This window comes from Varroa jacobsoni, unplaced genomic scaffold (genome assembly GCF_002532875.2).
Source record: "Varroa jacobsoni isolate VJ856 unplaced genomic scaffold, vjacob_1.0 scaffold_326, whole genome shotgun sequence".
In the NCBI taxonomy this organism is placed as follows: domain Eukaryota; kingdom Metazoa; phylum Arthropoda; class Arachnida; order Mesostigmata; family Varroidae; genus Varroa; species Varroa jacobsoni.
In genome coordinates this window covers 187444-259532 of record NW_019213228.1, presented here as the reverse complement: position 1 = coordinate 259532, position 72089 = coordinate 187444, and the positions used below count along the sequence as shown (strand labels likewise).

Sequence of the window (72089 nt, the reverse complement as noted above, 5' to 3'; positions counted from 1 at the left end):
GTGTGATTGTGCGCCTGCTAACCATCGTCCTCATAGGATGTACAACAACAATAATTCTAGGGTGCGGGTACATCGTGGGTACCATCACAATACAACTAATCAACAAACGAGCAGCGGGCCAAGTCCGTTCGGTCGTCCATTGGGAATCGACTTGAGGACATAGGGGAATTCAGGTTAACACTGTGACGTTGTCTCATGGAAACACTGAACTCTTTCCATTTCTTCTGTTTGAAGACTCACAATCATCTTTATATATATAGTCATGAAAAAATGAGGAGTCAATATCTAGTACGTCTATGCAGACGTGCGCTATACATGTGTCTACAGAAAATGAATGAGCAACTTTCGAATACAACGCGACGGGAACAAGATAGGAGATATCAACGAGGCTTCATAATGAACTTCAGTAGGGATAACACGCTCAATTTCCCCACTGACCCAGATCCAGACACAAAGGTATGTTATCACACGCTTGCAAGACATCAGATAGATAAGCCCACAAGTGTGCGCTTGTGCAATATTATACAATGACTAAAAATATCTTTGTACGTAATGATTCGGTCGAACTGATTCGATGAAGACCGGCCCGGGCATTCGTTATTCGGGCTGACTTGTCAATCGACGTTGCTCGTGTTGTGAACTTACCTTCCTGTTTTGGTGATAATCATTTCAGTGCCGAGCTCGTTAAACCTCTCCCAGAGGTCCCTGTTCTCGAGGTGGCACTCAACCTTCTCCAGTGCTGGGCTATTGCATCCGCCGCGCAACAAAGATGCGTACGGGTTTGGTCCAGACGGTGTCTTCTCGTCATCAGGGTGCGATGACGATGAAGAGGACATTTTTCTTTTTTTCGCTTTCGGTGGCGCCGCACAGGGTGTTGGCGACGAGGAAGATGGAAGCGAAGACGGCTGCGGAGAGGAACTAGGGGACGGTGTTACTGCAATGCGAAGCACAGTAAAGACAGACAGCCCGAATTCCGAACACCGTTAGCAACAATAACAACAGCAACAAGCAAAACAAGTACACACATGTACGTACATATAGGCAAAATGGCTAATATTATGTTTTGTGTAGCTAATTTTGTAAACGAACGACAGACAACATACGCATGGTGTACTGTTTTGTGAATGACGATGTCAGCCAGCTCTGAAGTCCAAGCTCTTTGATTTGGCTGTCGTCGACGATAACGCCGTTCGTAGACACAACAGAATGAGCCTGCACAGTAGAAAGGTGCGCTGTGGCTCAAACGATATAAGGACGGCGATAAAAAGAAGAAATGGGCAGTCGAGACAGATAAATAAGATATTGGTGTGCGTATGCCCATTTGGATATTCGTCAGTCTGCCTGTCTGCCTGCCTGCCCACCGATCTAATGGCGGTGATTGTATTCATGTGCTAAGATAGCCGTGTGAGCTCTGCGTCGTGGTCGACTCCCTCCCTCTCTAATTTGATCGTGTTGTCGGTGTCCTGTACCATCACAGGTAGAACTGCAGAATGGAGCAATCAAGACACCGGCGACCCTCACAGGTTACTCGACCAAACAAAGGGGAGATGCCGAATACTAGATACAAACAACAACGGCTCGCTTGCGCACTCTTCCAAGCAGTCACATACACCGAGATGAATACTCTGAGAGGAACGGATAGGCACAAATCACGTATCTTCTTCTAGATTGGCCGACCTGTTGAGAGCTGGAACGCTGACATGGACCACCCCAGAGTGGTTCGTGGCTAATAAATAGCTCTCGTTGTCGTCGTAGTTGTAGTTTAGAATAGTGCTAGCAGCAGCAGTGCCGGTGGTTATATGGGACTAGAATAAAAATGGTCGACAAAAAGAGCGATTTCTTTTCGTCCAAGTCTTGGCTAGCACCAGAAGCAAAAGTAGGCTTAACGTATGCAAACAGCTTGGTAACATCCGGAGCCCACGATCTGCGCTGTCACCTGAACTGCTCACCCGCTGTTCAAGAGGTGGAAGCTCAAAATGGAAATTCGGAAAGATTCGAGACTTCTCACCAGCCGCGACGGCGGCGGCAGCAGCGAGTGCTGGTGACCACCCAGATACTGCTGGGCTCGTCGCTGATCAGCCACCGCAAGCGGACCGACGTTGATGATATGAGCATTTCAACTGACCCGAGTGGACCTGGGCAGAGTGGAGGAAATAGACGAATGGACACTCCTGACCCAAAATGACTGCTCTAGTTTACCAGTGCTGATGGCGCGATCATCCTGTCTCATTTCTCTTTCGCGCGGATCGGTTTGTGTTGCGTCAGAGTATCTTTGGGCTATCATTAAGTTCCCAGCGAACTTTTATCGTCAACTTATTGCCATGCGACGAACGACCAGTCTAAATGCACAATTGCGTCTATAGCTAATGTAATTCAAATGTACTAGAAATTTAATAAAAGAAACTGTTTCTTTTTTGTATTCCCGTAACGTAGCCATATATGTCTGTCTATTATAGATCCATCAATTGCTATACAACAACTGGTTACGTTCATTTGCATTATATAGGTACATTTACTATGTATTACTCTAGAGAGTAAGTATGATTTTGTTTCTATAATGTCGCCGCTCGTTGGAGCGCCAGCGTTGCTTTGTCTTTATGCAGATGCTCTCAGCAAGCTCGCTCGCTATGAAACTTAATTAAGTTTGCATAGTTACGCGCCACGAGAAAGGTCGAGCCCGGTTGAAGAGAGACTATTAATCCTACGGGAAAAACAGGCCGACCGCGAACGGAATGCGTAAAAATGATGAGATAGATAGTTAATTTCTACGCAGTCGTTCTTGTTGCTACGGCCGCTGGTTCTTTGTCAGTGTCGCTCACGACTCACCCACGCTCTGTCGCTAGACTTGTCATCTTGTTGTCGTCGTCGTCGTCGCCGTCATTGTCTTCTTTTTCTTGCTCATTTTCTCGTTTGGGTCTTCATCTCAAGAATCGGCCTTACGTCTCGGTGGGTCAGACGTGCTGCTGGTTGTCGCTGCTCGCGGAGGTGGCCGACCGACCTAATCGACCAAGCGCTTATAGGCCGGCTAAAGCCTAGCTTGGTTGCTCTTGTTCTAACTCACTAGATAGATCGACAGACTAGCTGATAGACCAATTAAATGATCTTTGATGGCATCTTGGCCGTTCGACAGACCTCGCTACCTGATGTCTGATCCATCCAATGGATACAGCATACGAAAAGCTCACAAAGAAAGCCACGAGACAATCTGGTAGATCTGCAGGCAGTTGCCGATCAACTTCGATAAGACGCTGGGGTAGCGCTAAGGTAAGCTGTAGCCTAAGAACTGGCAGAGCGGCAGATTTAAAAGAAACTAGGCGCAGCTAAAGACCAGTTCATTTCAGACTGTCTCAACTTCGTTAGTCGGCAGCTAACTGTCTTTTAATGGTTATGGGGTGCGCGTTGGAAAACCTGCTTCTTTTTTCTTTTTATTCTAGATAGTTTACGTTCACCTATAATATACGGCATTATTTCCATTTGTCTTGATGGAATAATCACTTAGCATCTCAACCGCTGTAGGCATCATAAACAGCAGCAGCGCAAGTATCAATGCCGTAGCGGGCGCTGTTGTTGTGATGGTCTTTGTACCGTAAACGAGAGGGAATGGGGTACGATGTGCTTAAGATGAGTATATATGTAGCTGTCTGGTCACTACAATGCAGAGCTCTGTTCACGACTATGGCGGTGCTCCTTTAGCGATCAGAAGTGGTAAACATGGCTGTAAATGTCCTTTGGCTATATGTCGTGCACATTCCTGTCCTATCAAGTGAACGGTTTTGTGACCTTTAGGAGAAACGTCATCGACAAGGCGGCACGACAGTAGCACTAGAGTCCTATGAATCGGTTAGAGCCGTCTTAGATCCCCTGCGCCCTAATGAACATATATGTGTCCCAATCTCAATCACCGGCCATTGAACGAGTGAAGAAGCCACTCAAACTCTGAAGCACACATCCACAGGACGAATGTAACAGACAGAACGATAGAATATATATATATATATGGCAATACATCAGGAGACAATCATGTATTTCGCATCGAGCGTACTTCCTGTTCTACTAGGTTGCGTTACCACTCGTACCAGCGGACCAATCATTCTCACTACAACGCAGCTACTAGAGTCACGATCTTTCCTCATTTCCCTCTTACCTGCGTATCTGACTTGGTCGCTCGATACATGGTGAGACCAGCAACAACAACAGGCTGACTTGATTAGACGTGCTAGGTAAACAGAGAAGGAAAAAGGAGCAATGGCCCAATGGAAAACCAATCCCGGCATGGAATCACTTACAGAGTGTAATGTGTCGAAGAGTAAAAAAAGGTAGGTCAGACGCTAAAACAAAGCTGATGACAGTTCAGTTGAAGCTTTCAGTCAATCGTTGTTATATTTCCCGCCACAAAGATATACGATAGATGACAGCGCACATGGGCGCTCTGTGTGTATGTGCGTGTGTGTACATATGGGCGCGTAGTGAGATTATTACCATTATGGGAACTATTACTACGGATCTCTTCAATATATGTCATCTATTTTCATTAGTTAAAGATACGATAACACGTACATCCCCTTAATAATAATAGCAGACGTAAAAGAGAAAGTAAGAGTTACTCACCGGTTGAGGGAGAAGCAGATCGGGCCATAATGGCTGCAATGCTGAAGTCGGTTGCCTTAGGCGAGCTCGTTTGTCGGCTCATTGTGCCGTTCGGTGAGCCGAGTTCACCGTTGGCGTGAAGGCTAAGACTCAGATTGAAATTGGCTGCGTGTAATGCACTAAGGGCGTGCAGGCTAAGCGATGAATTGTCCGAGAGAATCATTGCGAGACCCCCACTGCGCCAAGGGCGCGCATCAAGTGGTCACGGTTCAACAAAATAAATAAATCGTATATTCTAGACCTCTGATCAGGTTCCAGCCCCGTTCGATTTTACTTTGCTAACTATTCAGGTAAAGGGCACAGTTACTAGCTCGTGCGGCTTGATGACTAAAACAACAATGTTACGTGATTGCGATGACGATACGTCGGATTACACACGATCAGGACACGCTGGAATTATTCTGCACCACAGCACAATTTAGCACTGTTTTTCGTTTTACGATTTCTTCGTCAGCTGCAGCCAATGATGATTTGCACATGCACACCGGAGTCAACTGTTTTTTCTAACATACGTCAACTTCTATGGATAAGTTCACACTACGAGTGATTGTTGTAATTATGGATCCTATAATTACTATTTAAATATCTGTCGTTACTATTTCTGTAGATTGCTGATTCTGATTTGCTTCTGTACAGCTCAGTCATTGAATGGGATGTTTCTTGTTAGTCAGTGGCTTGGTTTGGTCCTTGAGTTCGAATTTGACACACAAGATGTCATTAACTTTTTTTTAGCAGGGGCAGTCTCTAATGCTGTTGTTCTTTTTGTTGTTACCTATATTCTTTCCTTTGACACGCAGGTTTCAACACGTACAAACAGATGAACACACAGACACACAATCGTGACACTCAGCCGAAGCACCCAGTCTGTAGTGCTGTACAGGCGATCGTCGAGCCGTTCAGCTGTTCGCCGGGTCCTTCTCCAATCAAAGTAGGACGGGTCGTTATATAGTAGTAGTAACAGCAGCAACTTAAGTGACTGCGTCGTGGTTTGTCAGCAGGAGCAGCACCAGTAGCATTCACTCTTCAGCGGCGCTGTCTGTTCTGCGGATTGCGCGACGCCTTCCCGTTGTAGCTTGTTTGTGTCTGTTATATCTCTGTGTCGATCGCTCTTTCGGAGCTGCGACCTCTTCGGAACACTAACAGCATATAACTAACAGGCAAAATCAGCTTGTCGTCAGCAGTATGAACAACAACACCGCGCCGCTGAAGCTGCTGCCGCTGCTGCCTTCGAAGCCAAGAAATGCTCGTGGTGCTCCCTGGCTAGCCGGCTAGCTAGATCGAAAGAGGTGTGATGTCCCGCCCAAACCCGATCGGCAGGGCGGGACTTCATGATCAGGGTGAGGGGCGGCCGCAAGCGCCATCTGGAGGCTCCCAACAGAAATAGGCACAGAGACCCTATCATTCTTGAGGGGAGATGTCGACGATACCGGCGTTCACTCGCTCGCACTGCCATCGCTGTCGCCGGTGCTGACGACAGCGACGACAACAACCACAGTAGCAACGACAACAATAACAGAACCGACACCAACAGACGTTGAAGCAGCGATCGTTGCCGACACGACGATGGCAGCAACTGACGGCAGGTTGGGCGCGGGCCTAGCGAACGCGTACGATGTTAGTTCTAGTGACCGCGGCGCCGATGCGATACTCAGACACTCATTCCACTCACAGGCGCGGAGCGAGGCGGCAGGACTCGGCTTGCTACCTCCTAGAAGAAGACCAACAGAGACATCCCTCGCACACGCAGTTGCTTTCTTCCTCTGCTTTTGCTCATTCAATCTATCGCCCACTTTGACTCTCTCATACTCTTGCTCTCTCGTTCTTGCCACGTAAACTGAGTAGCAGCGGCAGCAGTTACTAACAAACTGGCCCGTTTCTGTTCGCCGGCCCGTTCCCGAAACGCGCCGCTTATCCGGGCGCTCCACCAGCCGCCATCGGCGCCGTTTGAGGTGCCACACATTACACACACGTTAGGGCCATCGTGCTATTCTGCTTCACTGGGACCTGCAGCGACGCCGAAGTCGCCACAAATATCATAGCCATCAGTAATGCTACTGCACAGCAGACAAACACTCAGAGAGAAGGCCGACATACTCGCATTCATCAGAGGTGCTTACGGTGCCCCTGTCAGCGGTGCTGCAACAGGCAATGGACCCTTGGACAGCCTTGGGAACCGGGGGGCAGCACTTGTTGTGGCGATGGTATGGTGCTCCGTTGAAGAAATCGACGATGACGGCGCTCTAAGCTGCTGCTGGCGATACCGAACTTCATAAATGAAAAAAAAAATGTCTCTTAAGAAATGGGTGTCTGTCAAGGCTTTTAAGGGTAGCTATTAAAGGCACTGACAGCCACTTGTTTGTCGACAAGGTGGCACATCTGCAACAAAACCATCTCTAATGCTGCTTACGTCCCCAAAATTTATGGGATTTGGAGATTCGAATCAGTTGATTCTAGTCGCGCAACACAAATGGTCTAAACGTGCTGGTTAGGAAATATCAAGTATCAGGATATGAGGAAATATCAGGAAAAGCAGGACCGTTTGATACAAGAGAAAAGTAGCCGCTATATAGAAGTATCGAAGGTGCAAGTCTCGAGGTAATTTTTCGACTCATTTTATAGTTGCCTGTTACCCTCGTACAGAACGACGTAGCAAATAAGTTGGCAAACGTGTGGATCATGGGGCTTCAATCAAGATAAACTCCCTAGTTTTTCCATAACTGACCTTCAGCTGTCTTCTACGACAGATTTCACTACCTGCTAACAGCTGTTAAAACTGTGTCGTACTGAGGTCGATAAATTGAGGCGGCGGTCAGAAACGGGACCATCGTACGGAAATTAAACCTAGCATCTAAAACTTTCAATTTGTGGCGAATATTCAAAGCACACAGTATTTGTAAGGTATCGTAGGGTGACAAATCAATAGCGAAAGCACACAGTATGGAAACTATTCGGACGGTTAAACTTGTTGAATAGTATAAGCCTTTCAAGCTAGAGCCATGTTTATTTTAGGACCGCATTTACCAGTGGGCACATATTCATAGGTTCGTTATAGCGTAACGATAAGTATCTCATTTAAAGAATATTCAAAAGATTGTCATGATTTTCTTTAGCCTTTCTGGTCTTTTCTGTTGTCCATGTTCATCCACCAGCAACATATAGGGCGTTTTGATCTTCCCCATATTGTTTACGTTTGGATACTTTTAGTTTTAACGTTTTTACATCATCGGCATAAGGTACTAGGCTTATAGCGGCCTAGTCGATTCGGCAGGACGCCTCGTGCACTGACTGGCAGTACACAATTTTCGTGTAGAGATTTAGATATGAAGTTAAATCGTTGACATATTTCAAAAAGTAAGGTTTAGTTTCCTTTAAGCTACAAAATAGCACCAACGATATGCGTATTACGCTGAGCATGGAGTTTATATACATATACATTCGGAAAAATTTTGTGTGTCCAAGATAATCCTTCGCTCTCGAAGGCTTTGAAGTGCCTCGAAACGTACCATATGCGAAACAGTTCGAAGTGAGGAAATTTTATTTCTTTCAATGTAAATTCGATATTGGAATAAACTGGGGATCTCGATAAGTGGATATGATGGGAAGCAGGGGAGGTTTCTTAAGATACTGGATGTAACCCTTTGAGTGCGATTAATGCGACCAGTTCGAGTAGCAAAATTTTGACTTGAGAAAAAGTGATATTCAGACGTCAAAAGGATCTTCTCTTCGCGTAATAGGTTGCAATGGCTGGGTCATATAAGCTCGAGAACAAGTTCACCTTGCAGGAACCATTCAGTTGTGTGCGGAAAAGTCGAGATACGGCAGACTGGGCGATAGGGTAAAAAGCTTCGTTAAACTGATAGAGATAAGCGCATACACTCAAGAACCGTGGGAACGATATATCAGACAATTTTCGCGGACGATACAGTTTACTGTGGGTGCTAGGCATTTGGCATACAACCTATACGTTACCGCAATTTTTGTGAAACAGTCGTCTAGTTTTGTGAATTGTGTGAAAGTCTGGACATTCTCGCATTGCTGGTTTATAGCACCCCCCCCCCCCCCCCCATGCCACCCCACATAATTCGTCCGCACAACTTTTGTGTGCCATATATGTCATTGGGTAATTCATATTCCACAGCGAGACTTTTCGTCCACAAACATTTTCTACGGGGATGTATATCGAGAATATACAGCAACAAATTCCACGGTGCGTATACGTTCGTATGTATGTATCCTTTGAGTTTCATTCTAGCACCCCTCGGTTCTCGATGGGAAGTCAGAGAGTGCAGATATTCTAATCTAATCATTCTCAACCAGTTCACGAACCCTATCCAGCGTTAAGCAGCTCATGGCAATGCTAGTTTGCGCATGCAGAATCAGAGGCTCAGTCTGTCAGCCGTCAGTTACTAGGCAGCTGGTCGCTTGATCACTGGTCGATTATGAGATCGCTTTATGGTAAATGGTGTCTGGTGTTAATGAAGTCCAATCCATAGCCCCTTCGCCTCCTGTCTTCACCGTAGCGCGATCTGAGTTCGCAGTCATCTCACAGCTGAACGCTAGTTCGATCTCGCCTATAATGGCGGTGACAAAACGGATCCGACATATAAAACAGTTTTACATTTTCTACCCTTCTTTCAAATCTTCTCGCAGTGACCACCCCTTTAATCGCCATGCGACGTATAACAGCTTCAGTTAGACATATATCCTGCCGCTATAATATTTGCTGCGTCCTACCACCGAACTCATTAGCGCTCCCTGCCAATTTCATTACAGCTCGATCGATACCCTTGTATCGTAGTGCTCTTTTGCCAGAATACTAAAAAGGACTGGTGAACGAAAGAGATTACTTCTCGTTGTCGTTTTTGGCGTTACGCGGCAACCGGGGCTGATGCTCATGGTGGAACAGTTGCTGTCCGAACCGTTGCTTCTGCCATTACGGCTAGAACCATCATGAAATTGGAGAAATTATCGCCGCTGTGAGTTAGTCGATTTTGTCCTGCGAGTGCTGCCGCTGTGGCTGTTGAAATCGATGCACGAGGCGATGTCATCTCGACTTTTAGCTGGGTACTATGTGGACGATGACGACTGCGGTGAAGATGATGATGCTTTAGCTTACGTGGTGAAGATGTGAGGAGATTCAATCTGTTAGCGTCAAATAGAGCCACAGCTCTGTTGCCTGTTACCGCCCGCCTAATTCTTCTTGATCTCAAATGGCGGCCGCTGCCACGCTGCTGCTGTTGTTGCTAACGCCCCTCCCGCCATCACCGAGGGGGGTGTCTCTAAAACGATTTCACTTACGGTGTGGTTGGTGCCGTTGGTGTCGTGCCGTCTTTTTACATACGACGACAGTAGCAATCTCTCGGTTATCCACAATTCGCCTATTATATGGACAGGAAGGTTTCAACGTCAGCAGCCGCCGACTCCCTCCAATCACGAGAGGTTGGATGGCGCGACAGCAGCCTGGCCGATTGACGCTGGTTGGCGGCCATCTGTCGCATATAACATACAATAGAGATGAACGACGTCGTGCATGTGTGTCCTCGTAGCTGCCATCAATGGCTTCTTACTGGCCGGCTGGTCGCTCGTTCCCTCGCATCTTCACATCAAACAACACCAAGTATACTTGCACACACATACGCCAGACGCTCTCCTTTGATCAGAAAAAGAGAGGCAGCGTTCACATAGCAACAAGATCAGGTCGACAAACAAGCCGACTGCCGAGTCGCTTATCAGCCACTGCTTAACATAAAATATCGCCTCATCATCTGTTCCAATCGGTTTAGCCAAACTCACCGTTTGATGACATGGCTTTGGCGTCGCCGTTGGCGGCGGCGGCGGCGTCCTTTCTATTACCTTTCTTGCAAACTGCTGTGAGTGAGCATATACGCAGCCGGAACGCAGTCGACAGCGGCAGCGAGGACGGAACCGTGCGACAAAAGTCGAAGCAAATGTATCGTCAACTGGCTATTATCATTGCCGATAGATCTCGTCTTCCGTTATCGATTCGAAGCAGTATACAATGACCCGTGCTTGCTTGGATCTACCCAAAAAGTAAAGTTCGACGAAATTAAAGACGGCGCAGACGCGCCACTGCATTCAACTCAGAGACAGTAGCTTGTTTACTTTAAATAGTTGCTCTTACCGATAAACAGGAAAAAATGCTAAATTCTGCTCTCGTGTCACAACATTTTCTTGTCTCTCAGAGATGCTGTCGATGTATTACCCTATGGAGAGCTGTCCTATTGCATAGCTTCGTCAGTGCTCATAAAGGGCCCTCTATTTTCCATAGTTGACCGAACACGATCACGCTGGCAGCCACACCACCGCTCCAGCTATTACTTCTTTTTCTTTCCACAACGACGACGACAAAAATGATTTACCGTTTGCCATCGTCGCCGAATCACACACATTCCAGTTGATCCAGACTGACACGGGGACGGACCACATCCTCTCGCACACACTTACTTCCACTCGTAACGAGTAACCCTCGTAGCAAGTATATGATATGCCCACCTCTGTGTCGATGTAACTGTTTCAGCGGGGGTGAATCGAAATTGGCGACGAATGCACGCATGTCCGCGGTGAGCCGCCGCACCTTCTGCAAAGCTGTCGAATGTCCCGCCCTTTTGATAACACGCTCCGCCTAACGGAACCGCCGCGTCAAGTGGGCGGACCATCCTCTCCCCCTAACAAGATGTCTACTGTCTCGCTTAGGGTTGCGATCGGTACGTTGTGTTTCTCATCGGCGGCTCTCCGATCGGCTTTGGTTGGCCTCTGCTCGTTGGTGTCGAGACGGCAGCTGGCTGTTGGCTCTGGCGCAAAGAAACGCTGTTTCTCGTGCCGCTGCTGCTGCTGTCGTCGTGGTCTTGCTGACACTGAAGTCGCCATCGTCGCCGCTGCTGCTGCTGCTGCTGCTGCTGCTGCAAACGTTGTAGAGCGTCCGTTCATGTGTTTCGATCATGTTCTTGTGCTGAACAGGACCAGCAGTCCGGCGAGAAGCCAGCGACATCAAATTTAGCGCAGTCTGGCCAGGACAGCCAGAATTGGCCGGCTAGCGCTGAAGTGAGCAAAGCCTATACGAACACTCTCGGATCAGGAACGCAGTGTCAGCCAAGTTCAGCTTATTCAATCGTTCCTACTCACGTTGAATCACGACAAACTGATGATTTCGCAAGAGAGACCGGACGACAGCGCATAGCACAGCCGGCGGCGATTTACAAACGCTAGTTGCTGAGTGGGCGCCCCCGTTCCTACCTCGGGACCGTCAACAAACGCAATCTCTGTTTTGTTCGTCATCGTTTGCAACAGCTTCAACGTTATATTACCACAGGCGTATCAATACCTCCGGATCTAGCAGGCATTTAAATAGGAGGTTGATTTTGGCAAGAAGCACCCCAGTCCCGCGTATTCTGTCACGGAAAATATTCTCTAGTTGTTTTGCAACTTTACGTTCGACTCGCAGAGGGTTCGCGAACTTCTGCCAACAGAAGTCACCTCGCAAGACGTTAATGATCAACGAGCGACATACGACAAAGACATGAATACTGCTGATGATCACTATGATTTTCATACCTAAAGCGTAGTGCCTGGCAGCGACCTATCGTCATTTTGTGATTGCGTTGCATCTGCTAGCCCAGGATTGTGGCGGTTATAGTGTCTATTTGTGAAATGCGTTGTTGTTGCTGCTGCTGCTGCTGCTGCTGTTGTTATTGTTGTTATCGTTGTCGTTGTTATTGTTGTTGCTATTGTTAGTTATTATATTACTTTACTTTTTATGTTAAACGTAACAGTACCATCATCGCCATCTGCATCATCGAAAAGAAGACGTGTGCGGGTAGTACTTATTCCAGTGGACTTCCGTAGCGTTGTTGTGCAAGCCATTTGTGATGGTATCAGTGTATCCTTTGAGCGCGTGTTTATGCGATTGTGTTGTGGGCCGGTAAGCTAATATCGATTGAAGCTCGCCAGATTTGGAGAGACTATACAGATTCACTCCGGGTGTTGTAGAGCAATTAACGTATTGCCAACTATAAAGGCCATCGGCGGTATGGTCGTTGAGATGGAGGAGGGCGGCGGAGGTGCGCTCAAAAGCGCGGGGCCAGTTCTACCACCAAGTATCATCCAAACTGGGGCACCTCCGGGGCCTGTACTCCCGATGCTGCCTGTCCTGCCAGCCGCTCCTGCACAAGGCGTTAGACAGACCTCAAGCCCTCGAGCAACTGACTTTAGTATCGCGGCGATTATGGCTCGTTCCGAATCACCCGCATCGAACAACGGTAAGCGAATGAACCAGCATGCATGAATCTGACAAAAACAAAGACAGCGACAGAGATATATAGTCGAAGTTCAGCATGGATTAGGAGCGTCATAACTCTACGCAATGATTTTCTATCTACCTTTTGGATATTTATTTTATTGGGTGTTCCTCATACCGAGGTTGGCAGAGGGCGAAAAATTGACGAAAATCACACCATTTAACTCTTCGCTTATGGCCATAAAAATAGCTAAGTGAACGCGTCCAAGGTACAAGAAGTCAGCTAAAGTTCAGTAGTTTCAGTTTATCAACGGTATAGATTTGTCCTGAGATGCCTACTATCAATCGATAACATAGAGCAATATTTAGGTGCATACATCGACATTGATATGAAAAAAGGACTTACACGATAATAAATGAGTTATGTTACTTTGCACTAAAACTGATAAAAAAAAAATTGAAATACTTTGCGTGTCGGGCATGCGTCAACGTACATACTCATGTATAGCTCATAGACGCATAGAACACAATTGACGGCTGAAGCTTGTTCAATTGTGTTTGCCTAATTCATACACGGACCAAGTCCATTTTCTGGGTGCTTAAAAGATACGTATTTATTAATCGATTTTGTCCCAGCTTAGCTGGGCCTGAATTTCCTTGAAAATAATACGTGCCTAAATGTTCCTCACTGTGATGCTGTACCTTAAATTGCGGAGATGTTCTACTCACTGTGACCCACAATAAGGAATAGATCATCTCGGATCACTTCGCATAAGCGCTGAACGAAATTCTGAAGGACGGCAAAAACGACTTGATATCTATAAAGTCATCCAGCGATTGTATGTAAGGTCCTGATATGGATCGTGATGAATCTATTTAAGAATAACCATTTTTTTTAATATTAATTTGAACTATGTTTCTCAATGATACGTCATCGAACTGTAATGACGTCTTATTACCTGATCTAGCTGAGCCTTTACATTTGCTTATGACGTACGACGTTGTTTGTCAATCTGCACTCCGATGCGTATCGTGCTTCGATTTGTTCCGTGATGCGTAAATGGCCTATAACTTAATTCAACGACCTTACTGTCGGTTTAGATTCGTACCAATATACAGGCTGGCCTTAGCGTATTAGGCCACATATGTAAAACTCGATTGGCGATTGTAGTGAGGAGGGAGTCAACACAATTATCGTTTTATGTAGCACCATTAGAGTTATGGATGCTCCGGTGAATAATTGATCTGTCGTTTAGCAACTGTCGTCCTACGAAACGTTAAAAAAACATTGTTACTACAGAGCTCGTGGAGTGTGTGTAGAAACGAATGTTCGATCGGGAAATTGAGGCGACTCATTTTAAGCTAGCCTCAACGTTTAGTGGATCTGTATTCAGTCGATAACGCAAACGTGCTAACTTTCGATTATAATAGGGCTATGACATCCTTATCATTGATAATGAACCCACAATCTCTTTAGCAATCGTGGAAGTTAGTTAGCTAGCCTCGTATCTCCATAGGTTTTTCGCCCTCTGAGAGATTTTCTAAAACAGATAGTTATCGATCAGTTTTCCTAGAGATGTATGCATCTATCGCGGATTAATGCAGTAAGCAAATGTGATCTGATTATGATTCATCCAAATGCATATTTCGCCAGATCAGATTTGACCGTTGGGCGGAACTATGTCTGATAGCTCCGTTAAAACGATAGCTACAGTGTTAAGCTTTATTACGGCTAGTGGCATTTATCAATGATCGGACATATGAACTTATCATCTATATGATAGGCTCAATACCACATGCTATGGAAATGCTTATCAAGAGCTTTATTATATATGCGGATATAATTATAGAGTGATTAGTTAATTAACAAACAATTATTGCTCTTTATTACAAAGTATTAATTAGCTACCGGAAGATATTATAATTACGTGTGGGATAATTATAATATCTTCCACATATATATCGATGTATTCTCATACGCCCAGGCAGATCTGAGGTCAAATATCTCTTATGGCAGCTATCTGTGTATATTGGAGGTAGATGAGCCCAGTACTCGGCACCGTCAACAGTATTTGCTTGATAACTACTGTGTTACCCACAGCGAGGACATAGGCCATTTGTGTAAAATGGCCGCCATATATAATATGATTTATTATGGGCTAAACCTATTCTTTCTCCTGTACAGCTCATTTAATGCGAGTCATAAAAATAACCATTCTTCGCTCGCTGATGAAAAAATGGAACAAAATAATCGCTAGAGCTTTTTATCTCAACTTTTTTCGCTTCTCTATAGCAGGCCTTCCTCCTAATTACGTTTATTAGGTATTGTTCCAGATTCGCCTAACCTGACCTAAGCATGACACGTATGACGTACTTGTTGACGCAGTAGCCATGTTTCACCCAAAGTCGAATGGGCGAAGACGAATCGGTCAAATCATGAGGGATATTCAGTGATGGGATGTTCCGTTGTTGACAGAGGTCTAGGTTCCTTGTACGTTACCTATACTATAAGCGGCTTTAGCTTCATACCATTGGTTCAGCATGTCCTTTAGTAGCTATGTTTGAGTATCTGTGTGTGTGTGTGTGTGTGCCGTTCAGTATAATGAACATCCTAGAAATTATCGCTATTTCTATTCAACTGACTTGAATCGAATCGGCTACACCTTACACAAACGCATATACGTCGACGCGCTGACGGCGAGAAAACAATCGTGGATCACCGTACGATTGCGAGATCCGATCGACAGCAGCCATCCCGCCGCTCCGGCAGAAGAAAGAGATTGTTGGCCGCACTTAACAGTAGAGCGGGCCCGAAGCGTGCTAACGTGTGGCACCACCTACAGGTTCGGGCCGACGGGCCCAATCAGTCTTTGGTAGTTGCAGCTCAACTTTATTTGGCTGGACGGTTAGTGCAACGATGTTAGTCTTTCATTCGTTCGTTGAGAAGCGAGTAAGCGATCCGATCGGAACCACACGATGCTATGGCCGCCGCTGGGTCTTTTCGCGTCTTTTGACTTACTTCATCGTTGTCGGCTATTCTTCCGCTGTCGCTTTTAATATCGCTGCGCCTTCGACGGCGCCGTTCTATGCAAGCAGTACTACTATAATCCTATTTTAACGCTGAATAGCCACAATAGAAACGATGATGACGCTGAAGAGATACGAGCAGGGAGACGCCCTAACTTCGGTCGTAATGCGTTGATTTGGTCGTCGCCGCCGCCGCCGCCGCCGCTGCTGCTGCTGCTCGTCCTGCTGCGACTGCTGTTGGCTAGTCTGTAACTTCCGTGGCAAAGTGTTGCCTGGCCAAAGACAGCGTCGGCAACAGCCCGAAATGATGAACACCCGTTCCCTACTCAGCAGCAGATAACGTTATTGGCGTTACAAACACGTAGATATATGTGCGAAATTTCTGCTCTGAGTACGATGAGGCTGACGCGATAAGGAGGATGCAATGTACGAAAGCTCTGTGAGTGACTGCTCCTGGATCCGCTTCTCTATCCGATAGCATTCTAAGATTAAATAGAATAATCCGAAACGGCAGCACAGCATTGAATCAATGAAGCCAGCCTAGCTGACTGGTTGCAATTATCGCTCGATAGCTTTTTTATATGCTACGACCTTTTGTAGATTCAAGCACGCAGCTTTCAACTGAGTAGTATACGAGACGATATAGACGGTAAATCAAGACGTGGTCCGACCGTTATTACCTAGCTATAGAAATTATGTAGCTTTAGCGTGTGAGTACACTTATGTGTTTCATGAGTCGGTCGGCCATAAGGCGGGATGGTATAGAGAAACATTCGTATTCAGTTATTGGTTAGCATTGTGTGTACGATCTAATAATAATAATAACAGTAGCAGAATGTTGTCGGCACACAAACGACGGAATCCATGTTGAATCAGAGAGATTATGTATATTTATACGCGCATATATATATATATATATATGATTTGTCAACGCTGTTTGGTGACGTGCATTCGTTTAACTGTATTACACGTTTTTAGCGTGTGTTATTGGCGTAGTGATAATTGCGTTGTTATTAAACGCCATCGTAGTGGTGCTCGTCGCAATACATTCTCCAGCCTCAGCGGCGGCTGCCCGCTGCCGTGTTCACGATGTTCTACACTTTAATAGTAGTTGTACTATAGCATATTATAGCTCAACTCTATAACAGTCGGGTCAGCTGTTGCTAGGATGCGGTTGTTACGGGCCAGTGCTTACCCCTAATCCTGGTCAAGTACATTCAACATCCAGTAACTGCAAGCCGGCCGGCCAACCGACCCGAAGGCCTTCAGCTGGGGGTCGTTCCTCATGCCGCAGTGCATGCTGTCGACGTACCGTGCTGCAAGATATTTTTGTTATCCTCGGTAATTATCTTTACTATTGCTGATGTTATATAGCAGCAGCACCGGCACGGCCAGTCTAGAACTAGATCGCGTTCACACACGCGACCCGACGTTAGGCGGGATGATTCGACGGGCTTAAACGACTCGAACAGTTAGCTTGATTTTCATTGAAATAATACATGAGCACTGGCAAGCTTACAACTGCACCCTCCCGCGATCGTGCCGTTCTCAATACTTGTATATCACTGATATAATTTCGAAGCGCTAGAGTTCATAGTTCGTCATCAGATTTAGATACCTCATTTGAATGATGAATGCTATTTATTATTGATAGATTTTTCACCACCTGCGTATACCGGGAAGATTCTCCCAGAGGGCAGACAAACATTCGAACGACTCAAATTCTTGCCGAAGATACGAGGGTTAGTGCAATGCATGAGGAAAGTCCTGTGATGAGGTTTTGCGACGTACGTGCTCAACGACTGTTGTATCACGAACCTATCCGACCTCTGAACAGTCAGCTGCACGATCAATAATGGAACCAGAAATTCGTTAATTAATGGGGTCATCTTTAATAAGCATCTATTTTCTGAAGAAAATAAAGTACAACTAGTAATGAAGCTACCGATGTTGCAGAGTTCGAAGACCTCTCGCCGAAGAACAACGCCAGTGCATCCTGATGTGTAAATACGAAGAATGACTTGGCATCCTTTTCTCGTTTTTTCATTCTCCACAACGTCGCACTTATGTGTCCTGTAAGCGTTGTTGTGGTATTCTGTTAATTTATGGGTATTTGTCCTTTTTTTCATAACCAGCCGCACCATTTTTCCATCAAAATGCTAATACCATAGCTTCGTACCGTTTACTAGTGATAGCAGTGTTTTTCCGTTCTAACAATTACTATATTAGATGTTGTCATTGTTGAGGGAGCTGCCTGCAGCATCCGCTGAAACAGGTACGGAGCGGTCCGGCCACACGTATAATTGCTCGCTAATAATATCGCTGCGCCGTGTATGCCAACGTACATTGTTTGTCCATGTTAGTGTATGTGCGACGTAGACATGACTGTTCGGGTTCACATTTACAGGCTACTATTTAGCGCTCATATTTTACGAGCCGCGTACTTCGGACACAGTCATGTGCCAGGCCGGCGGCAAGACCGCCTCTGTAGTAGTACGACGTGGAAAAAAACAATAACACGTCTATGACTGCTGACTCAGCTTCCGAAGTGGCGTAGCTGCTTGCTGACGACACCGGTATGATGATGATGACGATGCAGTTGTTACTGCTGCTACCATTCTTAGTGATAAAATTGTGCTGATACTGTTGATGGTGTTGGTAGAGTGGATGGTACCTGAATATTCTCGGGCCGGCTGGCTCCCAGCAACCCGGCTAATCTTTTAATGGAGTTGGCGGCGCTTTTCGACCCCGGCCCGTTCTGTTGTCAGCCTTCAGTCGATGGCAAAAGGACACCGACACACAGAAAGAAAGTGAAAAAAGGAGGACTGATAAGGCATGAAAGCAAGCAAACGGCTAGCCAATGCGTCGTGTCTAACTCCAATAGGCCGACGCAGGCGGCGTGGAATGAGGGGTGAACCTGTATGCGCACACATACATAAAACTATAGACATTCGAGAGCAGACAAACGGGACGCGTTTCTTGACGAGTAACAACAAAATGTGTGGACGCAACCCTTGCATCTGCGGCATCGAGATGATAATAGCAACGCGGCCGCTTTTAACGGCAGCCTTTATAGCAACAAAGGAAAGAGAAGAGAGGCCTACCAATTTAAAGTAAAGGAAAGCCTTAGAGCGCTGTCGCCGTTTGGTATGACGACGACGACGACGACGACGACGACGACGACGATGATGACCTCAAGTTGATCCATCCGTTCATTTATTCAGTCACCTAGTGATTTTCCTGTTGTTTAACAATGAAAGCTGACAACCGTTGGCGTATCGCCGTTAATAACAAAAGAATGAGAATGGAAACGCAGCCCGTGTGTGAAGTCGAACTGAAGTGTGTGCACTATATTCTGTGTAAGGATCGAAGCCATAAGTGACATCAACGCGATGGATCGATTTCGAGGTATCCCCTCCTGTCGCAGAAGCTATCCACGCATATTATACCCATTTACCAGGTAAAAGACCACTGTATATTGAAGACGAACGTTTCAATTCTTCCTGCAATGTAACTCGAAGTGACCGCAAGTCCAGAAGTTGTTCCGTGCTAATTGTAATGCTATTGACTATTCGTTCTCTCATGTCGATTTATAGGACCTCGATCCTCAGAGCTACGTTGCTACGTTCTGATCTCTCGATTGTAAGTTTATGATTGCCGCTAGCATTCTGACTGGTGCTTATAGGCGGTTCGCCATGAAGCGCCACAATCCATCGAAGGGGAGGTACCGAGATCGTTGCAGTACCGGTAGAAAGCAGCACTATCAGCCTCATGATCATGAGATGATTTTGGCGATCTCTATGACGGAGCTTGAATAAGTCGATCCGTCCATCAGTTACATGCTAACTTGGCTTCCTTTTATATGTAAATATATCTAACAAAGTAGCTAGCAGCTGACGCTAGTCATCATCACAGAAATCAAGCCACACAACGGTAAAGTATCGAGGAAACTGACTGTGGACGCCAGTCGTTAGTTGGACTCTAGCAAAGTGAACAGATATTCTATCGCAGTACTGCGATATCTATCTAAGGCAGCAGGAACAGTAAAATATCAAAAACAGCAATTTTTCTTCTTGGGGTGGGGTGGACCAACAGCGACATAGTTCAAGTTGGCTCTGGTGGGGGAAATCACTGTCATTCGCGACTCGTCGACCTCAGAACCCTGCGGCTTTCAATGGCGGCGGTAGTGACGATGATGACGACGGAGGCGGCGGCAGCGGCGACGTTGACTCGAGCTTTTCTTTGATCGTTGACTCCTCTGGACTCGTTGCCGGATCGCACAGGATCAGATTTCCTAGCGCTGATTAGGATGGGAGTGACTTTTGAAACCCTGTAGCGGTGCGTAGCCGTTGCCACACGGCTAGAAGCAACGAGTGATGAATACTTGGCCGAAAGAGAAGTGCCAGGGCTTGAGGAGAGGCAGACAGCACACGTCTGATGCACATGTCTATACAGAATAGCTCTTATAGGAGCAGTTATTGCGAGCACGCATAAGGCGCTCGCACATCGACAATGGCTTGTCATATATAGGCAGCAGCGGTACCCACACGCGGTAAGCTACGCACGCATGGGAACAAAAATACAACAGTGTCATTCATACGTATTCGCCAGAGTAGAGTAGTGAGTTCAAGGACTAGAACTATACTATAGATAGACAGCATTCAGATTTGTAATGGTAGAAGTACGCCTCGAGTTGCACCATTTAGGTAGGCGACATTGTTAAGCACTGCTCGGCGCTTGTGTCCTGTAGGCCGTTAGGAGGAAACGCGTTGCAGGAAGAATACAGACGCGTACAATCACACACAGAGTCGCGGCTTAAGGCGAGAACTGACTAATCACACAACAAATTTCAACGACCTATGCATAAATACGATTCCCCCAAGAAACAATGGCAAAACATACGTTATAGTCGTTTAGATGTACTTGTTAGATGATCGCTTGACAATTCGACAAGTCCTAGCTGATCTTCGACATTGTGTTAAAACAGCAAAGTGTAGGGCAACATGTTGATCGTCTTTATGAACTTTAGGCGATAGCAGCTTGTAATAGAGCTGCTACGGAACGTCGTTTAGCGCCGACTGAGTCACAGACGTAGGTTTTGCAAGGACATTAAAAAGGCCAGCGGGTAGATCAGTCAACGGATCGAACAATTAAATTGTTGCAGGCTCTACAAGGCGTTTGCATTAGGACTTCGTTGGGGCTATCATATGTCGGACGATGGCATATGACTGAGACGTACGGCTTGCCTCGATGGTGGCACAATGTTCTACTGAACATTGTATAACGCATAAGGTCGATATGCGGTCCGAATAACTTTACACAATCTAAACACGACCGGGCGATTCGACCTAAACGGTTAGGAACTCCCTTGGAACATCCTTCACAAAAGCTGCTTAATCAGACTATTTTAATATTTACGTACAATTAGACATTGTAATCATCAGTGTGCTGACGAGGCAAAATCAGATGATTTCTATAAATGAATATTTGAATGCAACAAGAATGTATACAGTCACACAATTGATATTATAAGATGTAACAATGACACAGATACGGTCGAGTGAATCATGACGAAGCAACGCATGCGGGCCTTCCCAATTCGACCCGTCATCACCGAAAGCCGGCTACTTAACCCGATGTCTAGTAACAATCTGGCGAAGTTGCTTCTCCTCATTTTGTTGATGTTCGCTTTGATTTTATGGACTCTGTTAGAAATCTAGTAAGGCGCAGAAAAGTTTAACTTAACATAAGCAAGGCTGAACATCTACTGTTGTCCGTTATTCCGAGTGCATATGTTTTTTTTCCTTTGAATAGCTTGTGCATAGGCATTCCGTGTCACAGCCTCAATCCGAATTGCCGTTAGGTGTCCTAAACGTTAATAATCTTATAGAGACGAGTTGCAATGAAAAAGCTAGTTCGTTCCAGAATAGGCTATTCATGACTCACGTAAGGCCATAGACGATGAAACTAATCGGCATAACTGTTCCTCCTTGTTGTTACGGCGTAGCAGAATGTCGTTGGCAGAAAGGTCCGTCGAGTGCGTGCGCTTCCGTGCGTTGACTAGCTCACTGGCTGACAAATACGAAGCAATGACAGCCAGAACACATATGCTAATGGGGTAACTTTATTGGGACGCTATGCTATACGTTGATCGCAGCAGAGATTGCATCAGTGCCCGTTGCCGTTGCCGTCGCCGTTGCCGTCGCCGCCGTAGTCTCTTCTGTCCTGCACGGGGTCTGCGACGGCACAACAGAAGTGTGTATCAGCAGGCGGCAATACTTATGTGTGATCGCCTGCTCGGTGACGCCTGAACCTCCTGCTGGTGCCGCTGGAACGGCGATTAATCGAGGCTTGAAATAATCTATTGGCCCGAGAAGCGCACGAGAAGAGGTGGGCAGCAGCAGCAGCTGTGATCGTATAGCGATGTGCTTCATTATAGGCAAATAATGTTATAGTAATCCTTCTCAGGTAACTGTTTTTCGAAGGACAACGACGGTCAGAGGATGGCGTGAAGAACGGCAAGAGAAAAATTATATTCTATATGAAACACAAGACAAACACACGCATTGGCGTAGGTAGGCCAAACAAGCGCGAATAAACGGAAGCACAGCTCCCAATTGACCTCTGTACAATTGATTATATACAAGTAAATATTGATTTATTTTCTCAAAAGCAGTACCTTGCACACACGATTGGCAGCAATGCGATCGTGCTATCATTGCGGTTCGTGGAATATTGAGCGGTGGTAACAAAGACGAGCCTTAACGGAGCAAAGCGAAGAAAGTTTGAAGGCAAATTATAGCAAATAGCTAATATATGCTACGCGCATGGAGTGATATATATATACATATATATATTCAATTAACAGCTTATGTATGTATATTATTTTTATAAACCTGATCTAGTCCGCAGAAGTTTCGATGTTATGTACAGAATCGTCTAAATTAAAATCACTTAGATATAGGTTGAGTACTTCTAAACTAACCAATTTGGCAAAAACTTTGATTGAGACTCCCGATTAACGTTCAGTGTTCATTCTGATGATGTCTTCCGTCTTTAAAATGTTCACACTGTGGGCACCATTCGTTAGCCGATTCGGTGCTCACTCCTCGGATTGATGTCCCTGACCACATACGAGTGCGTACAAATGATCTGAAACGAAAAAAGTTTTCCCTCATCGTGAGTTTCACTTTGAACGACCTCTTCGGCGTCACCTATATAATGTTAAATAATTGCAACGAATAGCAGTTTTAGCGTCTCTCTTGGTACCCCTTTGTTGTGGTGCTAAGTGTTTTGATGCTGCAATGACTGCGCTATGCAAACACCTGGCTAAAGCTTATGGCGCATATTTTTATTGCTAGAGTTGACAACCAACAGCTAATATTGTTTGCGTGTGCCAAAATGTCACCCACGTCACGGGCAAGGCACCATTTCTTTTCACCGTTTCACTGAGATAGCCAAGTGAGATGACGATTCCAGAAGCGGGGCTTCGTGTTCGTGCAATGAATGCTGCATAACGTAGCTAGGCGATGAGTGACGACCGCCCTTAGAGACCTCTCCGCCGTCACCCTCTAGAGCTAACCGATCTGGTCGAGTATCCTATGTGGACTTCCCATGCGACTATAACTTCTGGACCTAATATCGACACGGAAAAGGGTTGGTTTTAGTCACTTCGCATGCGCCTCTGCATAAGACGCTTTCGCATCAGGTAATAGAATGTGACTCTGGCTGTATGCGTGCGTGTATATCTGCACATGGGCGTCTGTTTGTTTGCACCAGGCGCAGACGAGCATGGCTTAAACCATCTTTATGGAGCATTTAAAACGACCAACTGCATACGTCCCGCCAGAGGGGAATCCGTGGTATATATTACTGCTAATAGAAGTAACTCTGCTTTCGACGTCCGTTATCTAGCTAGCTAGCTAGGTAGGTAGGTAGGTAGGTAGGTAGGTAGGTAGGTAGGTAAGAAGCAAGAAGCCAGCCTAGCTGACCTAGGAAGCTAAGCTCGCTGTTAGTGTCGGCGTCGTTGCTGGCCACCGATGCCAATGAAAAGGAAAGAACCGTTCTGCTGTAAGCAACTTGTGGCTGCCGCTGCTCGTGGAGATCTCTGCTAGAGGACGGTTAGCTTTATGTGTAATTCGTATTGGGTGGTCTCCCATTGCCTCTTGCGCTGGGACGACGATGGCGGCGGCTAGCTGACGAACTAAAAGAAACATCTTGCGGGATGACAGACACAAGCAACGAACCGAAGAGCATTGGCCATAGCCACCATCAAACACTCAAGAAAAACTTTACACACACATGCGCACAAATACATTGACATGCATGCATACATGCAGGCTCACTTGCGTGGGTAGACAGATAGAGAGAAAGAAGGAGAAATAGAGAGAGATCGAAAGTAGAGAAGAAAGGGAAAGAGAAAGGAGATCGGGTACGAATGGAAATTGGATGACGCACAAGATGAAAATAAAAGAGCAGAGAGGCAAAACGTAGTCCTTAAGAAGCAATGTAATATATCTACTATCTATATATACATGTAGAAAGACTAATACGGCACGGGCAGTAATCGTAGGGTAATGGTAGAACTTTCTTGCCTTTAACAACGGGTTAGGACGGATAGTTGGCACCATCTTTATTATTATTAAAGGACATTATTATCCTTAGGTACAGTTTAAAAGCTGAACGTAGATACCATTGGGATCAACTCCAGTTTTATCCTTTGTAGTCCTCAAATGATAAGCGTACAAAGCATGCTTTTGTTTGATGAAAATGAATGAACTCATGGTACAGGCACTCGCCAGATCAAAGAACATCTAAAATCAGCTGTCATTTTGTAGATACGCAAATTCTACGTATTTTTCTATTTTCCTGTCTTCTGCGACGATCATCACGTTCCTAATCCTGTATCGATTCATGGTAGGTTGTGGCATAACCATGACAGAATCTTATATATAGGAGAGATCACGTAACCGAGTAAAGCATCGATCTACTTCTTTTGCCTGGCAATTCCTGCAAGTGCTATTGCTTTAACAGGCACTTTGTCTCTCTTCTTTTACTATTCCTATCGACAACTACTAAGCAACGAACCTTTCTTAGGCTCGCGTTTACGCTCGCTGATTCTGTCAAAGAAGAATTAAAGTCTACCCGAAAAATAAAAACGAGAATGAGACTGTCTCATTTCGGCCCATAGTTCACTAGCTCCTGCTCTACGCGCAGTTAGTTTAGCTGGTGACTAGTGGAAGTGGAAGGATAATATTGCCGTTCTGATTAGCTGTTTCTCAGCAGCCCATATGAGCACATCTTTTACACACACATTCGAACAAACGGAGAGAAGGGAGGGAGCTGCACAACCGACGTGAGCAGTGCGGATGCACCGGGCGTGACAAGGCACGACAAAAGAGACGACACTATTCTCAATCGGCTCAACCTCTCCACTCCCCTTTATTCCTTTTTCTTCCTTAGCCGACGACTATGCTCCTCCGAGGTTAGTCGTTTCCAACCAATGGACTGCTAGAGGAGTGGGACAAACAGCCGGAATGACTGTCGTCGGTCGGCGTTCCTGTGGAGAAGGAAAAGAAAGAAGGACCAAGAGCCTGAAACAAGAAACGCGAATACTGCAGAGATACCGTACCTGTCACTAATAACAGGACGGTAGTAGGTGCTTCTCCGGTAGTGTGGGACAATCAACGACGAGTGGAATCCAGAATCCTCATAGAACGACGGTCGTCGAGGGAAGAGTAGATAGGGGAGGGCGACCACGATGACGGCTTTAAAAAGGTACAGGAAAAGAAAAGGAAAAGCCTAGCCAAAAAAGGACCTCCCATATCGGTGTCTGCCGCCTGACTGCCGCCGACCCTGAGCTGTGCAGCAGGCAGGACTAGTAGTAGTAACGATAAGTAGAATCGGTCGACTAGTTGACATGATCAGGAGGAGAGTGATGAGATGAACCGAGGTAAAGCGAAAGTGCGGTTGGAGGGGGGCGAGACAAGATAGATGAAGACCGAAGATCAATAAATGAACGATCGGCTGGCCTGATTAATGTGCAGCTCGATGAACCAACAACATACGTGTTATCATTGTTATGATTATTATTATTGAACTTGACTGGCGCATATTGAACGGGGAAACGAAAACCATAGTAAGTGGCTGGAAAAGAGCTAACGTTGAGAATGCTAGACGGGTAAACAGTTATTAAAAAAATTGAGTAGAACGTATCACCGAATAAAGAAAATCAAGAAAGTAAAGAAGAAGCATTGCAAACGAACGAGAAGGTTTTTTTAAAGACGTAGCTAAAACTGACGGAACTAACAAGTGATCTCGTCTGATTATTACACTGTAACTTCCCACTCATCCAACAAGCGCATGTAATTTTCCAAAATACTGCACGATCAAGTGATAGCTACTTAAGACCTTTAAATATACCCTATGAAACGGAAAACAATATTATGGATTAAATATTTGAAACGGCCTTAAAGCATGACGATACATAGTCATAAGATGTCCATATTTACCATGCCAATATGAAGTTCTGCAACACCAACATCTTTGAAAATGCTACGTCGGTCCTATCGACCAGGAATTCTACTAGCTCAGTTTCATTAGCCCATGAGTAACTTCAGTTGTCGCTCATCAGCTTTTTAACACTCCGTAGATAACAAGATGTGTCTGAGTAAATAAGCGGGAAAGCTCAAGGCTACATGAGGAGCCAGCCGATTTGAGTCGAATTGTATCGCGAACATTTGTAAGCAGATCAAGCTTTCTATGAGCCCCTTGGTAGCAGCAGAAGCAGTGATTCTAATACGACTCAATCTAGATCATTGTCGACAAGCGCTTATGCCCTCGTCCTTCTCGACGACCTTACTACGGGTAGGCAAACATTGATTCTTACTGTATTACGAGGTGAATTATTCCCTTTTTCACTGTGAGTTGATGAATTTCTAGCCTTTTTTTATTCACTTCATAATTATGTATCTTAATGGTATAAATACTCAATAATAAATTAATAACAAATAAGTACTCAATAGACAAAATCGCAGAACTGGATCCGCAAATGTGCAATGTTGGGCGAAGGAAGAGAGCTCGATCGATATGTGCACGTGGCAGTGGCGATAATCTAGTCCTTTCTCCGTACGATCCCGCTGAACAAGTTCTTCATGCGTCTTTGCACGTGGCAGCAACAACGACGTCGACCACCCAGGGGCAAGCAGCGTTTAATTGGTAGCAACAAAAACTTCTATTTTCTTCTATTGTCTCTGCGGAGACGTTGTTCGAGGGCCATCACCGCCATTAACACAGGCGAGTCAATGCGTCAGCGGCAAACGAAAAAGGAGCAGGACCGTCCTTTTCTTTTTTTCGTTGCATCTAATTGTTGGCTCCGATTCGACTTTGGCCATATACGGGGCTACTTTTAGTGCTGTTGCTATGATAAGAGTAGTGCACGCTTCCCTATGCACGTTCTCACTGCGGCTGTTGTTGTTACGGTGGTGCCGTCATGATAGCAATTGCCGTTGTTGTTTGAAACATCAATGTCAAATGACGACGCGGTGCACTGGGCGGAGCCACACGCATTGGCAGCGGCTTCTGTTGGCTTTGTCAAGGAAAGTAAGGAAGCTTCGCTCCTCCTCATCATCATCATGATGATCCTAGTCGTGCACGAGCTGACGTGCCGAAGGCAGAGTCAACGATACATTATATCGGATCCTACCATTATGACTGCATAGTCTGTGGACTGTTAGTACTACAATTAACAGTATGGCTATGGTAGCACTAGTTGATGATGCCACTAGAACTTACCTAATCACTATTCAGCGACAATCTACAAGCGCGAAGGATGCCGATTTAAAGTATACTTAATGAGCCGTTAAATTTGTAGTATGATAAGCGCAGAAACATGGTCAGTTAAACACTCCGACAATATTAGGTGATTGCTGCTTCCGACGACCGTGTTGTAAAGTTCTTTTTAAGTCCATATTCACTCCTAAACAAGCACAGTCGTTTTAAGCACCGATGTGTCGTCGTCTGCTCAGATGGCCAAAAAGAAGTTCTGTGTTAAATTCGAAGTTCAACTACCAGACAAGTGACTATATGTTATTACTGTAAATTAAGACGGGGAAAGGCAACGTGTCATCCCTTGCTTATTCAGCTACAATTCAGATGTGTTTACGTGACGATTCAGCAATAACAGTCACTTCCGCACCCAATACGTGAATAATTGCAATTATAATTTGAATAGGTAAAATGTCTGTAGTATAGGAAAAAAAAAAAAAAAAAAAAAAAGTTGACAAAATAAAAAAAGTAGCTTTCGTGTAGCCTGAAATATTGGTCATTGTGTATATAGTTCTGTTAAGATAACATTTTCAAAAGCGTCTAACTTTTTTTCGCACATACTAAATCATAAGGGTGTGCCTCGACCAACCTTTTGTTCGTTTCGCTATATCGTCATATATCTAAAATGAAGCCTAAAAGTTTACGTGAGATCTGCTAGTGCTAGTGTTGCTTGCTGTTATGGCGCCTTCAACGGCCGACCTTTACGGACAATCACAGCGCTCTCGTCTGCCCCTCCTGTTGCCAAGTTAAGAGTCGTCTACCTTTCTGACCACGTTTTTTTTTTTGCTTCTTTTACTATTTACTGTTTTTTTCATGTGCGATGCATGATAAACTGGGCTGACAGTAACATTATGACGATCGTAACAACTATATAATAGTATATACAGTAATATAACGGTTTCTCATTTATTCCTAGGGTAATAATATTTACTCTGCTTTACGGTACCGATTCTTCTTTGTTTCAATAGTCCTTTTGAAAACCCAGTCCGACATATCCACTCTTTAGTTCTATGCACTTCTTGCTGCGTTTCATAACATAGAGCCACGCCATAGCAGACGCAGGCAACGTTGAAGGCCGGTGGGATGAAATTTCATAGTCACACGAGTTTACAAGAAGCACACTACGTACCAACAGACAAGGACCCTGGCCAAAACCTAACTTTAAACAAACGTACTTATACTCCATTATGAGAGGCACTTGAAGGCGTTGCAGTCATTTAGCTAATAGGTAATCAGATATGATTTCCTATTGATAAACTCGCAAATTATGGAGAATTTCCACACAAAGCAATCATTTCCCACATTCTAATCGGTCGTACTGCTATCTCTAACTGTGGTACTGCTGCCTGACGATAATATGAGTGTGGATTGACACATCTGTCTGTGGCCTCACCACATTACCTCACCGCACGTAGAATAATTGTTGGCGTTCAGGAGCCCGTTCCGTCACTTCGTTCCATCAGCTGTCTCTCGCATGCCGATTCCGAAAAGTGACGATATAGTTAGAACAGTGGCCAACCTTGTTGCATTGGCTATATGTTCGTTTGACTATTCTGATCGTTTTGGATTTTCTCTTACTCCAAGAACATTAGTACACACGCCCGACGTTTTCTAGTAATTTTTTCGCAACGGTCGTCGTCGCCGCCGCCACCCCTGGCCTAACCACTGCTCAATGTCAGGCGCCTCCCTATTCTTTTTCTTATCGCTGTTTTCCGTCGTATATTCCCCTGATATGCTGTTGATTTCCTCTACACACCCTTTGTGCCTATATGTATATAAGATACACATACACATTCACATGTTACATCATATATTGAACCCAAGTTGGTCGATACTACGATACACAACAATAACCTAAGGTACAGAGGGTCTTTTTCGAATGATCACTGTCACAACTGTCACTGTTTCTACCCCTTGCTCATTACAGTTCGACAGATAGCTAACGACTGCCTAACATAGGTCAACGGGGTAAAACCAGACACGAGACATAATAAGAAAACAATAAAAAAAAAAGCATACTAAGCCCCACTGATTCGCCCCCCGTTCACCGATATATATATGTCTCTTTTGACGACAGAGTATATATATACTTCCCCTTTAAAAGAGACAAGTTAAATAACTTAATGGATATTGTTGTCAGGAGTATGGTGTCAAGGTAAAGCTACACGTATATGCGTGTACTTATCTTTGTATATGTATGTAATAGCATGTATTCATGTACTGATGTGTCGAGTTGAGCATGTGTGGTAACAACGCGTTACCGAGTACGCCAAAACCATTTGGGTTTGACGAAGTCATGGGCGTGAGAAAGCTTGCTTCTTGTTATCCGAAGCTGGGCTTAATGCACTAATAGTCAACTGATATTAAGCGATCTAAACAGGCTAAACTGAAAGAGCGTAAAGTAAGGTACATTGTGTTGATTCTCATTCTATTGTTCCTGGCTTGTTGTAATTTATCCTATTTTTACCTAGGTAACAGGTAGTGTTGATGATTCGAACTGCCCAGATTCGATAGAAACACACTTAAAACTCAATATGTCCTCTCTGAAGTTCAATAGCCACATTCATGGACAGCGACCACCAAGCAACGGTCTGTAGAAAGGAGGGTTCGACTAGAACCATTGCTGATGATCTTCTACGATCTATGATGATCGCATAGGCACACACATACACATACAAGCATGCACATATAGAAACAGATATATAGAGTGGGGAAAACGAGCGTCTATCTCACTGTGTCAGTAAAACGCACAACGCTTTAGAAATCCACGTTAGTCCACAAAGAACGAGCACACGGCAGAGGCAGACAGATGACTGTTGTTTCGAGGAAACTGGAACGCTCACCAGAAGGAATGACTGGAACATGACTAGCATCAGCGTCAGAAACGGTGCCATTCGGCATAAGGTTGGTGGAACATCGAGCGATGGCTGTTGAACGTGAGACGACATATAACACTGGCTGCTATCTGCCTGGGTGGTCCTATCTCACTACCTTCAATCTTTCCTATACAGCAAAAGAGAATATTGGCAAACGGTTAGTCGCTGGAGAACGGTGAAAGCCTACAACGTAGGGTTGTAGCCTGTTAAGAGCTGTCAGCACGCGGCCCCAATGTGAAGCATCTCCTCGGCTGCAATCGCTGCTTCTGATGGCGTATGGCCACCACTTTTTCCAATTCTACCTCGTCACTCTTGTCACTGTTTTTCTCAACGAGTCGGTCGATGTGAGCGCTCCATGCGAGCAGAGGAAAAGAACTCTATCCCTCCTCTATACGTGATGCACGCTTGTCTTTGCGAGGGTTCACAGCTGGTCAAGATCGACTGCACTGGCCATGTCGTATGCAAGCTTTTTTCTTGTTATTAACGAATTACAATTGTTTATTTATGCACAGAGGGAACTATTAACGCAAACTCATATCATCGTTCCTCTCGTTTGTGAATTATGTTTTACTGATTCTTAGGAAAACGTGCTTAGCCAACATCTTTCCGAGTCGTTTCGGATTCTGTAATCGGCTGTACAAAAAGCCAACCCTGATCTACTGTATTAATGAAAAACGTTCTAGTTGGACCGTCGACTGGCACCGCTTCACACTAAGTATACGCTCGTACGTTACGATCAGTAAAACGTTGTTCCGATATCATTCTGAGAGGAATTTCCGTGTGTCTACATATCATAGCTAGAAAAGTTGCCATTGCTAACAATTCCATTTTATCTCATACATATGCAAATAGAAGGATAACAGCTTTCCGAAGTAGCAATTGTTCGTAATAGAGTTCGGCACATCCCCTCAACCGGACGTCTGTTTCTCTTTTGTTAATGCGCATCAGTAACAAATAACCCATCATGTCAAACGTGGCTGCCACGACCCGCTCAATTTAATCTCTCCGTTTGCTACTGCAATCCATGTATGAATATACGTTTATGTAGTCCTTCCACTAACGCTGTCATTATGCGCACCAGCCATAATTTTAATAAGCACTACCAGCCGTATTAAGTAATTGCACGCAACAATCAGTTGCGTTCCGTCATTACCACAGCAGCATCGACGTGGAAGCGTCCGTCGGCCATACCAACAACAGCTAAACAACAATGCCAGCTGCTGCTGTTGTTGTTGTTACTGTCGTCTGGCAGTTGGCAACAAACCGCAGCTTCTCGTTGCCGATGGTTCCATTGTGGTTTCGACTACTGCCGCTGCTGCAACTGATAGTTGCAGCTCATAGAGAATATAGTAGAGTGGTCGACCTCGAATCGCCAACGACCGCGCGGGCGGTCGGCCGGCCTGTGTGCGGTCAGCTCTTGATTGCGGTCGTTCCTCTATGTAGTATTATACATGTACTCCCTGTATGCATATAAAATATGACGGCCACTGGTCGTTGATCCGTCTCATCATTGACCGACAGGGTTCCAGCAACCCAATAATAGTAACCTAGAGCTCTGGCGGTTAAGACTCTACCGCTGATTCTCGGTCAGTTACCGCTGGCCGACTAATGAGTTCGGTCTACGATAGCAACGGTGAAATTGCATTAGCGATCGTGACTATCAACGCTAGCGGTGCGTTCTTCTTGGTAGCTATTGATGCTGCTTTTACAGCATCTTGTTGTTGCTGCTATTGTTGTTGTTGTTATCGTCGTCATGAAATCGGAGGGACGAGGGGGTGGCGGTTTGGGAACGAAGGGGGGTAGCGAGAAACAGATGCTCGCACATTACGAAGCCTACATTAATAATTATCGGCCACTGTCTTATTATCTGTCCAGCCGTACATATATATATATATAATTTTTTTATTACGTCTCTATCCCTGTATTACATTATATATAAATGAGCGAACTACTACAACTGTATTTCTACAACAAATACATATCTATCATTATCATTACTTTCTTATACCTCAAATAAAAACCTGCCGTAACAACGGCGCGAACAGGACGCATCTTCCTGCTTCCTGCCGGAAAGCAGAAAAAAAAGAGTCGATGGAAGAATTTACGCACGAAAGAGAATCGTAACTAACCGAAGCAGGGAACGTGCGGTAACAACGAATATTATATCAGTGTTATTCAAGCTCTGCGACAACCAGCACATTATAGGGGAAGACGTGTAACCAATCATGATACAAGATAGAAAAAGATTTCTAGTGATTGTTTGTAAGCCATACCGCTCAACATGCATAATGCCGAAACAATTATCTTGCATTTATAGATATCATCCGACCTTGTGCTTGTTTCTGCGCGGTTCCTTGTACAGGTTCGCCATCTCCGAGATCATCGCCGCAACCTTCGCCAGCAGCCAGCTCGCCCTCAGCGCCTCCGCCAAAAAAGTCGCGAACTCCTCAAGCGTCTGCAGCTTCAGCCGATGACGGAGGCAACACCTCAGGTACTGAAGATACCGACCGAGTAGAGAGGGTCCCTTCGGGACCTAACCCCTACGCATCGTTGTTACGGAGCGCATGCAACAGCCCAGCGCTAGAAAAAATCGAATGCCATCTGGAAAACAGAGACCTCTGGGAGAGGTTCAACGAGCTCGGTACTGAAATGATTATCACCAAGACAGGAAGGTAAGCTGCAGCGTCAGATATGACATGTTTGATTGTTACTCGTTTTACGTTCACTAAGTACATAGCCATTTTTTGTTCAATTACTTCAAAGTAGTCTACCTAGAATCGAGCAAGATCAAAAACCGCAGTTACCCAACGACGACGATGACGACGACGACGACGATGTTTCTGTTTAGTGGTTAAGTGCTGCACATGAATCTCTAGATATGAAATCGCTGACAGTTACCTCATAGGCTCTATATTGACTGAAGTGGACGATTTTAAGCAACTGGTGATTGTAGACAATCCTGTCGTCTCTAACTGCTGTTGCTCTTGTTATTTCCAACGTATCATCTCTCGAAGAAGTTGGCATTTTGTTTCTTATGTACAGGGCCATGCTCTGAGTTTTGCTCGTGCGGTCTCCGGCGGACGACATCGGTTTGTTTGCAGGCGCGATTGTAACTTTCTTCGTCTCTTACCTAACCGGCGTTCAGTACTTGACGCTAAGATCGCCAACGTCAAAAACATTGCTCCGCGACAGCGACTTCGAGGGTATCCGCCCCCTGAGTTCTTTCCTTTTGCTGTTTTTCTGTGTCTACTGATGCTGATGTTTCTGGCGTGATCGCTGCTACCAGCTACTGATTGGCGGCTATAGATGAAATGAGAGATGAAGCAGCTATACGACGTACGACACTCGCTCACGTTTAACGTTATGCTGTGATCTGTTGTCGGTAAAAGAAATAGAATGAATAAGTAAACGATGTTGGAGGCAGCAGTGGCGAAAAACAGCTTTAGGCGGTTCTGTGGTCGTTGCCATATAGTGGCACTCATAAGCCATTCAGCCGTCCTAACCGTCGGGTAAAAGGCGTTCAGCAGGAATGCTTCCGGTGCTTACGATAACGTTTACCTAACGTTTTATCGTCTTGTAAAAGATAAACATATAAGCTAGAAATATCTGAGATCGGCTATACGGAGTGATCGGAAGCAGTGCGGCCGTATCAAGGCGCATGTTACAATCCTTGAAATGAATTTCCGTAATGAAACAGAAAGCAATCAAAGGTCGAATGCTTATTAGGACATATTCACGTAAACCGTTCGTACATCGGGAACCCTGATTAGAGTCCAGGAACCGCAAGCCGGTAGCAACGCTGCCGCATAACATATTGGGAATATTACGTAGCACAGTCGGTCCTGGTTTCATTTTTCTCCACATGTGTGTGGTCGCTCAATGTTCCTTTCAGGCTCTCTATTAGATTTATGTATCACTTATATTTAGTTGCTAATAGCCTACCAGTACGTACACTTTCAAGTAAAAAAAGGCGTGCCAGTTGATAGAGCCCCACGCCTGTATTCCTCTGGTCAGCAGGGGATCGTGGCTGTCGCTGCTGTCTTTCATTTCGACCGCTGTCCACAGAACATATAGCAGTGACGGACCGACCCGATACATCTGCGATGGCACCGACAGAATTACAAGCTCGTACACAACAATGCATCAATTTCTAATACAATATCGTTTATAACTTAGGGCCGGTCTACAGATTTTAGTGTTTTTTTTATCGGCATGGATCGATGCATCTTTAGCTTTCGGTGGCGCCTATCTGTTCGTTTGATTCTTTCCATTTCGCAGCGGCTGCGCGTAGCAGTTAAGCTGTTGCTGCCAACAATGGCCCGTGACTATTTCAGACCGCCAGTTGCACCGAGACGTCGTATCAGCTTCGTACGAAATTGTGCTTCTCTGAGGTAGATGTATAATAGCGTGAGGTGTAGAATAATAGTTGTGACTTCACAATACAATAGTTGTGTTTCGCCGTAGGAGTCCACAATTTACCCTCATTAACGGCAATCGACCGCAGCTGTGTTACACTTTTATTCTTAACCGGTGCACGTGTAACGGCCAAAATCGTCGGCGTATGAAACTTGATAAAAAAAATTATAGGACTTCTACATGGTAGTGACAACGATACTGTGCCATTATGCGACAGCCTAATTTGTTGATTTTTTGTCGCTCCTAAAATTTCATGTTGTTGCTAGCATATCGTAGCTAAGCATGCCTGAATCTGTGAATACAGGAAAATATCCTCGATTTGAGGCATTACACTAAAGATGTATATGTAGGGAAAGCCTGTGGTGCTATACAGGCCAGGGCATATTTATACTTCTAGCACAGCGTATAATATTAGGGAATGGCACGTCTACGATAGTCAGAAAGAAAGCGCGCTAGTTATTTGTCATCAAATAGTATTCATTCAGATGTTCAGAACACATTCAAATGATCAGTAGAACCGAGACAGATCTAGCAGCATTAGCTGATCCAGCGGGTTTATTTCAGCAGTCGGTACAATCTGTCCCTTTCTAGCTAGCCTTTTCTTTATCCAGCGAATCGAACGTGATCGGCTACGGAGCGTTAATTACACCTATCGGGTGCTTTTCTATTTGGGAAAAAAGAAAACGATCATTGTTCGCCATGACGAACACCATGATCATCACTGTCATCAAAATCATGAATAATCTTTGCCCGACTGAATTAGCTGAGCCAACTGACCGCTTGATTCCTGACGTACCTTATCCCAATTCGATTATGGCCTCTTCAGCAACGGCCACTTCGTAAGCCACCACAGGACCATCTCTTAGCAGAGGGGTTGAATTGCCTCTTCGCTTTCAGTCGAAATTCTATTAATTGTTGAGACAAGGCAAGCTGATGATACTCGCTTTCTACAGGCGCGAAAAATCGTCGCGGATTCTTCAGAAGTCTGCCGCTTAGCGAACGGTTACAGCAACAGCAGTAGCGGCGCTTTGCGAACGCCATCTTTAAACATTCGGAGATGTTGGGTAAGTTGCCGAAGCCATGCTAACGCTCGTTGCTTGATGTCCGCTCGTCCATCTGTCCGACTGTTCTGTAGATCTAATCTGTGGATGGCGCGTAACTGGCGGCCAATTGGAGCCGGCAACGGGCGCAACAACAGCGCCGCACCACTATCACTACCACCACCACCGCCGCCGCCGCCGCCGCCGCCGCCGCCGCCGCCGCCGCCGCCGCCGCCGCCGCCGCCGCCGCCGCCGCTGGCGTCAGAACTAGCCATAACAAGTACAACAGAGGAAAAGAATTTAACTATTCGTTTAGATGAGGGGACCTACAACAGTGGCGACAATAGCGCCAACAGCAGAATGACGACGATTGTGACGGCGCTCGAGAAGATCGGTGCCTGCGTCCAGTAATGCCATGTGGAATATCTTTGTCAGATATTTAGATATTGGCTATGCCATGTCGACCTCATTCTGCCTGCGCGAGACCCCATATTTCGCTGACGCTGTCGTTGTGAGGCTCTGCCCGTCATCAGTTTAACGTCTTACTTTGATGGGGTGCTTTGTTGGCTGCTTGATTGAGACGACGAGAATTACGTCGCGTCAGTCCACCTCGAATCTTCGCCGCTGTCAATTGCTCTACTAGCGTCTTTTTACCACTACGTCCACTAGGCGTTCAGCCTGTTCCTAACTCCCGATTGTTTTTTAGGCTTGTTCTTATTTGTTAGACTTTGAAACTGCCATTGATTTTTTTTTCTTTCTGTCCTCCTTTTGCTTCGTTTACTTTTCACCCATTGCTGAAGCTTTTTCCAAAAATTCTTACTTGCGACTCACTGCACTATAATTTGCGAGAGCAATCATCATAAAACTCTTTAGTAACGCTAACGGTTCCTTCAAAAAAGCCCGCTAAATTTTAAATATAGATACAATGGACATCGACAACGATTCACCGAGTAGAGGCAAACATCGGGTCGAAGCACGACCTGGAAGGTTCGCTATTGCCGAGGAAGAACGTACGTACCAGACTTCGCGCAATAATAACAGTAACAGCACAGGTATACGGAGCACCCTAACTGCCAAAAGCGAGGTACTGCTCGTCGAAATAATCACAGGTACGATCCAAATATACAGATTTGTAAGTCATTTATGCTGTAAGCTGAACAGCTCAGGATGTTCCGATTCTCGTATAAGGAAACGAACAAGGTAGAAGCTAGATATAAAAGCTAAGTTTCTCCCGGCGAAACGTGAGCAAAGGTGCGATCGTAAGTCGTAAGTAAGAAAAAAGATGGGGTTATATGATAAATAAGGGTTTTTCTATAATATCTACATGCCTGCGATAAGTACTGTCATTGATATTGTTACTTCTTGAAACTGTTCGTAATCTCCCTGTAAAACGGTTACCTAATCGGTGGCTTTGCTGACTCTTTCTGGTTATTAATTAGTTCGGTTATTACCAGTTGTCATCAGCTCCTTCTTTGACCGCGCCGATGGCAACATACAACCGTCGCCTACGAATGTGTCTATTTATGTGTCTGGGCGTGTACATTTTTGTCTGTTATTGTCGATGTCGTTGTTGTTATCTTTACTTTGGGGGTAGCCGTGTAGCGGTGTTGGCATATATTTTAGTTGTGCTAGTGGTAATGGCCGTGACGGTGCCAAACTCGACGAACGACCCGATGACAGCGAGATAATCATGTCGCGATCAACGTATCGGTAAACTGCTACTTTGCAGCGACCCGTGTTCGATAACGTTGTTGTTGTTAGCTGGTCATCTGTAGCAGCGGTAACAACAACAACAGCAGCAGCGGCAATGAATCTGGTACCTATGCTGTTGTTGTTGTCGTCGTCGTCATAGTTTTTACTGATTATGATGGTAATCATGTTGAATTCACGTCTCCATGCAGATGCTGATGTCGTTGATGACGCGCTAGATTAAGGTGCGGCCTGCCGCCACCCCGTGTAATCGATGTCTTTGTCGCTGGTGCTGAAGCTTTCCACGACTATGCGGTAATAACAACAATAACAGCAACAACAACAACAACAACAACAACAGCGATAGCATTAACCACAGCAGGCACCATAAAATAAAGTGACGAAAATCACTGCTGTAGGCCCGGCCCTTTTCGTTGGCTCTTATTGCTGCGAGAGTTTGTTGTTGTTGTTGTTGTTGCTGATGTCGTTCGAGTCGTCGTCATCGTCATAACTGCTCCTGTTGTTTAATGTCGTGACTTCTCTTCGTCTTTTCGGTCGTCTGTTCGCGTATCCATCCGTCTTGCCATTCGTCTGCTCGATAGATAGAAATCGTTCTCGAATGTGTCGTCGGCTCTACCATGGCAACTGATAACATCGAAATCAAAGTCTCCTACATGCCCGCCGGCCTACCTTGGCAGCTAATTCTGCGCTCTCTCTTATTCTTATCGCAGAAAGGCGAGAAACATATATATGCAGACACACACACGGACACATTCACACAAACAAACAAACAGAAACATGTAGATAGCCAAATAGATAGACGAACATACTAACGGCAGGATAACGTAAAGGATGTCTGCACGTAATCGCTGAACGCTGTAGGGATTTCTACTAGCGCCGCTATCATCGCTGCCACGGCCGTCACTGCCGCCGTCACCATGACTGCTATTTCTATGGCAACCACTAGCATCACAATGTACCTATAGTGGACTGGCTGTGAGCGACTAATGCAACAACTGCCGCCGCCGCCGCCGTCGCCTCGCTGCTCCCAGCAGCGCAAGTATAGCAAAGTGACGAGAGACAAGATGCGTAACTGCAAAAGGCTTGCACGCATTGAAATCTCGTTCGCTTTGACATATGCCGCCATCGACAACGACCCAGCCGCACTTTGCAGAGAGATATAGTAGCTGATATCGTTCAACTTGTCGCTGGCATCGTGGTCTTCTTGTGTGCTATTCTGACAGTGCGTAAGGACTGTTCACGACGATGTCACTGTGTCTCTGCCAAATAAACTAGAATCGAATCGGAACGAGAACAAAAGCGAACTTGTAACGTGTAGACCACCGATGCGGTACACCATTTCCCTGTCTGATACCAATACGTAATAATGATGACGACGACGACGACGCTCTGTGATAAAATTCGAACGACGAAGTTGTAAATATCGTAGTAAGCACACGAAAATAAATACTGCCAGCTCAATATGTTATGTTATGTTGCATAGAAAAAGTCTAGAGATGCTGCGTTTATGCGCAGACTCAACGGCACAGCATGAACTGACAACCCCCATCATCACTTAACAACCCTCAAGCCTAAATGCGTTCTTAAATTCAAAGATTAAATAGATACCATTACTGCCTTTTGGCAAATTTATATCGAATTACCCATGTATGAAGCCATATCGATATACTCCTGCAGCATGCACCTTGTGATCCAGATGTCAGTTTGGCGTATGACCAACAGGACGTGTATTTCGTTGCAGCGAACAGCAACTTTTATGAAGATATAGGTCCTGAACCGCTGACACTACAGATCTGCCGATCTATCCACATCTGCATCGTGTGATGGTGGGATCATCTGGCACTCTTTTTACGCAGCCAGATAATCATAGTGAGTATGATACGGAGCGATACGGACACTCAAGGAATGGCGGCGGATAAATACAGGATTATATGGACATACACACGCGCACGCAGACACACACACACACTCACACACACAGACACGCACACACACACACACACTCTCACACAGACCTATCTATTAGGGGGTACGTATCGGTGCCTGTGATGATGTGATGTATGACTTCGCACATCAACGGGGGCGGCCCATCCTTCTTGATCTGTTCACTAGCTCATCGTTGCATCGCAAACGCATGACACAACGAACGCTGTACTCTAGCTCCTAGAGCTACTACGATGATTTCTCTGCCGACCCACTGTTCACAAAGCTCTGTTCGGGATAGAAAAATGTGTGTACGCTTAGTGGATCAGCCGTTGCCGACGAATAGATGTACAAAACGGAACAAGATTGAGATAGCAATATTGAATGAGCTAGCGCGCCGACGCCGGCGGCGGCGGCGTGAGCCGAGTGCCGATACGTCTGCCCATTCATCAATTACTACCAGCAGTTGAACTACTTCAAGTCCAGCGAGCGCTTGTTGGACCGAAATGTTGCCATCATAATAATATCGTTCTGAAGCTGTCGCTATGAGGGCGTGTATATATATGTCCCAAAGTGTAAATGTGCGTATGTGTATATGTGATTACATCTATACCAGAAAGGTTGCACTCAGGTGCTATCTGCAAAGAAGTGTACAGCGGCGGGGCTAGGCATGGGGTAGGGTGCTTGAATGAGCAAAGAATGCAGAAGGCCCGGCAAGCGGGCCTTCTACATTCAGGCCGATAAACGGATGATAAAATGATCCGTTGGCCGGCCAGCCCGAACAGCAGGCGAACCGGTCGCATACCGAGGTATCTGTCTGCTGACTGCGTACGTTTACGTAGACGCCCACGCCTTCCTGCCGAGCCCGAGAGGGTAATGGCGACGATCTGGTAGACGCGGATAGAATAGATAGCGGTGGCAAAGTAACACATATTCCACTTTGAGGTATCGCTAGCCGATTAGGCGTTCTTTTTCGATCTTGTTCTCCTCTACGTTCTCATTGTCCCATCCCGCGGGCGACGTCTTCCTCCCCTCTGCGTCTGAGTGGCTGCTGCGGTGACACCGACTCAACGCGAGTGCGTACGTACCTGTCGTCGGCGTGTAAGTTATATTCACTGCAAAAATGGCGAACAGTGATCCTTCGAGGCTCTAGTGTTTAGTCGACTACACGTACATATAGCCGGTGACTGTCGCAGTCAGGGTCGCTATCTTACGCTGTTCGAATGAACAACAGCGACGAGTCGCTGCTACGGCTGTGTTTCAGGTCCGCCAAAAGCCACGTATCTTCTTCCTTCCTTTAGCGCAGGTTTCGTTCAAAAAAAAAATCGGCCGCCGCACCACTGTTTTACAACTTTTGCTGCCGGTGATGCGATGGCTTCTGAAGCCGCCATAAATTTCCACTGGTTTAGGTGCTAAATGCCGACTGCCACTGGCCACGGAAGGATCAGTGGTGATAGCGCTAAAGAAATGTGTTCGATCGATCGAAAATGGAGCCCGGTTACATGCAGAATTTTAACCGACTGTTGACGATAGTTCTCTGTCACGCTTTGAACGCACTGAATCGCTACTTCTAGCTATGTATAGCAAAATAGATTCTAGAAGTTGATTCGTCGGTGGCACAGGCGAAGCCGAGGTTGCTGCCACTGTTACAATAGGCTAATGTCAGATCTTGCTTATTAGCTAACTGTGAAAGCACTACGCCCGAGATGATATTTTTTTGGCGCGAAAGAGATTTTTGTGAAAAATTTTTATCCGATATTCGTCTTTCTTTGCCGGACATACATAGATCTGCGTTAAACGCGTCAAAATACCGAAAATCTTGGGGATTGGACGTCCAGATCGTGCCACTCCCATTGCAGTTCACTGCGAGTATTCTCGTAATATTCATACGCGCAAGAATTTACGGGGAAACATTTCTGGGAGCGATTAGGGTGACGAAGCGGCCTATGGCGGCCTGAAGTTGCCCGATCGTACGTTGTCATGCTGTGACCATCAATCACATCGATGCCATCAACAGCAGCAGCAGCAGCAGCACCAAAACAAAACACCGCCAATCCTACATGCTATAACCAATATAATATAATACATCTGTAATATATGAATTAAAGGTGACGCTTACTCGCTAGCAACGAACAGCATTAGCTCGTTGCATGGCGCTTGTGCCGTGAAAGACAACGGAACGGAACAATATAAACTTTCTGGATTGTTCTGGTCCACTTACTTCGTTTTCTATTTTTTTTTTATCAGCTTCTGATTGTACGCGCTACGCGCATTCATTGTACGCCACTTCCTTTTCGTCATTTTTTTCTTGCTTTTCATTATCATGATCGCCGTCATCGTCATCGTCGTCGTCGTCATGATCGTATCAAGGCATCGTCGTCTGCTAATGTCACCCTACAACAAAAAGGCGGCGGCGTTTGAATCGAATTCAATTTAATCTGTCCATCTCGGTCGATTAGTCAGAGCCAGACTGTATCGAGCCAATAAGAGCTACATGATCAGCAGTACCCTAATAGGCGTAGCGTTTCGCTACAAATACAGTAATGTTTATATATGTCTACGCATGCATGCATGCATGCATGTATGTATGTGTCTGGATATTTGCCTCTCCTTTTTCATCGACATCGGCAGTTGAGTTGATCGCCGCCGCCCCTGTTTTCGAAACGAGTCGACCAATAGAAGTGCGCGAATGCACGTCGAGCGCGTACTGCGCAATAAACGATCGGCCAGATTGTTGTTAGGACTGAACGGACGAAATGGGATAGATAGCCAGCCAGCCGGGATCTAAATGCTCGTCAGCGGCGGCGGCGTCGGCGGCGGCGACGGCAGCGGCAGCGGCAGCAGCAGCAGCACCAGCGAACGCCATAACATCGACATCTTTTTCTCGTTCTTCTGATCGTTGTAGAGCCGTCGTGTAAATTAATTCTTTCACTGTTTCGCTTTCGTCTTCTATGCGACTGGGCGTACATTTCTGCGCTCCTGCGCTACGGCAGCCTGCGTAGCGCAGGGTTCTTCTTTGATGTTCAATTGGGTTTCATTGCTAGTCGTCCGACAACCGACGGCAGCGAATACGGCGGCGGCGGCGTCTGTTGTGGTGTCAGTGGCGTATGTAGAGGAGACTGACAGGGCCGTTTTAGACGGACGGGTGTTCTTCGGCAGCGGGCGGCGGCTGGCAGGCTCGTGAACGGACTAAGGCTGCGTCGGCCGCAATAGGCGCCTGCCGCCGCCGCCGCCGCCGCCACAGCATCGTTTTTTCGCATCGCGGCGGCCCGTCTGATCCTCCCCGGCTATCGGCGTAGCTTCAAAGCATTCACGACGATGAGCAACGTGCAACAGCGGCAGCTCTTCTACTCTTCGTCTTCTCGATGCTTCGTCGCTTTCTTTGTCATGTTTCGCTTCTCTTCATGTTGTTGCCAAATGACTCTTATTAACGTCTTTGTGATGGCCACACTGGCGATAGCCGCGGCGGCAACAGAAACACCGCCAGGGCCAGTTACCGCATCAGAGCTGTTCTTCGCGCACACTGTGTGCCTTGAGTACGTAGAGGACCACAAGTAAACGGGCCTGGGGAAGCCTACAATCACCGCGAACCCCTTGGTCATCTGAAACACGGTACTGTTGTACCAGCTCTCACCAGACGGATCTAACTACATTTACATATACTTGTATTCGGCTGTAACTTCTGTTTTCACTTCCCTATTTCGTGTTGTTGGAGCCATGTGAGATGAGTAAAATCGGGACGCATTGCTTGCCTTTCTCCTGCGGAAGCAGACATCGATTGCGGCTGGCCACTAAAGCAGTCACAATGGTCATTCATGAAGCAATGGGCGGATGCCGAACCTAGTAACAACCTCAACAACAAAAACTGGGCAGAACTACGTTGTATTCGTCTTTCACTTTCATGCTCTGGGTCGTAGTCTAGTCCGCGTTTGGACGGATGAGTCAGAGGTCTTTTGATTTTGCCATCGTACTGTTATGGCTGGCTGATCCCAAAAAACAATTTTAGCTGAGGTCATAGCTGCGAAAGCACCCTCCACAGCATTCGTATCACGTATCGTGCTGTCTTAATCGCGTATGTGTCAATGAAATTGTGCCCTAGTCAACGGTATCACACCTCGTGATAATTATCATTAGCACCAAATAATGTTCGGGTACGTTTACATTTTTCGATATATATATTTTACTTCATCCTATCGAAATGGTTGAATAGGTGACATCGTCAAGCCAGTCAATAGCATCCACGATCCCCTATATATATAGGGAGAGATAATATTATTATTTGTTGATCGTCGATTAATCACTGGGGAAACAAACCGTCGGTGTACTGTTCAGCATAAACCCTATAGCAATCTAGAGAAAGCGTTGTCAATTGATGTTTAAGATAGCAGCTCGTGGGTTGACGACGAGAGGTTTTTAGTTCTTACTCGACACTTCGTTGATCGGAGCTAATTAATTTGTCCAGTTAAAGGTCTCTATCAGTTTGGTGCAACGTTAGGTGCAGGCAGGCTGAATATGTCAGAGCGCAACAGTAACCGTACGAGTTACAGCGGATACGTCTGTCAACTCGTATTCATTGACTGTTACTCACTAACCCGCGCATTTCCCGACGATGAACTGTCAACCATGATCTGGTCAAAATAGGACAGTCACCTCTATGGCCGCCAGGGCAACTTGACGGTTCACTGCTTTCTCCCCTCATCGAGACACCGGTGGTGGTAGTGGGTGAAGCGGTAGCTATGTCATGTAAAGACTAGTCACTTGGGAAAATGACAAAATTTTTTGTAAGCGAAGAATTCCTCGGAAAGACTCTTAATGCGACAGGAACCAATTAATACGTACTTTGTAATTGATTATATATATAGGATGAGTTTGTCTGTACATTACCGATGGACGGTGGCGGTATGCATATGCAATGTTGCGCACGCGCTTGCTGTCGCTACTATCTACTACAGCCTACGTCTACGATACTGTTGTAAGGGGCAGTAAAACGTTCAGTGTAGAACTCCTTCTTTTTGAACGTCAGTCGGCTCAGTGGCCCGTGTTAATTGGACTACTGGTATGTGATTTCATCGTCTCTCTTAGAAAACATACCAAGTATTAATCTAGATTACTAGGTTTCAGTAAAAACTCATTTATTGACACACATAGTTAAGGCCCGTTGGTGCATAGAAGACTTCAGACGATTGATGGCCTGATTGTTTTCACTAAACCTTGAGCTCGTATATAGATCGGTCATGCGCCGAAACCTCTGCTGAGTCTGCAGTTTCCTACAGGTAGAACTGAAGTTAGCAAGAGCGTAGGATGGTAATCTGACAGATAATTGCTTTGTACGAGCAAATACGAGAGATATTGCTGTCTTTCTTCTTTGTTTTATTTCGGTCGTTAGCGTCGTCATATTCATGATCATTATTTCTACATAGAGTTTTCCGTTCGTTTCTCCATTCCACTCGAATCACGACGAGCTAAGCTAGATTGACTCCTAATATATCCTTTCCCGTTCCCAACCTGCCGAACGAGCGCTTTTTATTGTGCGACATTAAACTGTCAGCTGGTAGAACGTCGCTTTGCGGAGAAAATGCAGCATCTCAAAAACAGCGAGCAGCGTACGGCGACAACGATGACGACGGCGGCGCTACGGTAAGTCAGATACAGAAGACAGACAAAGGGACAGACGGACCCATGAAGAAACGGGAGACGACGCTAAAGATAGCGCCGCCGTCACCATCAGCAGCACCTCGGCACCGTCGTTGCGTCTTGGCACCGCACGGCAACTCTAAACTGTTTCTGCGGATGCTGCTGCTGGCAGCGACGGTTGATATTGCTGTAAACACAATGATAACTGCAGCGGCAGTAGCAGTAACAGCAGCAACGAAAACAGCAGAGAACAGTCGGCGGAACACAACCGGCAAGCAAAATACAACACACAAGATAAAGTTACTTTACTTACGTGTCACACCGCCACGATCATCATCACCAGGATCAGCGACGGTGGCATCCGATGCCATTCACCCTACCAGCAGCATCAGAGAGAGAGGTCCACAGGGGGCGACCGATGCTCCGTCAACGCTGCGTTACTTTCTCTATCGGTTGATCATTAAACACAGCATTGTATTCTAGTAGTATGGTAGTTCGTAGAATGACTATATCTAGTTTATTTACTCTAGTTCTATTCGGACATAGGCGGAGTGTACTTTCGTTGTCTATTGACACCCGAATGATCTTCTATATTGCGCGCTCGCTCCTACAATTTTCTAATACTTATTATCTACTTACTATAGAGAGCTAATTGTCAAAAACTTTGAGTGACCAGTTATATCCTCTATTTCAACGGAAACCGAACCCCGGTTAACTACCAAAATTGGTTTAATTCTTGCTTCGTAAATTTCGGACGAGCGGCCTAGATAAGCACAGAAGCATATGCCTTGAACAGATTTGTTGGGCACTCTTTTGTCCTTTCAAGACGAACGCAATTACCTAGGACAGAAGTGAATCATAGCAGATGACTATCTGATCGTTTTAGAGATAACCGAGATTATGCCAGTTCACTTAATTGATCGGAGCAGGATGCAACGTTGCAATCTGATGTCCTGGCAAATGTTGAAATACACAACTACAATATTTTACTATGTTATAACGATTCCGACAAATTCTCCGTTTCGTTTTGATCTATGTTAGCTAGTTACTAAAAAAACATGTTCAATGAACCTTTGTTGTAACCGTTTCCTATATTATTATTATCATTGTTCTGCTACAAAGCTCAGTTTTCGGCTAGCAAAGGCTTCGCTGCATTTCTTGTTGTGCAAGAAGGAAGGGGAAGGGCTGGATGAACAATGACTGAGCGGTTCTCCTTTTCTTCGCTTTGGCGACAGACAAAAGTCCTGAATAGACACTGGCGCCTCTGTCTAACGCATCAAAAGATAACACCATTACTCGGCCACCTAAATGCACCTATATATACGACTGCCACTATATTTTTTTAAAATTTATTTATATATATATTAATTTATGCATTTTGCTTGCTGTGCCTGAGCTCGCAGATCATCTGGCTTGTCTTCCTTTTTTTTATAGTAGCTATTACTAATGTTTTTGCGACTATTATGATCGTCATTTCCATTCGCCGTAACAGTCTACAAGCTGATACAAAAACTTGTTATTATTCAGTAGTGCATCGGCTCAATGGTGATACGACAGGACATGAGCGGTGAACGAGATCTCAGATAGGAAGCTCGTCGCTTGTCCTAGTCACCACTTGTTGCTGGGTAACACAGAACGCGAGCTCGCAGTAGCCGCATTACTAGTAACACACGAAATGGGTGCTAAACCGATAGAAGATAGCCAGGCGACGCATGCGAGCACAACAACAAACCGATACGAGAGCCTCGGTTAGTCATCTCTAGGCCACGAACCAACCGGGACAGCAGTGGCCACTGCGATTGCAGCAGGGCAGTAGCTGAAGCTGATTGGTATTCGGCCGCGTGCTCACGTCCTCTGCTACAGCGAACGCCGTCGCCGACCGATAGCTCATCTCATCTCGTCATCCATTTCAGCTCCGTGTGTACAACGCGTCCTAGTCGGCAGGCACTCGAAGGGCCGCCGTCATTCTTCGGTCGCCCTGCTGCCGCTGCTGTCGGTGATGGCGGCGGCAGGAGTCCGCTCTGACGCTATTGCTAACAAGACGACACTGGCTGACACCTCCGTGTCACATCGGTAACAACGATCGAAAGGCGCAAGTCAAACGCTTGCTACACTGACGCAGAGGCCTATTGTTATTACGTGGCGGTGTCATTCTTGATGTATTCATCTGCTCGGTACAACGCGTCTATGAGCTTTATTGTTACTAAATGTTCGTATCAGAACAGTAACAAATATGTCAGTAACAATTACAAATAATAACACAAATTGCGAGCAATAAACGTGCGCTTAAAAAGCGGACATTCGTATATTAGCAAATATTATGCTTCGGCTTTCTATTTGGTTAGATCAAGCCCAGCATAATGGGATATAATCCATGTGGAGCAGGTGGCTGCGGCAGGAAGCTGTCTGCTTCTGTCGAAAAGATCTCAACTGTTTCAAGGAAGATATTCTTGAAAATCGCTGCTTTTCTCTCTGCCCCAAGCCCGCTTTACGCAAATATTATTAACGTTTCTGCGAACTACGACTGTACCCCTTGACTAAACGCTGATTAAATAATTCTAACCGCTAAAACGCTATCCGCTAAGGTCTTTAACACTTGAAAATTCTACTGTTAAATCACTGGCCAACAGAAGAATAAAGCGCTCGCTCGTTCAGTTGAAAGTGACAGAGCGGCTGGCACTTTGTTCATCACTAGAAGCATCAGCAACGAATATCGTTTCTGGTCAGCATCAGGTCCAATTCCTCGCCAAGACTATCTCGCCTTTTTTTAGTACTTAGCTCTGAGAGTTTCGTTTCATTCTCAATTAATTAGTCTTTTTTCTTTAGCTCTACACCTCGCCGCTCTTTCATGAACACTGTCGGGATCGATGCTGGCGCTAGGCCTACGGCGGTACCGCCAAAAAGCAATGGCCTGCCGGGCTTCGCCCGTTGACGACGATAATCAAATGCCACAGAAGAAGCAGACGTAGCAGCAGCAGCAGCAGCAACAGCAGCAACAACAACAACAATTGCTATTGGATCCCTGTAGCTTCACTGCACTCACTTGTCGAATGGAGTGTCGTCATGTCGTCCGTCCCAACGCTTCGTCGCTCCGGTATTCGGCTCCATTTCTACCCCCGGCTTGACTGATTCTTTGGTCATTGCCAGAGTCGCTTTCTTTCTCTGTTTTCACGCTGATGGTATTCGTTGTAGTGGCGGCAATGGCAGCGTCGGCCCCGGTACCGGCTGTATTGACCGCAGCAGAAAATTGATAAAAATTGATAGAACGTCTCGACTGAACTGGTGGCGTCATTTTCACCGCTGTTGGACTTCTCTGTTACTGCAACAGCTTCTGCTGCTGCTGCTGCTGCTGCTGTGGTACTGTTTCTTCATTTTCTGCCGCCAACTACCATTAATGCTGCTGCTTTTGCTGCAGCCGCTTGTCGGCCGTACGACGCAGTCCGTGCGACTGAGAGAATCGCCGGCTGGTGGAGCTTCTTGTTTAGCTCGTGTCTGTCTGCCGACGATGCGGTGGGCTCCCGAGCATACGGAGCATTCTGGCCAGTGTAGAGTGGCAGGAGGAATAGACAGGTTGGCCAGTCATTCGCGGCACTTGAGGCGGGAAGAAATCAAAGGCTTGTTCCGCTGGAGCGGTCGAGAAAGCAAGTAGCGCTACAAACAAACGCTCCAGCGCATTTCACACCTTAAAGTTGACGCCACGTAGCGCGCGACGAGAAGGTAAATCGATCGAGGGACGCCTGCGTATTATGTGTGAACCACCTACTACTGACGAGATTCTGCACTCGTATAGCCTGTATACAAGTTCCGGACCCCCGTGACAGAGCCGTTCCGAGGACCAAGAGCCTCACGATGAAAACAATCGCAATAAACTAATACGATCAATGATGGAGCTGCGTAAAGCACGACAAAAAAATATTCAAATTTGTTATATCATTGTTTGATGCACAGTTCGGTAATGCATAAAAATTAAATGTTTTTGTTAGGAAATGTCTTTCAGTCGTAGATAAATGACCTCATCAGTTCTACTTTCGTGAGATAAACCTGGTTCCGTCTCTTGAACCTTATCCTTGATTTTTTATTATAAAATATATTCTGCTTATCTTCGTTAAAGCACTTGCCACCAGAATCATTTCTGTTCGATGCCAGCAGGAGGTATCGTCTTATCAGGAGTATCATCATCAGCATAGAGCATGTCCATGATGATGCTGTATATGTGTATAAGCTAAGATCAAGCTGAGTGCGGTGATGTGTCAGACCCGATCTGGGGACGCCCATCTCGGCTTCGCCGTTGCGGATGGCAGTTGGCAGACTGGCACGTCACAGAGGCACTCACGGAGCGGCAGTACTACAACCACCGGCGCCGCAGCGGCAATGGAGGCAGTCACAAGCGAAACGGGCAGCCGCTAACAGCAACAGTGAAGGGAGCGTCACGAGAGCTGCTCTAGCGGATTCATAGGCCAACTTCGATGATGTTCCACACTACCCTGTTTGGAGTGCGGGCGAATTATCCGCCCGACGATTTCCTCTAGCGTTTAGCGGTCGGTTTGTTTGAGGTTCTGACGCCTGCTTCTTAACCAGCCAACCAGTCAGGTATCTGGTAGATCGGTTAGCCAGTTTAGTCGACGACTGTGCTGCTCTTTTCAGCTGCTAATTCTTGATCTTTTAAACAGCAGCAGCAGCAGCAGCGGCGTCGCTGGGGGATCGATCGCCTTGACGAGCTTCCTTGTGTCGCCAACCATTTTTCCATGCTTCCCTTCGCCGTAGACATTACTGCCATCGCAACAGCTATAGTCATTAGCGCTCCCGCGCCTAAAGGCAGCGAGCAACCATCTCTCTGTATACAGTTTCTGCTATACGTCTCCCGCGTGTCCCTGCTGTTCGTGTTGCTCATGCAATGTTTGCTATTAATTATACGCATAAGATAGCTGTACAATTGTCGCCTGACTCTCCGGGGCTCTCACACGTAGACACCAAGGCGCTTGGCACGCACGCACCTACAAATACATAGACTCACATACACAGAAAGCTTATGCATAGTCGTAGTATTCGTAGTGGCAACATGCACAAAGATGAACGTCGTACTTATGTAGACGATTTTTTTCGAGGATATTCCTGGTCATTATTGTGTTGTTGTACATTAGTGCGCCACCCTTGCTAGGCGCACTGAGACTTTGAAGCTGTCATTCCTAGCGGCCACTAAAACCTGACTGGATGCTCGATATCGATTTCGAAATCAAATGGATTCAAGACAGCTTTCTATTGAGACGTAATTACGAACACTAAAAACGTAACTAAGCGTCGCGTGCTAGCTTCGTTACTTAGAAAAGGGAAATCGCACGACTATCCAGAATATCATAGAACTTTGATTTTGTAATCTGCATTAGTGTCATCACAGCGATCATTACCGATGACTGGAAGCAAACGCCGTCCGTCTCCGTTTCTATATTTCAAGTCGAGTTCTGCAAGAACAGACGCGAGCTAGAAAAAAGCAGTAGATGCTTTTATCTTTCTCATTAAAAATCGTTGTAATCCTGTGTGGTGCCGTTGTCGATTTTTTATGTACGAAAGAACAAACGTTATTGTTCTGACAGTTTCTAAAACTGCTAAACAAATTCGCTGTTAAAGTTACCGCTAGTGACGACGCGGTATCGTATTGTATAACCGGCCCTGCGCGAGACTTCATGGAACGCAGCGTGTCTGTCCGTTGTAGCAGTGTCCTAGTATTCGTGACGTTAAGTTGTTCATTGGAACTCTGTGAGAATCAGAGCTAGGTTCTTTTTCTCTTTTCTGATCTGTTAGGCGTGGGCGTTAGTTGATGAGAGGAGGGAAAAAGGTCTGTATTATTCAAGTGGGTAACCGATCCGTGAGCTTCATCGACTCTGAGCGAGAAAGGAGCTGTCATTTGCAATTGGTGGTCCAATAAACGAAAAGAAAGCTTAGATTTCAAGTAAATTGTTTAATTTTGAAATTACCATTGGCTCGACATTCATCGCTTCACACACTTCCACCCTATAGCTGCCTTCAGCATGAGAGCCTGCGACGATACGTTTGGGAGTGAAACACGTTCAAGATGAAGCGACATTTACCGGTCGCTAATGCTTGCGATGCTCGCTAGGCCGGTTTGATTGCCGTAATTCTTCCCAGAGTTGTTACAATGACCATTTTACTTTCTAGTCGATCGAATGATGCATGATCCATTGTATGCGCACACGATATAAACACTAAACGAAGACCTTATGCAGCTCTAATTGTAGGCACTGTCGTCAGCAAGAGGACTAACTGACACCGGCGGTTTCTGTGCTATAAAGACGTCTTCCAATACGAGGATACTTACCGAAGAACGATTTGTCTCTCTTGTTTTACCACTATTATCGATATGCTTGTGATCGCAAATTTTTTAGCAATACTACTTGTGTATTTAAAATAGAATTTCTATGAGATAATTAAAGGGCCATTCTTGTTTTTTACCTCTCTTCGCGCCGTCTGTATCTACAGATATTTGTATTTATTATTATCAACTATTACCAACCGCAATTATCAACTCCGACTCTATCGACTCATCTATCGCTGCCCCGATTATGATACCTTAGTTCGCTAGCGCGATCCTGAAGGCGTAAGCCTTCCTCCTCGTGCGTTCCGGTGACTAGGCAGGCCAACCAGGCCGGCGGACAAAAGTCCATAAATTTGTCCTTTTGCTGCTGTCGCTTTAAGCGCTTCTCCGATGCGGCTGCCCCTGCTGTTATAGGCCTCATCTATCATGCGAGTGGGAATAATAGGGGCTGTACACCGATTGTCCCCAGGGAACTTATTATATCCGTGCTGCTAGCGGATGCGTGCTGCTATGTCAGGGGCAAGCCAAATTCGCCGCAGTCCTCGTCTGGGTTCCACACTCTACCGTAGATATATGCGCAAATGTAGATAAAGAGAGAAAGCGGGAATAAAAGATTACTCCTTCTCTCGCTGTGTGTTCTTAACGCTCTATGACAATGTTGCTGACGGTGGTTGTATTAAATGCGCTGCGAGCGATTTATACGGTGGCACCAGAGGCGGCAATGGCGGTAGCCGTGACAGGGGCGGTGGGCGTATCTGACGTGATGAATGAGGCTTATTACGCGCTTGTCCATGATCGTCCAACCCCTTCCCAGTTCAGCATACACTAGAACAGGACCTATCATTTGATTTATCGCTTAGTGGGTTTTTGAGTTTAGCTGCTATTTGGGTTATTCCGACTATTTCGTGTAGCCGTCGTTACAAATATCCTGCACTAGCGTTCCTTTTTGCAGAGCTTCTTTGTTTCGAAATACGGCAACGTGCAATAGAGCCAACGCAACTATCTTATACGAGTCGTGCTTCGAAAAGTCTAATTGAGGAGACAATACAGCTAAGCGATGAGTTACCTCATATGTATGGGCCAACAGAACAATGTTTTAAAATCATCAGGGCATGTGTGCATGGAGTATTTGGCTTCTTGTGAATAAATTAAATTCAATATAATAATACATTTACTACGCTAGTGTACTCTTAATGTAACGGCAACACTTCTGTTCAACATTAAGTAGTCGATACCGTTGGTCCGAACCTAGGTTTAGCTATAGGGTATATGAAATAGCTTTTTTCGTTATGTATCGGTAGAGTGACACGCACGGATTTGCCATATTTGATTAAATGGGTGTCTGGCAGCACAGCAACAAAGTTAGGCCGCATAATGTGCAAACCGAGTTAGGTAGCAGCACCACAACTATGACCTCTTCCTGTGGCTGTTGATGATGCTGGACTGTTCACGCTGTGAAAGGTTGGAGGTGACTTGTTTAGGCTATGCGACGTACGTGACCGGCCCCCATTTTTTTCCAAAATAACGGTGGGCCTAGCGAACAACTGTAGATTACCCTGGCCTATGAGCACTGTATCAATGGCTGCTCGAGCCGTTGCCGCTGCTACCAGCGCTGCTGCCATCGAAAGCGCTAATTGTAGGCGGATACCTGACGTATACCTGTAAATGAGCTGCAGAACTGATTGGGTTTGGTCTACGACTATTGACCTGCAGGCGGTTAACTGGGTCACGGTACTGATCGGTGCCAATAAAACTGTTACCTCTAGCGACGCATCACCACATGTGGTAACTCCAATAACTGTAGCAAGTTATTATAAATTAGCAATGGATTTACCTAATGCTCGGAAACGAAACAAACACAACTCTCTAAAAACTATATTCAGTTATCGTAGAGCGCATTTATTTACTTCCAAATGAATTTATGTCTTCTTTTTTCTTGCTATCTTGAAATATCGACGCTACGCAGCAGTTGCGATACTGACGTTCGCTGGTATGTCCAAAGAGCACAGTAAACGCTACTAAAAGTAGAAATAAAGAATCCGTTGAAGCAGCCAGATGCCTGACATGGACTATAATACCTCACCCCTACGTAAAAGTGTGTCAGAACTCACGTTCAAATGCAATCGGTTACTTTTCACTGTGGAAACAATCTTACATATGCTCGACACGGCGATAGCGAGACGGCGAACCCCCGTAAGAGATTTACACCTCTTCACCGTGGGACTCCTTCTACCTCAGTAGTTGACCTCCTATGTGGATGGGCACGAACTCCCAATGATACGAAGCGGCGAAACTATTAGAAACGACAAGGAGCGTTTGGGCATCGTGCAGATGTTGCTTGTAACATACTGTCTCTTGCTGAGCACAAAAACACCATCCAAAAAACAAGCCAACCTCGATTAAGTCAGTTATGAATGGGGCCAATGACAGAGAGGTAATAACAAATTTAAGATAGTAAGTCAGGGCGATATGCTTGCTTGAGTACCTTAATTGAAGGCTCACTTTGCCGCATCAGAACTGTGCTTATCGAAGTGCGAGCTTCTCGAAAACAACAAACCACTCGTAGGCGGTGTCCGATACAGGACTAAACTGGCGCCCTGCGACACAGTGGGCACAGATTTTCTTCTAGCTCGGGTACCCCTAGGATTCGATATCAGTCGAGTGAAAATGCGGCATGTTTTATTGTGAGCCTATGTGTAACAAAGATGTGAGTAGCGAACGTCTTCGACCAAACGTATTGATCAGTTTAGCTTGTCCCACTGACGTCAACGGTGTCAAGAATCGTTGCTTCCGTCAGTTACCACCGAAGTAATCCATAAGCTCCTCGTCGCCAGCCTATCACTTGTGCGATCTTGGCGTATGAGACCGACGGGCGGGACGAATAAATATTATTGACAACCTAGCAGTTTAATCCTACCGCGCGTTATCTGCAACCTTGAAACCCGTTTTTGCTAGTCACACTGACGGATGCCGGTCGCACGATCCGTATAGTTGGCAGCCGAAAATGATCGCTGCGCCAGCTGCAGAGATAGAAACAGCATAAAGCATTTTGATTCGTGTATCCATTTGTCAATGTATTAACGAAGCAGCAGCTCCAGTAGGTAGTGTCAGCGCATGCTTACATTCGACCTCTAGGCTGCTGTCATCTTCGCCCCCATGAAAACGTTGTTCGATGATTAGCTGAATAGGAGATAAGATGTCCTGGTCCCCTTGCCCCCCGCTTTCCTTTCCCTAAATAGATACACACGGTAGCAGTAGACGTTGCGTGATTTCAATGCAACGACCTGTCGAAATTAGCACCAATTAGGTATGCTGGTGTGTAGCTGGATGTAGACATTTCTCTAGCTTTTTCATTCGTTTTTGTGTCGCAAATAGCCTCGGGACGAGGACCATTTCAGCTGGCCCGCTAATTGCAGCATCAAGATTCAGTTTCTCGATATTCACAGGATCTAGTGGCTGGACGTTGTATGGATCAGATCGGTGTCTATGTTGTCCAATAGGTAAATCACTATGAACTACTAACGGGTCGAATGTCCCTGGGCCAGTGCAGAAGAACAAGAAAAGCTCTGATCAGCGAGAGTCAGCTGCAACTATTTTCGACCGTCTAACATAGCCAAGCGGAGCTGACCCGTCGCGCGTTGGTCATTCTGACTGGCCGTATGAGTGACATTGACAAGATGACGTCTTGAGAGTGGATGAATACCTGCCTGTTTGAGTGCCATTCAATCCATTGCTGCCGCTAGCCAATCAGTATACGTGGACTTCTGGACATTTCAGCCTTCTGAATCGCAGTTTGAACTTTTTTGACGTCAATATGACCAAGGCCTGAACTTCAGCTTCTGGAGTCAGCATTTCTACCCAGACATACATACGCAAAAAGCCTGAGAAAATTCCAATGTCGATCCGTCCATCGGCCTGTAGTCCGATCAAAAACTTCAAGTAGCTGAGGATATTGTATTGTATACATTATAGGTAACAAAAAAACGTCTAACGGTCGTGTTGGCATCAAATTGGTTTAAACTCCCATTTTTCGCGCAAAATCGACCTTGAACGTACGATATTTACATTCGTTTGTTACGGTTATAAAAACAGTCTATCAGTACCATTGTCGTTGATTTTGATTCATGTATAAATTTGCATACCACAAACAATGCACAGTTATCAATCAGATAGAGCTCGTCAAGACCCTCTATCTAAATGAACGAATCCTAACAGAAATCGATCTAAACGAGGCTTCCCGTGCCATCTATGCTCCACCGGCGCAATGTTGCTTTTGTTACAAACCCATCTTTTTTGTTCTGTATATGTTTATGATATTGCTTTTCCGATTGGGCCTTTATTGTTGTTATCTTGTTCCTGGGATGTCTATGAATGTCTTAAGGCGCCTAAATGCTTATCGCTTCTTCTGGATCGCGTTTGTTGAATAAGATACAGTGCCGGCTACATATGTATAAAACAGGATGAAGACGAAGCCCGTTCGAACTTGCCTTAAGTGAGGATACGCAGTATCTGACAGGTAGTGTCACAGAAGCACGGAGCAAACGACTGAACGACAGAGGAAGTCAGGGCGAAATGCGGAGAAAGATGTCTGAATGGATGGCATCAGGATGAACCAATGTTTCTTAGCTAATTTTATTATACAGGTACGTCAGCGCATGGAATGTCTAGACAATCTAACAAATGTACTATATCCTATATCTCAGGGAATATTGGGATCCCCAATCGAATCAACGATCGAGTTACTCGATTTTATTTTGTTGACATTTTAATTTTTAAGGTCAGTAAGGTACTCACATGGGAATGATGTGAGGAGGACAAAACTTTATGGTCCTTTAGTTACGAAAAATGCTATAAATTATTGCTGGAATCAGAGTGTTTTCAGACAGACCTATTGTACGTTACTTCACATGAGCCTATTTGGTATTGTTTCCTACTCAGTTATTTTATGCCGACTACGTAAATCCCTGTACATGAAAAATGCACAGTTTTAAAAGCGCACACGTCAGGCACCAATTGCTGTGCTATCCGATGATTAGCAAAACCGTTGCTTGAATACTTGAGGCAACAGTACGTTCGTCGGTCTTCAGATAACGTTCACTATCCTGAGTCGGTTGTTATCATGTGAATGATTCCTGATCTGATTTACGCGCTAGCTTGCTTGCCTCCCCTTCCCCTCTCGCCCGCTTCCCCTGGTTTGATCTGATCTGTGTGAGCCTGGTTGCGACTCCCAAACGTGACACTACCATATTCAGTCGGCTTTCGTGTCCTCCGGTTCATTCCCTGCGAAAGGACAATGACAGAGACCCTCGGTCACCCGAACGCCAGACGTGGATCATTCAGGCAGTGATTGACCGTTCAACGAGCGTAGAAATGTCTCGAAGAGAAACGGAATTTCCTCTCACGCGATAACCTCTTTACAATGTTGCTCGAGAGCCTTGTGAAACTTCAAATTAACGCCTGTTGGGGAAAGACAAAAGAACAAAAGCGAAAAATTAAATCACGACAAAGTCCTTCTGCCGGCCGTACAGGCCGTTTGGTTCGGGGAAGCGCTCGTGCATATACTGTCAATTACCGAAAAAGTAGATGTAAAATTTGTCCTGCCTCACCAGCGTCCAGACAATTGAGCGTGGTACACACTGGTAAACTAGAGAGATTCGTTATTAACAGAACAGCAGCAACGATTACCAGTGTTTGTGGCCTGGCCGTTCTCCATTGGCTTGTTGGTTCTCCATTGGTGTTCTCAATCTGCCTAACTTTGATAGAATCCTCTGTTGATTGTTGACAAATCTGTTCATTTTATTTATATTTATTGCGACCAATACATACATGTATTAGTACAGTAACACGTCCAATGCTGCTGAGTCTCAAGCAGAAGTCGTCGGCATACGGCGGAAGAGGGCGGCAGCAGCAGGATTGTCATTTCGGCAGATTATGTCATAGCAAAAATTGTCGAGGATCAATAGGGACACCTGATTAGCTAGCCAATTGGTATATAATTCATAGAATTTTCTATGTGAAATGAACTCGACACTGGATTCGTTCTTTTCATAGTCTGTGAATTAAACAAAAAGGACAGAAACAGGCCAGTGATTGCCGTTCACTTGTATCCGCATGCTAAACGCATAGCGTAAAGTGCTGCACAATGAGTGACGTCCGAAACATTTTGACGTTATTGAGTCTCTTCCTCTGTTTCAGCCTTGTCATTAATCTTTTTCAGTGGCATATTTCATGCTCGATTGAAAATAGGTAAGTGGGTGTATCTACGCACAACGTTGACACTTCTTCTTGTTGTAGGGGTCCATTTTCTCCGCTGAGTTCAGGTCGACCTTCCTTAGGCTGACACCCCACGCACCCGGTGTTCCCTAAATCTTTCTTTGCCCTCTTCATCCTGAAGCCTACTCATATAAATAAAGGAAGGTAAACATCTCGCTAAGATGCTATTCGGTATAATTCAACTTAACTTAGAAGCAATGACAACACATTTAGCGACAACGCCCATGTGTTGTCATTGTCGGCGCTGTCATCGTTGTTGTTGTTGTTGTTAACGTTGTTGTCATCGTTGTCGTCGTACGCTCGGTCATGTTGGAGATGTTTAACGTCTCGTGTCGTTCATCTGTCCGTCCGACTGCCACCCGCCGCTGAGGCAGCCCATTTGTCGTACGATTTCTCGTTTTGTCCCATATCCTTCTCGTTTAGTACTATTCTTGTCGCTGTTGCTGTCTTTTTTGTAGCTGGTTACTCCTTATGTTGCCTGACCGCTGCTATGACTGTTATGGCCGCCGTTGTTGGTGTCGTCGTTGAGCCATTGCTCGGTTCGCTCCTGTTTATTGCGCGAGTTCCTTCGGTCGCTGCTGCTGCCGCACCGCGGGACGTCGACAGGCTGAAAATGCCAGGAGTCAAATGCCGATTTGAAAGCAACCGCGCACGAATGTGATGGCCAAACGCCGAAATGTGCGCGCGATGTCTTCGGTTGCTTCGAAACGTATGGATGTACATATACATGTGCGTACACACACACCAACACTCGTAGAAAACTATGCGCGGTCGATTTATCCGTCCGTCCGTCCGTCCGTCCGTCCGTCCGTCCGTCCGTCCATCCGTCCGTCTGTCTGTCTATCGCAGGGGAATTTCAGTTCAGGCTACCTGTAGTCGCCACATATGTATACGTCGATACCCATGAGCGAGCAAAGTGTCCGCGAGAGAGCGGCGGCAACCGCTGGTCCTTTCGGCGCTGGCCACCGAGGTTCGAGTGTTTGCTACTCGTAGTAGTAGAGACTATATATAAAATATAAATTTACAGATTTGCTGCTTTGTCAGTACTACTACCACTACTCGTCTACTGCTGCCACCGCTGCTACTTCTCTCTGGTGGTAGTGCCTGCTGCTCTCATATCCGAGTGTCTACGATGCCGTCAGTTTGTCGACGGCCATGGCATCTGCGACAGTGCGCAGCATCTAGATGAGTGCGCGGGAGAGTTAACAGATAGGCTCCAAGCTGTGAGAGTGACACTTATCGAATCAACAACAACAGCAGCAGCAGCAGCAAACGAAAAAAGAAAGACGTAAGTGGCGGTTAACATTTTATTGCCAACTAAGGACCAACAATAACGCGGCGTTACTTGCAGCGGCAGTAGCGACAACTAGCGGACAACAAACCATCGCAACAGAGCGAGCAGAAGCAGCATTTGTCGGCGGAGGCGGCAGCCGAGACGACGCTGACTCACAGCAACGTTAGCAATGGAGGTGCCAGTGGGGACCAATGTGACTTTTTGCTTTTGAGAAAGAACTCAGAAGGTGGCTTAGAGGCTTGATAATAATACGCTTGGCCCTATTAAGACCTGGCCGCAACATCGGCATGAGTGGCAGGGGCAACAGCTACTTGGTAACGGTAGCAGCGGTGCCCCTACGACACCGACTCCCCAAACATGCACTACCGCTTCTGTCAGAGCAGAGGGCAGCAACAGCCGAAGTTCTTCCACGATCCGACGACTAATCGCGAGTACAATCAGCGGTTACATCCTTACTCAGAGGCACAACAGCAACACAATAACGCCTTTATGGTTTCTCAAACGCCCTACTGACTAAATGGGTCTATCACTGGCGATACAACCAGGACAATCATAATAACAAGTCGTACGTATAGCTACAGTAAGAGGAGAAAAAAACATTCTACTTAATAAGATCTAGAAGTACACATATAGACATATATAGAAGCGGTCGCTCAAGAAGGTAGAACTCACGACCAGGCGATGACTATAAAAGAACAAATCAGTATAGCTAGAGCTCACCAGGCGACAGAGTGATCAAAACGAAGCGATGAGTAAAATAACTTCTCGGGGCGAGCAACTGGATATGCGAAAAGACGACACTCTACGAGCTGTTAAATGTAGTCGGCAGCGTGAGGACACAGGACAAGGGCAAGCGCGGCTGAGGATGCAAGAAACGTACAGGGTTTAAGAAGTAAGCAGGCCAGCTGTTAGTGCTATCGACACGAAGCATAGAACCGCTTCTCTCGTGTTGTGTTTATATTTTATCGTATTTAGCTGTATCTTGCCGCTGTATAACAGTGGACTTAGCTTGGTGGCCAATGGCAGTCTGAATTGGCAATTTAACAAATTAGCGGAAGGTTGCCAATTGGCAAAGACGTCGTTTGTTATCGAAAATGAGGAGCAGGGTAATCATTAGCTGAGCAAAGCTCACTTGTATTACCTGATCGGTAGCTAGCATCACCATAACAAGCTTATTGATGTACTTAAACTTCTTTCTTAACCTGTCGCGTCGAATTCGGACACAGTCATTCCTGATAGCTTGCTCTTTTAGTAAAATCGATCCGGGTCTCGATCTGGAGAAATTCGTATATTTCAATTATCCTGCTAGACAGATCATTAGTTTATATAACAACTATAATAATTTGTGAGTACTGATTGCTTTCATTCACGCGGCTTGCGCGTTTCGGTTCTAGGAGAATGTTCCCAACAGTCCGTGTGTCGTTCAGCGGCTTGCCGGCGGTCTCAACGGAGCATCGGTTCCACGTGCTACTAGATATAGTTCCGTGCGACAACAAGCGTTACCGGTACGCGTACCATCGTTCGTGCTGGCTGGTTGCGGGCAAAGCTGATCCACCTTCGCCGAACCGTCTTTATCAGCATCCCGACTCCCCATACGCTGCCGATCAACTACGAAAGCAGGTCGTCTCCTTCGAAAAGGTCAAACTTACCAACAACGAATTGGACAAACACGGACATGTAAGTACTGTCTACGCACCGAGCGGCTGCTAGTAATAGACAATGTTATTCGATCGCTTTGTCGAGGCATAGCGTTGCACGTCTGCTATTAATTCACTAACGACGTTTTAAGAAAAGGTTAGATAAAACATGTTGACTTTGTTTGGCATGTGCATTGAATTGACGCATGCCTTCCATACTTAAACTATTGTAAACGCTTATATTGTTCCTATCAATTTCTGCGTTCTGCAGACCAGCCTGATCGACCCGGGGAACGTTTATCAGTTAAAAAGGTATCCATTTGTTAGTTTTCATTGCCAATTGGCGTTGCGCTCGCGTTCGTTTCGGCACCTTATCCACAAGTAGTATTGAATGCTGTATATCTCTGTGTGTGCCATGTGCTTACATCTCCCATTTTTCTACCCTGCCATCAACATCTCTTCATTACACACGCATACAATAGAGTCGACGATCGACACGGCTTCTGTTTGACACGGGTCACACTGTGCGTTGAGTTCACCTTATAGCGTATGATCTACTGCCGTAGCAGGCCAGATTCGACTAAATGTTCGATTCGGCTGACTACTATTAGTAGACAAGGATTTCATGAGTGGCGACGGTCACTTGCCGTCTTCGCTAGGCGTGGCCTTAGACCTTTCGGAACAAACGTCACTGATACCCATCCAGTCATTATTGTGTGTGTGTGTATGTTTGTGTATATGTCATTGCCAGTTCCAGTACCCCCACACGCTGGAGTAGGCTACACGTGAGACCACACCGATCTACTTGGCGCTCATAAATCCTGACGCGTTCGTTTTACTGGTACGACCGCCACTATCTGTCGATATATCGAGCGACGACAATATGTTTCGCGTCGGCCTCGCGGCCCTGCGGTGGCAATCGAAGAATAGCGAGGAGCCATATAACAACGTACGGCAAAATAGCCAGTTGTAGACACTCTAGGGAAGTGACTGCGGCTTCAACTGCGGGCGAACAAACGGTTTCCTATCGTGTTGGGTTAACTCGAAGGCCAAGCAGCGGTCGCGGCGACGATTGTTGCGCCGGGGAGTTGACCTGTCGATGTCTCTCACATTGAACGTCCAACGAATTAGCTTACACGCTTAGGCGGATATGCGGGGACGCCGCTCTGAGCACATCGGTAGCATAGATACACATACACTCACACATTAAAGACTTCTTTTTACTTCGCACCTCGCCCCCATCTTTGTCGCCACAGCCGAATATCACACACCAATGTGTGCTAGGGTAGTAAATTTTTCGGCGTGTCAAATGTCGAGAACTCACTCCGCTGTGTTATATGTGTACTATGAGTTTGAGCACGTACCTGTGAGAAAATAAAAGGGTATGATATGTTCACTGGGCACGCGATCTAACTGCATTTGTTTTTCTGTTGCTCATACCATGCTTCTCTTTCAACAATAGATCGTGCTCAACTCGATGCACAAGTATCAGCCGCGTATCCACCTCGTTCGTAGACGCGCGTCGGCATCCAACGCTCCAATCGGTAATGTAGCTGATGAAGAGTGCGCAACCTTCGTCTTTTCCGAAACAACGTTCACGGCTGTAACCGCTTACCAGAACCAGCTTATCACTAAGCTCAAGATTGACTCGAATCCTTTTGCCAAAGGATTTCGCGACTCGACTCGTTTAACGGATTTCGATACGGACCCTATTGGAAACCCTCTTCTCGGTGACAATCCATTCAGCCGGCTTATGGCTGACCCTGCGGCCTTAGCAGCCCTCCCTCAAGAGCTCCTGTCGCAGGCCGACCCTGCCGCCTATCTTCAGCAGATGGCAACATATGCTCAACAGATGGCACTATTCGGACCGCAAGCAACGCTGGCAGCTGGCATAGGTGGCCTGTCCGGAATGACCGGAATGCCGGTTATGGGTGCAGCTGCCTCCGCAGCTGCAGCTGCCGCCGCCGCCGCCGCCACCGCCACCGCCGCTGTTGCTAATCCCGAGATGGCGGCCGCCCAACAACATCAGATCTACGCCCTAAGGATGGCCGCCCTCCTACAAGCAACCGCAAACCAACAACAACAACAACAACAACAGCAGCAGCAACAGACGCGTGAAAGTCCACCGTTCACAACTGGCGATCCGAGGTTCGCTTCGTACCAGGTACATTCGCGCCATCAGTTGCCTGCAGCAGGCGCCAGACCTCAACCTGTTGGCTCATTAGTTGCTGCTGCGGCAACTGTACAAAACGTTCATAGTGGTGGAAGCGCCGCTTTGGTTGCCCAGAATGGCGTCTCCCACCCGGGACGCGTCAATCGCTCCGCAAGCCCCCCCATCGACGTATGCTCCTCTCCTCCGGAATCGCCTGCTCCTAGCAAATGAGCCTCAGACAGCTAGTGACGACGTAGTTGAAAAAACATTGTTGGAGACGTGCGTGCACCGACCATTAGTCAAAAGAACATATATAATGTGAGCAACCTAAAAGCTGACGTTTCATGGTTACCGTGCCGTATTCGCAAATAGTCTATGAGAAACGATTCATTACAATGTTAACCAGGGGCAACGGCGTCCGATATATAGCGTAAAATCAGCCTCGAATTTTCAAAGTTACCCGAATATTTCTGAAAAAAAGTATATTGAGAAGAGCTTCGGTTAAAATTTATTGCACTTTGCCCATTTCTGCAAGACGCAGACACAAAAAACGATAAAAATTATGAATCAGTGGAGTCGCATAAATTATAGTATCTTTAATTTGAAGCATCAGGACCATCCATGATTGACGATAGAGGTGGACGTAAAACTAGGAACATTTACTTTTAGGGTGCTCTTTTCTTTGCTACTTCTTACTAACTAATGGTAATTAATATAGACAAGTACTAGTTGCAGACAAGAAAACAGAAACACATCGGCTCTGCTCTACAACTCTATAGAAGCAGATCGGTAATTTTTAGTATGAATGAACGCTTTAGACGATGTTGTATATAATAGTACTCCTGACATAATTATAATAGAAATTACATTCATACCTAGGAACCATATATACATATATGTGTGTGTGTATATATATATATATATATATATATATATATATATATATATATATAACACGAAAAACTATTGTTGTATGCGTGAATGTTAGCTAGAGATGCAGGTGACAAATCTGAGTGATGGATAGAGAAAAAAAACCCAAAATTTGGGGTCCTATTTTTAGGGTCGTACTCCGAAATGAGCTAAAGCACAACAAAATGTGTGCAATTGTGCATCAAGTTCGTTCGGATTAATTAGCCTTATCTGCACACACACTGTATTCTAGCCATGTGTATAACCATATTTCTTGGTATCTATATATATCGCAGCATTATAACAGGCACTCGGATCTACTTTGCCTCTTTGTCGAAATGATTCTACTATATATAATACAAACCTGTCCTAACCTAAAGTGGTCATCGTAAATTTCACAGTAAATTGAGACTAAAGGCATTGTGCTGCTATACTATGTTTAGGTTCGATCTCATTGTCAAAACCGCTTCTCTGTTTCCTTCGTATTCTGCATATAGTAGACGGAAGACAGAAACGAGTTTTGCTACATTTGACGTCGCTGAAACATTTCGGAGGCCCGGAACGGGGTGCGCGCATCTTCATCTTATCGTAGCTTTGAATGAGTCTGGAGTTTCTTTTCTTTTACTACGTTTGGCTACTCCAGGAATGAAAGAGCAGTACGCTCGGGCATAGTATACATACACGCTAAACGTTAAACGTGCTATTTGTCTCTCTTGGTAGAATTCGCGAAGGCATTCAACTAACTTCTACGAAGGACGACGTAGCTATAACTGTGCCGTTCTTCATTGAGACTACCGTTCATATTGATCGCAAACAAGTCGAAACAGCGAGTCACTCCTGTGGCCGCCGCTGTCGGTGGCTACGACGACGACGCAAACAGATATCCGTGTCGTACAAACAAAGAAACCCACTTGTTCTTTTCGGCAGCCAGAACCCGGTTTAGGCAACACGAGATGCCGGCTACGGCACCTTAGGCCGCCGCATCTGACCTTTCTCCGTTCGTCTTCCTAACCCTCAACTTAAACAAAAGCTCGGATGATATATAATGTATTATAATCTGGCTACAAACAGACGCATACATGCATATATACATTTAGTATAGAATATTAACTTATTCGAATGGTTGCGGAGAGCTTTCGGAATGTCTTTTTTTGACGTTATTTGCTTTGTCCACTGCCTTGACACTGGGAGTACTTGCCAAGGCCAGTATCTGTTTTTTGACTGTCCTGGGTGGAGTTCGGCTGTATGATGAACGAATGAAATTGTCAACTCCATTACGATGCAATCTAGATTTTTTGCATTTGTTGAAAAATGGATATGGAAAAAAAGTATGAAACGCTCACCGCTACTGTGACCTCATCCTCCTTCAACTACCATGTACATATCATGTATATAGTTTCTACAAGTGATGAGTCGAATCATATTTATCATAACTAGAAGGAGGAAAATCATACGGACCTGGCAAAATCGAAATCTATACGAAAAAAGGAAAGCAGGAACTAAAGCGTATGGCGACGATCTATTGTACTACGTGGACAAAATACAGAGCAGAGCTATAAAGCCAAATAGTAAATAAAGTTCGAAAAATTTAAAACAACTAAGGAAACTGGTGCGTACTTGATTTTTCATTGTGTTGATCCCTTGAAAATCAACAAACTAAGTAAAAATCAAGATTTATAAGTATTTAGACTGTTTCAACAACCGAGGTCACATGTTAGCTGGCCTCATTCGATGATGTGGAAAAAAAAATCGGTTCTTTATTTTTCCGCAGCAACTTTCGCTCATTATCGGTGTGTGTCGTTCGACTAGAGGCGTTGTCAACTCGTTGATGAGCATTGGACCATCGTAGAGTAGCGTCTCGATGACTCTACTTATCTGCAGTACAGGTAATTAACAACGTAATTGAGTTTTCGTTCTATTCGTCCGTGCGCGGAGCTCCTCTGTCTTTTGTTAATGTTCGTTACTCCTATAGTTTCTTGTTCCATTCTCACTCAATGCGTTGGGTCCTTAGCCTTTGTAACAAGACTGGCCAGCACCTGCTCTTGCAGTGATAGATTATGGCTACACAGGACATGGGGCGGAAACAAGGACCTTCGTCTAAAAACAGAAGCTATCAACACAGCCGTAGCATCCGTCGAAGTTTCGTGGCAGGCGTACTCGTCCACGCACTTTGCTAATTTAATCTGCTTTTAACGAACAATTCGTATCGCAGCGAGCAAAACCGTATAAACATGAAAAAAGGGCCAGTCTAACTAAAACAAGTGCGTTCAGGCGTCCGTGTAAGAACATAAGCGAAGACTTAAATTTAAGTGAGGCTTCTTGCGAGTCTAATAGCGACACTTAAATTACCTACCGGCGATGTCAAAGAACTGTGCTTCATTTCCATCCACCTACAATGCTCTCAGCTGGCTGAGTCATTAATTTAGTTATTTACGTGTCTATATATATATATATATATATATATAGACAAATTGGATAAAGGGGTCTTCAGAACTATCTTCAGTGGTCATCACATCTGCATCAAGTTCAAAGACACTGTGATGGAAGTAATAAAAATTAAGCTAACACGTATGGCTACATATAGTCCCCGTGCCCTGTCGTTTTGTTAGAGTACATTACTTATTGCTAACGTTAATCATAGTAGTTTGACGTATAGTTTTCATGAAGCTTCGCAGACTTCCAGAAGTCATGTACGACTCCCTATATATTCTGCGAAAAAAAAGCAGCAGATTTAAAACTATCTAGTAATAGTATAGTATCTTCACAGAATAAGGTATTGTGAATTCGTAGCAAAATGCGAAGGTAATGAACAGTAACATCCGACTCACACTACTGACTATGTGTACCGTGCTCATTTATATAGCACGCGTCCCCTACTTTTCGCTCTCTGTATGAAGATGATGAGTTAGTTTCTTTAATCATTGACCGTTTTTTGGTTGCTATGGCACAGTTAATAATCAATGATTTCAGTTATTGGGTAGCAACAACCGTTGGCTTATATAGGTCTCATAGGGTACGAGCAACGATGTTCACGTTCATGCAACGACGTCAACGTTTAATCAGTGGCTGTTAGCCACAGCAATCATACGGCGTGTGGCACGACGATCACTCCAGGCCGAATGTTGTGCTTGGAATCAGGCCACCAAGGAATACAGCTTACGAACGAACATCAGCGGCAGCAGCGATCAAGGACAATACCTCGACCGCCATGTAGCATCCGGCCTCGATGCAGCCTGACCTAGGACCTGTAGGGTGAAGCGGAAGCTTAGGCGAAAATAAAAATGTTACTTATTTCTTTAGGCGTCACAGTGGACATCAGGGTTGCACGGAGTTGAGAAGGAGGCGGTACTGCCTAGTGAAATTCGGTAATGTTGTTGTACACCAATTTGATGCAAATCTATGATTGTAGCTAAGAAATAGAAAAGACATCATTTGACCCCGTATTTGGAGATACTCAGGGATATTTGATTTCATTGTCATGATGGAAAAACGAGGTCGAAAAAAGGCCAACAGTAAAGGCACTTTTCGCCGGCACTTGGTCATCATCGGTGATTCTAAAACTTTTGCTGCCTTCATTTGAGGACCAGGTGGGACAGGATTATATACCTGGAGAGAAAAGCCAACAGCGCTAATGGCTCTGCTGCAAAAATGTCACGAGCAGCATCCTATGACGTGCGTCAAAATTAGGTATTTCGTAGAAACCCAGCGGGCGCGATGGGGTTCTATTACTACAGTGCGTGAACACTATTAATAAACTGTCCCAAATTAAAAAGAACATAATTTACGCTCATTATAAATGGAAATCTATTCTCTTTCGGAGAGAAAGATAAACGAAGCATTGCGTTATTTGTCGTTCCTATTAATGTGATACGCTGTACTTTGCCAAACTCAAATATACTATCGTAGATATATATGAATGGGTTGTATTGGGATTAACTTCTGAAGTTCTAATGACATAGAAAGGAGAAAATTATTATATCTACTTAGGACGTAATACAAGTAATTCTCATCTGTATGTTAGGATGCTTGAATCGATTGAAATGATGCGAAGTTCAAAACGTTACTTAATTCTTACTAATCAATATATAGGCAAGAAGCATATGAGCCACAAAAGAGACGGTAACGCCTACTGAGACTGCGCAAGGCTTAAGCACACAGATCCCCTTTTATCCAGCCCTAGGGAATAACAGTGGTGGTGGCAGTTTGTGTATTCATTACGACAGATCAAAACGTAACTAATAAAGTAAACACAATTACAGGTTAGATGCGCTATAAGTGATCTGGGTAAACCTGCACAGTATGCGGTTGCGTTTCCTTGAAAAAGAACTTCAAGGATTTCACGACTCCTTAGGACGAGTCAGCACTACTTATCTTTGAACAATTAGTGCTCATAATTTATTAAGCTCAAGCCAGTTTCCGAACCGAATAATGAACCGTTTTATTCATCTTTTTTTTACGACGATTGCGTGACTAATCATTTCATCATTCTTTCATTGAGTTCATACGGGCCCTTCTGTAACAAGCATCAACGGAACGAAACTGTTATATGTTGAGAACCGTAAAAGACAGCCTATTAGTGCCGTTGACGATAGCCAAATTCGCCGCCTCTGCTACGGGCCGAAAAAGGTGACATCGCTTTTGCTTGATAAACTTCATATCGACCAGCTGTCCTCCTTCTGTAGATCAACAGAAACGGGCGTCAATTTTTATATTTTTTCAGTTCGACACCATTACAGACCCGATCCGACGCCAGACGAAGACAACTCCCTCATCGCCTCAATGTGTGGCATTATGTCATGTACAGAATTGTAGATCTACCTATATAGGTATGTATGCCTTTGTGTCACTATGCACGCGTCGATGTGTCAAGCTGTATGTGCTTCAATCTGTTGTTGATGTTGTCTCTACTGGCTGCCGCCGCTCCTGGCATTATTGCCGTTGCTATTCAAGTGTCTTGTACCTTCGTTGAGTCTTCAATAATAATCCTTAGGCATAACAGCACACAAGTAGCCGACAAAAGTTCCTTCCCTGAAATTTCACGTTACCGACAACCACGCTACAGGCTCAACGACTGACGATTCGCCGACATCCAGCTCACCTCGCCTAACCTTGCTCGTTGAAGTTGATGTTGAGGGGCTTCACTGACGTTGGGGGCAGCAGCGCCTGTTGAGAGCAAACAATGTACGTTTGAAGTTTTCCGACTACAATTTAACCAATAAAAGCTGACACGTCTCTGCGGTGGACGATGACTGCAAAACGAGAGGGATCATTTCTTCGTCGGGGTGGAGTAGTTTTTTGAGCGTTAGTTACATTGGAAGTGACACCTTGAGCCGTGTTCGTTCGCTTCGAGGATGTAGCCATGCAACAAAAATCTTGACAACATCCGACAACAACGAGATTAAGGATAAAGGAGGTCGTTTGAGTGTTACTGACAAGGATGCCTGCCGCCTGAGCGTGAGCTGTCCACGGTTTGTCAACCGCAGTGTGAATAAAAAATTAGAAGCAAAGGCCGCGTTCAAACCTGTTCGTCGAGTTGGTAATATATATGACAGAAAACAGCGCTAGCTGACTGAGGCAGAAATCTCTCATGGATGGAAGAAATCTCTCAAAACGATGTAAAACCGTTTAATTTCGACATTTATCTCTGAAAATTTGTAACGTTGGGCCCGACAATTACAAGAGTCATGAACGGCATCATTTAATTATGTCAAGAGCGACTAACTTAAGGTTTCTAGAAATGTCTACAAGAAGGTTGACAGGCTATACGAAAAATTTCAGTGACGTCGTTCAGGTTCAGTGAGATTCGAAAACGGACGCAACGATTGTTCCATTTATTTATTATTTGAAGAGCTCGATCCGATCTTAGAACTACGCACCTTTTGATACACTGAACTATCTTCTCGTAACTGCCAATGATATCCCTATAGTATTTGTCCCATAAGCTTTAAACATCATCTATGAGTTAGCCACTCAGGAAGGTCTTCAACGCAGGAGAGCGCACGCCATATATTGTACAGAGTGTGCATCTCTGTGTGTGCGTATTGACGGACATCAAATCATTTAATGAAAATAAATCTTCTTTGGCTATGGCGACAAGCTGCGTTTTTTTTTCCCACTGGTATAGGATACACACATTTGCAATTTCTCACGTTTTCTACGCCGTTACGCTCTTTCCCTTACCTATCCATATCTATGTACTACCACTATTTTGTCCTTAGTTTTTTTCTCGTACTTCCTCGATTAGTTGGCCCTCTCTTTCTTCCTTCCGCTCTGCAGAAAGGACGCGTAGATTGTACGCAGGAGACAGACATCAGCGCTCTCGCATTCGTCCGGCCATAACATTATCATTATTCCGTGTGGTCGCTGAACCTCGGAAGCGTTTATTACTCGACTGCCGATCGATATCTTTATTGGTTTTTGCTATCAAGACACGAAACAAAAACAGAAAAAGGCGAGAAAATATACAGTAAGAAAACAAAAGTTATTGGGTGGTTTTCGGGATATAATTGCAACGAAATTTCGCACGTCCATCAAGGATCATCAAAAGCAACTGCCTCCCGATCAATTGGTCATTTTCAAACGATGGATTCCTTTTGGCTGAAAGGGAACCCCGCCAGCAACGTTCATGTCGTCAACAAGAATAATCATTTCGGATTGTCTTGCACTCAGGTCTTCATCTCTCTATCACTTAGCGTCGCTGCTGCTTAAGGCCGAAGTTACTGCAGGATAGGCCGTGTCACTCCATCTGGCTGAAAACGACGTTAGGTACGGCAGCGTACAAATACGATTCGTGACGGCAGCAGGTCATTTTAGCGATGAATCTTCATTTGACACTTATTATGAGCGGCCTTCGGCAAACTGTTTGAACTGAACGCCATGTTTATAGCAGAGATGTGCACATAAAAAAAGGCCTATATTCTCGGACGTCTAACTACTGCTGTTGTTAACTGCTACCCTGCGGTTGGTCAGAGACATTGTTGCTGTTGCAAACTTTTCGGCTAAAGTTATTTTCAAGAATATCCAGCCACAAACAAAAAGGCAGTCTACGTTTATCTCGGCCACGACCGATTTCTATTGGATGATATACAGCTAGGCCTTTGGAAGATAGTTAATGCTACGTCTTTAGTAATTAATCTCTCTCTCCCACTCTCCTCACCAACCTATCCATATACCTGGCCCCTTTTTATAGATATATATGCACAGATATTTCTGTTCGTGATACATGTACGACTATTGCCTTCCGCATCCACTCACACGCATTCACCCATGAATACCTACATGCGCATGCGATATAGCTTATTATACATGCTGCGGCCTGTGCAATAATATTTTCGGTGCTATCGTACGGCACAATAGTTAATAATCTTTTATAGATATACAAGTACGTATATGCACATAAAGTCATTTTGCTACTGCTGGTGACTATGTCGAAATTTTCGAAGAAAAGCATCAACGGGCAGTGCAGTAAATTCATGGCTTTACCAATAATTGATAGGCTACGGTTAGATAGATATTAGCAGGATGGTGTGATATGGTGCATACGACACCACGACGAGTTGGACAAAGTATCCAAATCTATGCTTACTTCCCCTAATAAAATACAGGCGCTCATGCAACTCGGATAGACCGGACGATTATTCGACGCGTTCCCTACTATCCTCGTGTCAGATGTGTGTCGTTCAAAGCAATGCCCTAGCTTTTTTTTTTTTTCGTATGCTTCACGGCGACGCTGGCAGAATTATAGTTTTTTTTTTAATCTAATAATTATAGTTTTTTTTGTCTTTTAATATTTTCATACAGACACATGCACTACACTCGTGTGAGCTACAGCCGTGGTGTCCAGAGACGTTGTATTTATTTTCTTTGCTAAAATTAGCGTAATTAACTCTAATAATTGACATTGCGCTCCGAGATAATCGTAATTTAGACAGTGACCCATTTCTGTTTTTCTAAAAAAAAAAAAGTCCTGTCTTCTAATCGACATGTATCCAGTGCCCTATCTTGGATGAAACTTTCTAGGTTTGTTGAGAGCGCAGAGTTCTCGAGCGTTGCGAAGTGACATTATAGACGCGTCAGAGTAATCGTCGTACGAGGATCGATAATGAAACATTAGGTGCAATGGAGAATAAAAACAGATCGT

General features: G+C 45.3%; 2 protein-coding genes and 1 long non-coding RNA gene across 3 annotated transcripts in view; 1 reads left to right on the top strand and 2 right to left on the bottom strand.

The window, feature by feature from the left end:
* The window catches only part of LOC111259383 (uncharacterized), a 30308-nt gene extending 24503 nt beyond the window's left edge, over positions 1 to 5805 (bottom strand). The window contains exons 1-2 of the mRNA XM_022831349.2: positions 4609 to 5805; positions 646 to 934 (exon numbers count right to left, since the gene is read on the bottom strand). Coding sequence (XP_022687084.1) covers positions 646 to 934; positions 4609 to 4810 — 491 coding nt within the window. The 5' untranslated portion in view covers positions 4811 to 5805. The remainder of the gene's footprint in view (positions 1 to 645; positions 935 to 4608) is intronic.
* Positions 5806 to 12046: 6241 nt separating this feature from the next.
* On the top strand, positions 12047 to 65555 carry LOC111259381 (uncharacterized). The gene is made up of 4 exons (XM_022831348.2): positions 12047 to 12923; positions 32993 to 33302; positions 60646 to 60928; positions 62351 to 65555. Exons 1-4 carry the CDS (start codon positions 12695 to 12697, stop codon positions 63269 to 63271), a joined length of 1743 nt encoding a protein of 580 aa, XP_022687083.1. The 5' UTR covers positions 12047 to 12694; the 3' UTR covers positions 63272 to 65555.
* LOC111259382 (uncharacterized) lies at positions 22608 to 33031 on the bottom strand. Its single transcript, XR_002679611.1, has 3 exons — positions 32960 to 33031; positions 22914 to 23080; positions 22608 to 22688 (listed from the first exon to the last, which is right to left on the bottom strand). It is a non-coding gene; the product is annotated as an uncharacterized LOC111259382 (long non-coding RNA).
* Positions 65556 to 72089: the final 6534 nt, after the last annotated feature.

Excerpts from the sequence above, each read along its gene's own strand:
- LOC111259381 (XM_022831348.2), top strand. The coding sequence starts at position 12,695 with ATGGTCGTTGAGATGGAGGAGGGCGGCGGAGGTGCGCTCAAAAGCGCG. Across the intron at positions 12,924-32,992 it reads ATCACCCGCATCGAACAACG|GTTCGCCATCTCCGAGATCA; the intron begins GTAAGCGAATGA and ends TTCCTTGTACAG. Across the intron at positions 33,303-60,645 it reads ATTATCACCAAGACAGGAAG|GAGAATGTTCCCAACAGTCC; the intron begins GTAAGCTGCAGC and ends TTTCGGTTCTAG.